This window comes from Acinonyx jubatus, chromosome C2 (genome assembly GCF_027475565.1).
Source record: "Acinonyx jubatus isolate Ajub_Pintada_27869175 chromosome C2, VMU_Ajub_asm_v1.0, whole genome shotgun sequence".
NCBI lineage: Eukaryota > Metazoa > Chordata > Mammalia > Carnivora > Felidae > Acinonyx > Acinonyx jubatus.
This window is the reverse complement of record NC_069384.1, coordinates 107,685,527-107,757,615: the sequence shown is the minus strand read 5'-3', so window position 1 is coordinate 107,757,615 and position 72,089 is coordinate 107,685,527. Positions and strand designations below refer to the sequence as shown.

General features: G+C 39.1%; 1 protein-coding gene and 1 long non-coding RNA gene across 3 annotated transcripts; one reads left to right on the top strand and one right to left on the bottom strand.

The window, feature by feature from the left end:
- Positions 1 to 19,431: 19,431 nt before the first annotated feature.
- On the bottom strand, positions 19,432 to 57,629 carry STRIT1 (small transmembrane regulator of ion transport 1). Its single transcript, XM_027061571.2, has 5 exons — positions 57,517 to 57,629; positions 52,885 to 53,646; positions 22,497 to 22,692; positions 19,636 to 19,731; positions 19,432 to 19,536 (listed from the first exon to the last, which is right to left on the bottom strand). The coding sequence occupies exons 3-4, from the start codon at positions 22,507 to 22,509 to the stop codon at positions 19,640 to 19,642; spliced, it is 105 nt and encodes a 34-aa protein (XP_026917372.1). The 5' UTR covers positions 22,510 to 22,692; positions 52,885 to 53,646; positions 57,517 to 57,629; the 3' UTR covers positions 19,432 to 19,536; positions 19,636 to 19,639.
- Positions 57,096 to 62,521, top strand: LOC113599915 (uncharacterized). 2 transcript variants are annotated; one of them, XR_003420868.2, is made up of 2 exons: positions 57,096 to 57,805; positions 62,279 to 62,521. It is a non-coding gene; the product is annotated as an uncharacterized LOC113599915 (long non-coding RNA). The 2 variants fall into 2 exon arrangements; XR_003420869.2 differs by having other exon boundaries at positions 57,096 to 57,874.
- Positions 62,522 to 72,089: the final 9,568 nt, after the last annotated feature.

Below are 72,089 nucleotides of genomic sequence, written 5' to 3'. Positions count from 1 at the left end.
TCATCAAATCTGGGTCTCTTATCACAAATACTGATACCAACACTAGTAATTTTATTATACCCCTTTTTATCTACTTCTGCAGAGTTCTTAAAGGCTCTGATTTTAAGTTCTGTAGAAGATGCAAATAATAGAGCATACCTTTCATTACTATCAGTGGATATTACAGAGAAAAACCTAAAACCTTAAGAAGGATTGATTGTCCATAGAGGATAAAAAGAGGACTCAGGAGAGGCCATGGAGCAGCAAAAAGAGAGAGCAAGGATTGGAGTGTGTGTGTGAATGTGCATGCGCACGTGTGAGTGTGTTTTTGTGTGTGTGTGTCTTAAAATTTGGAGGAAGTGGCAGGAGGAAATTCTAGAAAGGAATTTCAAAAACCCCTCCTCTCCCTCTTCTTCCTCCTTTCAACTACTTAACAGTTTTACCACAAATGAGCTCTGCCTCCAGGCTCTCTTGCAGCTTATTCCCATATCTACCTTAGTCCTTTCTATTCAATTACTCCTTCCTATTCGATTTATAAGCTAAGAAGAAGGCCCAAACGAGCTGTTTCATATACAAATCAAGAGAGACATATTGAGAAGAGTAAACAACTGCAAATGGCTGAACATTACAAAGGGACAAAGAATAATGGATTGGTTCCAAGGAGCCATGCCACTCAGATCAGAAAACTTTTGGGGGTCCGGTACTCCCAGGAAGGGAATCATTGTATTCAATCCTATGAGAATCCAAGCATGCCTTGCTGATGAAACAACAAGCCCACATGCCAGCAGATTAGGGTATTGTTCTGGGACAAAGGGGAACATACGCAAGCTATTCTGAGAAGTTAGAAAGTCATGATTACCCCACAAATTGGCCCAGACAATTTAATCAGTGTGTGGGCAATGCAGGAAGAAAGCGTTTTATTAATATAATTTTCCTTTTTCAAAATACAACTGGCAATTCTCTTCTAATTATCATGAGTTGACCCAACAAAGAACAGAAGAAGAAATATTTCCTTTTGATTATATGTACTGTTGTTTCCTTAGGGGATGAGTGGGAGTGAATATTAAAAAAAAAAAAAAAATGGAACCAGAAGTTATAAACTAGACCATATTCTTGGCTCCCATTTAGAAAGAGGCAGAATGTTTGGATCAATATCACAGTCATCTGCTAAACATCCATGTTCCTTGGTCTACCACAAACTGGTACTCTTCAAATCATAAATATATACATGTTTTTCCAAAAGAGGTGAATCAATACCATTGTTTTATTCATGCCATTTTTCTTACAAATGTTATGTTTCATCAGACATACAGTATTATGGAGAATCATTTTCAACTCTTGCCTATTCTTTAAAAAGTTGAGGTTTTTGTTATGAGATTCTTCTGAGCTTCATTTTTGAGGCAATTTCTGTAAATGATCTAAAACATTATGCTTTATGGATAATTTTCCTCTCAACTAAAACAGCTCATCCATCCATTTTGGTTGATATTGGCAAGAAAATACCCATTTGTTTCATCTAGATTAGTTATTTCCGTAAACTACGAAGGCTGAAGAGTGCCTCAAAAATAACTTCTGTCCTAGGAAATGGTTAAGCAAAAGGGGAAAATATACAAAAAGAATGCCATCTTGTGGCTGCACCAGTAGAATAACAATAAAACATTTATCACCCCAAAAGGTAATGTTATGGTGTCCAAACAGGGATCTTTACATTGTAATATGAGCCACTGAGGTAGTGGTCCACACTGCCCAAGCCTAGATAAATCCAGATGCCATCCTATCCTCAGACCCCAAAGGAAATGATACTGTTTGGTCTGTGCCCTAGAACCAGATTTTCCTAGGAAGGCAAATTATTTGGAGGGACCTACCAAGGGTATCAATCCACTTAGGAAAATGCCTCTGGGTATGATATTGAATGGCCTAGGGGTCCAAAGAGAACTGATTTCAAGATGACTAAGGGTAGGTCCCCGGGACCTCAGGTGTTTGAATTTATAAGACAGCTGCTTTGTGGTGGCAGCCGAAAACAAAATGGACTTCTTGACCCAAACACTGGAAATAAGAACTAAGAAACACCAGTTAATGTGTACCAGTTGTTTGGAGCCAAGTAGTAGAAGAAGTAAGCTCAGTAAGCATTTGTTCTTGTAAACTGCTGATTCACAGCTAAAAGAAGGGTTTAGATAAATACATGTTTTATAGATCCATGATGTATCATCAAGAAAAGCTGATGATATTTAGTACACATTTTGTGGTTGCTGTCTACAAGGTTAATGATATCTTTCCATAAAATGGAGACTTAGTTCTTAGAACTTCAAAAGACCTGAAAGGTCATTTAGTTCACTCCCTTAATTTAGCAGAGGAAGGAAACAAGGTCCAGAGAGGCTAAGTGACTCAAATAAAATCACACAGCCAGCTAATGCTTCAACTTGGTGCCAGATGTGGGGTACACAACTTTCTTCAGGTGCTATTCATTATAAAAAGTGTATGTATGTGTGTATGTGTATATATATATATATATATATATATATATATATATATGTATGTATATGTATGTATTTGTATTGTGTTGTATATATTTGTATGTATATATATTTATCCATATAAAATGTATATTTGAAAAAACATACACACATATCTGTATCTGTTATCTATGTATGTAAAGATATGTATACATATATATCCCTTTCTTAGAGATTCAAAATGTACATTATCATATAAAAAATTCTGAGCAGTCTTTCAGTAAAGAAATCTGTTCAGCTTTATTAAGCTCAGCTTTTCCCAAACTTATTTGGCCATGAAGCCCTTTTTGCCATTCAACAATTGCTAACATCCATGAAACTAAATCATGGAAATTCTGCATAAGAACTTCCCTTGGTTCTATAATTATTCTATTTTGTCCACTCGTTCATTTATTTCATTCTCGTTAATTCAAGCCAGAATCATAATAAAAATAGGTGCTAGAATAAAACCCCACAGAGTTTCACTCACTCACCCAGCTCATTCAAGTAATAGTGAAATCCCAAGGTTACCTCTATGCAGATCTACCACATGGCACAGAACCACCCGGGGCCTCTGTATTTTCATACATTCGCAAACTAATACAGCATTTGCCTACTTTTCTCAAAGGTGGATAGCTATCACATTGCACAGATACCAACTTATTTGAAGAGAATTGTTTTCAGCATTTACTTATAGACATTTTTTTGGTGTAAAACAAAAAGTGAGAATCCCACACAACAAAGCACTGTCTGTGGACCTTTAATGTTTCAGTTTGGGCCATGGATCTTTATCTTTAAACAAAAGGAAATAACAGCTTAATACCTGATAGAGAACTGTAAAAAGCTTCGTTCTGTTTTAAAACCTACTTTTCTGTCCTATGGCATTGTCATCTCACTGCTGTGAACTGGAAGTATTAGGCTGTCAGATGGTATGAAAATTCTTATATTCTTAAGTGTTTGTATAATCTTCTGGCTTAAGAAAAAACAAACAAACAAACAAACAAACAAAAAGACCTGGAGTGGCAGAGGCAGCATTCACTTTTGCCAAATGTGGCAGCTCTTTTAGGTGCACTGACCCTACTCATTTCATCCCCCATGACAGAATAACTTCTAGTAGAATCATGCATTCACCAGCCAATATTAAGGAATCATCTGAGTTCCCACACACACACACACACACACACACACACCAAACTCACCAGTGCCTGGAAGGCATGTGACATTGCTTTGGGCTTAAAATATACCCGGCAACCAGTATCTGAATGAGTAATTTTAGGAACCCTAAATGCCAGTCAAGGCAAGATTCTGCCCAGGCTTCATCTGTTAGCAATCTGTATTCATGTTGATTCCTCATAGTCCACGCCTCTTGAGATAGCTGCTAAATTAAATAGAAAAGTACCTAGATAAACTCATGCAATCGTCATAATCTAATACTGCTAAATTGCAACCCACGGGTAATTTAAGAGGAAATTACATTTACATCTCCAATCAATGGACCCATGTTATGACTCATTTTGTAATCAGCAATTCTTTTGACTTTGCTGATCTCCACCCTGGAATGGATATTTTTAGACTGAAGTGGAAAGGATTATTCATTGTAATCTTGCCCTTAATACTGTTTTGTGTATGTTTCCACACACATAATTGGCACTATGAGAATTGGAGGATAATAAGATTGTTAATAAGGACTAATATCTCTACAGTTCCGTAGAAAATGTGTTGTTTCAAAGAATTTTTAGAACTTGAAGCAATTGTCTTTGAAGAGTGCTTTCTCCCTAACTATCTGCCTCATATAATAGCCGAAATCAACTTTCATTGCTTCATAGGTCTAGTAAATCGAGGAACTGGCTGCTTTGTATTTTAGTTCTTCTAAGACTGCTTGCAACCCAAGTAGTCGAACAAAACAGCAAGACAGTATGTGATACTACAACCAGGCCAAAATCCAGTACTTCTGCAGGAATCCATACTTTTGGTGCTAATGGGTTATAATAAATCTCAGTAGAACCAGGAGTCTGGCTATTTGGATAAATAATGAATACAAGGTTGGGGATATTTTCCCTCAATTTTCTTCTATAAGAGGCAAGTATAGAAATACTGGTTTCTATTGAGATTGAGAAAAATATTTTATTTCATGTAATAATTTTAAGATGATATCCTTATATTTTTTAATACCAAGTATTCTTCCTACTGGTATTCAGTATCCATTTTAAAATTACATATCCATCATAAATCAATCTTTCCAAGTCAGAGCTGTTCTGGTTTATCCTATTACCAAGGCAGCTAAAATCCACCCGTTTAAACTTACCCTCTCCTTCATTTTATTCTTCTTTACAATCTCTTAATCCTGGAAAATGGCAGGGCTCAGTCCTTGGATCTTTTCTCTATCTACACTCACTTCCTTGAAGATATCATCCATGCATGAAATGCAATCTATATGCCAATAGCTCTAAAATTTGTATATCTAGCTCACACTTTCCTCCAAAATTCTAAACTCTTATATCCAAACTTCTAGTCAACAACTCCACTTGCATTTTAAATAAAATCTATAACTCACCATTCCCAAAACTAAACTCTTGATCTTTCCTGCAAAAGCTGCTCTGCCCATAGCCTTGTTTTTCTCTGTTGATAGCAACTTTGTTCTCCCCACTGCTCTGGTCAAAAGCTTAAGTCATCCTGGACTCCTCTATTCCTTTCATACCTCTCATCCAATCTAAATATAAATCGAATTGGTTCTATTATCAAAATAGATCCAGAGATCAGTATGAACCCATGTTTATTTTAATATATGTAAAGACAGGTTAGATACATACATAAATTTAGTACCTGTTCGTATGCAAAGTGGTAGGTAGCAGAATGACCCCTTTGTAAAGATGTCCACATCCTAATCCTTAGAACCTGTGAATATGTTACCTTCCATGGCAAAAGGGACATTGCAGATGTGATCACATTTAGAACCCTGAGATGGGGGAATTCACTTGGATTAGCTGGGTGGGTCCAATGTAATCACAACCATCCTTAAAAAGAGTCAGAGGAGGAGATGGGACAACAAAAGCAGAGTATCACAGTGATGCAATATGGATCTGAAATGCTATGATGCCAAGTTTGAAGATGGAAGAAAAGGCCATGAGCCAAGGAATGCAGGAAGCCTGTAGGAGACAGAAAAGGTGAGGGAACAAAATCTCTCCTATAGCCTCCAGAAGTAACACTAACCTGCCAACATCTTGATTTTAGCCTACTGAAATCTGTTTTAGACTTTTGACCTCCAGAAGTGTAAGATGAATTGGTGTTGTTCAAGTCACTAAGTCCTCAGTAATTTGTTACAGCAGCATAGGAAACTTAGGTTAGTGATACACACTTGGGTTAGTGATATACATCTGTTTCCTGGCTCTGTCTGCAAGGAGGGTCAAGAAGCAGTGGCATCCCAGCAATAATGGGGTATAGTGCCCAGATCCTGGCTTCTAAACATCATTCTCCAATATGAGGTACCAGGGCTCCTTGGAGAAATGGCTGATTCTAGGGCTGGGGATGAGAAAATGCAAGATAAGTTTGGAGCATTTTATAGCACCAGAAAGTAAGGAAGCACTGTAAAAAATGAGGACACTTCAAAAAGGCACAGGAACAAGACCAAAAGACTTTCCAGTGGCCACAGTTGGAGCAATCTGAGTAACAAAATAATCGTAGTATTGGACTATTATTCAAGGAGGAAAAATCCATGAATCCATAGTAATATAAATTAAAAATTAAATATATAAATACATTGGTGAGAAGAGACAAATCCTCCTCACAAAAAATTCCAATTAATAAATGTGGAAGAAATGAGGGAAACAGAATATCACCATTAGAACTCCACAGCAATAATTTCTGAGGCAAGATCCACTGATTAACACAAAACTTTAAAAAGAATCAGAATATTTGCATAGCTTCAAAGCACCTCCCCTCAAATATCTATCAATTACTATAGTGGTTTTATCATGTGTCCACAAATTGTTTGATAATCCTCCCTCTAGGAGGGGAAGCTTAATTCCCAACTCTTGAGTGTAGGCTGGACCTAGTGACTCACTTCTGAGGAATAGAAGAAACCTGGAAAATACTCCCCTCAACCAAGTGATCACAGCTGAATCACTGGTGATAAGTCATGTTGAGACCCCTGGTAGGATGCCAAGAGAAAGCCCCATCATCTCTGTGGTGGTCATCTCCCAAATCTAAAATCTTAGCCCAATTACAGGAACACAGACAAACTCAATTTTAAACTGAGACAGAGCCTAAAAAATACCTGACCACTCTTCCACAAAAGTGACAAGGTCCTGAAAGACATGGCAAAACTGTCACAGATTGGAGAAGACTAAGGAGATATGACTGCTGATTTCAACGTGGTATCCTGGATTGGATGCTAGAGCAGAAAAAAGATACTAGTAGAAAAATTCTTAAAATTCCTATTTCTCTGTTTCTCCCTATCACAATGTAAGTTGCGTTCCATGACAGTAGGAACCTTAAAATAAAAGAAGACATTTTATCTGTTGATATAACCCTGTTGATATATATCTGTTGATATATCTGTTGATGCACCTAGAACAGTATCTGGCACATAGTGCATGCACAATAAAGTGTTGTTAAGTTGACTTTAACCCGACACATTCAGATCCCTAGAGTATGGATCAGTCTTCAAAGGATATCAGAATCCCTAGAAGCTTTCATATAAATTCTTTCTGTTCAAGTCAATGTATATATATTAAATAAAACTTTATTATTTAGACTTAATAATTATTTTCAAAATTCATGATATGTTACCATATTAAATTGCCATTTTTATAGATCAAAATAGGTGAACATTCCAACTTCATGTAATTCAAGTTAATAATTCTATGATTTTTATCAGTTCCTTGCTACTAATAACTATAACTCAGTTCCAATGATTTTTTAAACCACTTTATTGAGGTATGGTTGACATACAAAAAGCTGTATATGTTTAAATATACAATTTGTTGAGTTTAGTGATAAGTATACACTCAAAAAACCTTTACCACAATCTATGCCATAAAGCTATTCATCACTTACCTTTCCTTCTTTATTTATTATTATTATTTAATGTGTGATAAAAACATTTAACATAAGATCTACCTCCTTAACAAACTTTTAAGTATACAATACAGTTTTGTTAACTACAGGACCTACGTGGTACAATATATATCTAGGACTTACTCATCTTGCATAACTGAAACTTTGTACCCTTTCACTAATTAATACCTCCCTGTTTCCCCCTTCCCTGGCAACCATCATCCTACTCTCTGCTTCTATGACTTTATTTATTTTAGATTCCTCATCTAAGTGTTAGGTAGTGTTTGTCCTGTGTCTGACTTATTTCTCTCAGCATAATGTCCTTCAGTTCATCCATGCTGTCATGAGTGGCAGGATTTCCTTCTTTTAAAAACTGGATAATATGACATTGTATGTGTATACCACATTTTCTTTATCCATTCATCTGTCCTTGGATACTTAGGTTGCTTCTATGTCTCAGCTATTGTGATGATAGCCTTGAGAGTGAAAATATCTCTTGGAGGTAGTGATGTCATTTTCTTTGGATGTATACCCTGAAGTGGGATTGCTGGATATGATAGTTCTATTTCTAATTTTTTGAGGGAGCACCGTACTCTTTACTATAGTGAATTGCCAGTTTGTGTTTCCATTAATAGCATACAAGGGTTCCAATTTCTCCACATCCTTGCCAACACTTTTTTTTTCCTTTTTTTTTTTTTAAAGACATCCTAACAGATGTAAGGTGATATCTTTTTTTTTTCCCCACCCCAGATGTAAGGTGATATCTTATTGTGGTTTTGATTTGCATGTCCCTGATGAATATTGATGCTGGGTACTTTCTCACCTTCCCCTTGGGCATTTGCATATCTTCTTTGGAGAAATGTCTCTTCAGTTCCTTTGCCCATTTTTTAATTGGGCTATTTGGGTTTTTTGCTAGTTATGGGAGTTCCCCATATATTCTGAATATTAACACTTTATCAGTTAACAGTTTATCAGTTATTAACAGTTTGCCAATTTTCTCCCATTCCATAGATACCCAAACTGGGATAGTTGGTCACCTTGACCAATGCCTATATGAAAGTGTACTGAAGATTTCAAGGTGTAAGGGTTCAGGCTCTGCCAGGGCTACCACACCAGCCAGGTCTTCTGTGCAAGAGCCATCTTCCAGTAGGCATCTACTCAGGTAACCCCAGGAAAAAAAAGATGTCTCAGGGAACCCTGTGTTATGGACCAGAAAGGCCCCATCCTGCACCCATCATCCCTGTAGCCACCAGAAAAAGGGGTGATTAAGGGCTTGCTCTGATGACACAACCATAGAGCACTGTGCTGATCCAAATACTAAAACAAATTTTTTAATTAAAAAATAGACAGCATTTTATTTTTTTATTATTTAAAAAAATTTTTTTAACGTTTATGTATTTTTGAGAAGAAAGAGACAGAGCATGAGTGGGGGGAGGAGAGTGAAAGAGGGAGACACAGAATCTGAAACAGGATCCAGGCTCTGAGTGGTCAGCACAGATCCTGACACGGGGCTCAAACTCATGAACCATGAGATCATGACCTGAGCCGAAGTGGGACGCTCAACCAACTGAGCCACCTAGGCATCCCTCTTAGGTAAACTTTTAAAACTTATCTACTTCATGTTTGAAATACCATGATTTAAAGAATTTCACTATCATTAGAACCTAACAATGAGTTTTAAAACACGGACATGATCTTGTTTAGAGAAAGACAATAAAAGAGATCCTATATCTAAATTTTATTTCCTCTTATAGTATAGTTTCCAGAAGCCCAACAAAGCAAATATGTTCATTAAGCTAAAAGGAAATAAATCTTTTTCAAGGTTTGAGGTGAAGCATATGCAAACTAGAAAGATAATGTCTTCTCTTGGAAGAGGGGAAAATGTCATTTCCTTTTCTAAACCTTCATTAGATGAAGGGAAATCAGTAACACTTGCTTTACTTACATTAACTTTTTATCCAAAAGCCCGAGAGTCCTGTACAGCAGTGATCTTAGATCAAAAAAGTGTATTTTATGTTAGTTCCTCTGCCTCCCCATGCTTTGATTTCTTTTCAAGAGGCAGATGTCTCGAATTTGCTCTTGCATATATTTCTTAACCTAATGCTAAGTGAAATCAGACAAGGAAATAAAATCAAGTCATTGTAAAAAGATCTCAAATCCTGCACAAGTCTTTAAACCTAGCTGTAGAACTGGCTTTGGTTTCCTAAAGTCTAACACAAAGCAAAGAATCTTACTGTACTATACATTTTTATTTTATTTCCTCTGGGGTTCATATATATTTAAATGTAATTTCAACAGCAACTGGAATTAAAGGCACTTTTTATAAATCTTTTCTTGACAATATATTTAAAATAGATTTTTAAGTCTCATTGATTACAATGTTGTCTGTTTTATCAAATAATATTCTTTTAAATATGAATTTCAATGGATGCAAGCAGGAAGGAGTGAATTCTCCATTTGTTCACATAGTTTTCACTGTTCTCTACTTTTGGTTTTGTGTCTCTCACCTCCACTACCTTGCTGTCCCCCAAGCATGTGAATTTGTGACCTCTGAATTATCAAGAATGGAGTAATGTTCATCAAAAGTAAATTAGAGCCAGATTCAGAAAGAGAGCAAAAAACTGTACTTTAAAAGATATTCATCATGGGCACCTGGGTGACAGTCAGTTAAGCGTCCAACTTTGGCTCAGGTCATGATCTCACAGTTCGTGAGTACCAGCCCCGCGTTGGGCTCTCTGCTGACAGCTCAGAGCCTGGAGCCTGCTTCAGATTCTGTGTCTCCCTCTCTCCGTCCGTTCCCTGCTGTCACTCTGTCTGTCTCTCTCTCTCAAAAATAAATAAACATTTAAAAAAAATTTTTAAAGAAACTCATGGATTTCAAGAAAAAGACTGTGTCAGGTTGTTACCGATACATGCGCAAGCTGAGATGATATTTTAGAAGTTAGACAGCTTGGAGACAGAGCTTCCCAACATGAACACGTGTGTATCACAATCACCTAAAAAGACTTGTTAAAAGACCATGGCTGGGCCCCACCCCCAAAGTTTCTGATTGAAAAGCCCTGGAGTCCCAGTATATGCATCTCTAACAGGTTTCCAGATGATGCTGATGCTACTTGTCCAGGGACCAAATATTGAGAACTATTGGAATAAGAAATACCCAGAGACTTGAAATAGTTTTAAGAGGAAGGAAACTTTTTTATCAAATTTATTTTTCATGTTACACACACACACACTTATACCCACATGGACTTTATTTTCTTTACTACATGGTTAAAATTCCTTCAGATAAAACTTAGTGGAATATAGTAGTGAATTATTGGAAAGGAATGAATAAGATTTGGAAGGATGTAGGAAGGCGTGTTGGAAAACTAAGGGGGTGGGCTTTAAAAATACAGAGTACATTGACTTGAGAGAACCAGTCTCTACCTCTATGACAACGAAGGACAGTGTGGTTCTGGACACTTATGTGCACAGATGATTCATACCACACAGGTCTTTGTTCTGGTTGTTTAAAAAAAACTTTATCAATTTACTAGAAAATTAACCAGATCTCTATTACAATCTTTTATCAAACAGTGGATGGGCCAGACATGGGGGAAAAAAAAAACCACAACACATCAAGTACTTTTGCTGGAAATCAGTCTAATTAACTGCAACATGACTGATGATAACTGAGCCTTTAAATTTTCACTGTTCTTCAAGTCCTTGTGTAAATAGTCACCAACTCATAAGCCACCTATCTCAAGGGAAGTGGGATTCCAACCATTTTTCCAAGGCTGAGTATTGAGTTGGACTTTCTCTTTACCATTTTTTTAGACTGAGATGATTAATCAGAAGGGCACATCCTTTCACTACCTGGAATACGGCCTTCTCCTAAATTCCAGTTGATAACTGTTAGGCAAAATTACTTCAGGCAATGAATTTCAAATGCTTCTCAGTAGCTAAATTTCTTAATGTGACATCAAAGAAAAGTCAAATGTGGTTTGAAAATATAACACTGAGTTCCTCCCCACACTTGATCCTGGCCTGCTTTCCTCGAGATAATGGGTCACAACACCCTGCTTTCTACTTGGACTCTATTGTGCTTCTATTACCTGATGTATTCATACGCCACGCCACTTTTCTTCTCAACAGGTTTCCTTGTCACTATCTGTAGATACGCTACTAAGAGTAATGAGCTGTTGCTGCTGCTGTTGCTGTTTTTAAACCTCTTTGGATTCCTGGATGGGAGTCATCACTAAAATGCCACTGATTTATTTTTTCTCTTTTCTCTAAATTGAATTTATGTAGACATGGATTTTTTAAAAAGTCTTCCAAAGAATTACTTTTTTAAAAGTGTTTTATTTTAATTCCAGTATAGTTAACATACAGTGTTATATTAGTTTCAGGTGTATAATAAAGTCATTCAACAGTTCCATACATCACCCAGTGCTCATCACAAGTATACTTCTTAATCCCCATGATCTATTTCACCCATCCCCCCCATCTACCTCCCCTCTGGTAACTATCAGTTTGTTCTCTATAGTGAAGAGTCTGTTTCTTGGTTTGTCTTTCTCTCTTTTTTTCCTTTGCTTATTTGTTTTGTTTCTTAAACTTGCCATATGAGTGAAATCATACGGTATTTGTCTTTCTCTGACATATTTTGCTTAACATTAAACCATCTAGCTCTCTCCATGTTGTTACAAGTGGCAAGATTTCATTCTTTGTTTCTTTTTTTTAATGTTTATTCATTTTTGAGAAGAGAGAGAGAATGAACAGGGGAGGGGCAGAGAGAGAGGGAGACACAGAGTCCAAAGCAGGCTCTAGGCTCCGAGCTGTCAGCACATAGCCCGACACGGGGCTCAAACTCACAGACCGTGAGATCATGACCTGAGCCGAAGTTGGATGCTTAACAGACTGAGCCACCCAGGCGCCCCCATTCTTTCTCATGGCTGAAAAACATTTCATTGTATATATATACTACCTCTTCTTCATCCCTTCCTCTATCAATGAACACTTGGACTGTTTCCATATCTTGGTTATGGTTAATGCTGCAATAACCATTCTTTCTTCAATGTCTTAGAGTTTTCAAAGCACAGTTTTTCACTCCTTTGTTAAATTTATTGCTAGGTAATTTTATTATTTTTTTGGTGCATAAAGGATTACTTTTCTGGGTATTCTGTATCATAGCTAAGTCCCAGGACTATGAAGCGACATCTCTTAACTTGAAAACTTTTACTTTTTTTAAGTATTTTTTAAATTTATTTATTTATTTTGAGAGGAGGTAAGGAGCAGAAAGACAGGAAGAGAGAGAATCCCAAGAAGGCTCTGCAGTGTCAGCACAGAGCCTGACAACAGGGCTTGGACTCCTAAACCTCCAGATCATGACTTGAGCTGATATTGAGTCAGACGCTTAACCAACTGAGCCACCCAGGTGCCCCGTCTAAACTTGAAAAATTTTAACTCATCACATTGTAGAGACATGCACCAGGAAACCAGACAGTTGGACTTTCAGAGATCCCATATCAACTTCACTGTATACCTCTATCAAGATTGGTAGAAAAATGAATACATCAGCCTTGGGCTTAGCGAAGAAGAAGGGGGTAAGGGAGGGACTTTTGAGCATCTCAGAGCAAGTACAGCTGTTCAGTGCTTTAACTACATGAAGATATAGGCTAATGGAATATAAAAATGTAAGCAATATAGATACATGCCACACCATAAATAAGACTAAGTCATTTACTGTACAAGTTCAATGCTCTCTCCATTTCCATTAATCTTAAATACACACACTGCAAGTTGGCATCTGTTATAGCAACAAAGACTATATACAACAGCCCTGGGTTAAGTTCTGCTGAGCTGGTGACCAGCTGTGGGACTTTGCCCAAATAAAGACTTCCTAAGTCTTATTTCACACATCTGGATACACCTACCTTTCATGAGAATCAAGTGAGATAATGAATAAGAACACTTTTACAACCATATCATGTAAACTATCTGGTAAACACATTGCAATGATTTTGGATGGATACCCACTTAATTGCTAATAGCAGTTACTTCTGAGGAAGTGAGCAGCACTGAAGATAGATGAAGCAAATCTGAACTTTTTACTACTGAATTGTTTGAGGTTGTCAGGAGAAGAGGGCCTTTATTACAGATGTCTCTTTTAATGATAGTCTTCATATGTCTTTGTTATTAGAACTATGCAAGGATCTAAAAACTCTTACTATCTAGGGATTACATGTTTACTTGCAAGCACTTGTGTGAATATTGCTACAGCACTTACAACATGAAAACCGTCAGCTCACTCTATCTGTAGATACAGAGAAAGCTTTAAAGTTCCATGTCCCTTTGCTTCTTGGAGGAGGCTCACATTTGAGCCAAAATTTAAAGTCTAGAAGGAGGCAGTTATATAAATTTAGGTGTTTGGAAAAGGGGTGGAATATGCTAGGGCCAAGAGTAGTTATTTTCCAGAACAGAACATGCAAAGTTGGCTTAGAGCTAGAAATGAAAGTAGGCAGCCCAGATATACCTGGTTAAGAGCCTTAAGTTCTATGGTACAAAGATCCTTTAATGTCAAAAGACTGACAACAGAAACCTAAGAACTTGACAATATTACACAGAAAGGGACTGAATGGAAAACCAAAAGGAGGTTAGAGAAAGAATGGAGGTTGTGCCAACGGACACAAATGTGGAGACCAAGAAGCATGAAAATAAAATGTCACCTAGAAGAAACAAATGTAGTTGTTAATTCTTTGAATATAGGGTAGAGATTTCCTCCTCTGAAATTTGGTGCATCTTCTAGTATAGTTCAAAAAGAATCTTAGGGGCACCTGGGTGGCTTAGTTGGCTGAGCGTCTGACTCTTGATTTCAGTTCAGGTCATGACCCCCAGGGCTGTGGGATTGAGCCCTGCGCCGGGTTCCTGGCTGAGCATGGAACCTGCTTGAGATTCTCCCTCTCTCTACCTCTGCTCCTCTATTCCACTTGCACTCTCTCTCTCTCAGAAAAAAAAGTCTTATAATTTGATCCTACAGTATAGTAGAAAACAATTTGTAATTTGAAATCAGAAGACATGGGGTCAAGTATTGTTTGTACCAATCACTAACTATATAATCATGAACAAGTCTCAACATTTCTGTACTCCAGCCTGCTTATTTTCAGCACGGAGTTAATCATAATTTCTACTTCACAGAGTTGTTCACTGGAATAAGTAAGAATGTATGTAAGATGTAATAAGGAAAATTGTGATATTAATAATGATTAAAATAATCTTACATTAGTTGGGCACGTAGTAAGTGTTAGACACTGTGCTAAGAGCTTCACGCTCTTAATATATCTCATGAGACTGTTTGGTTAAAGGTAATGTTCAGGCATTCATTCACTTATTCACTTCATATATATCCATGAGACATCTTCCTGTCATGTCTAGTGAATCCTACATTGTCACACATCCTACATTGAAAGAGTTTATTACACTCATCATGGTGAACATTTTGTAATCAATATAAATGTTGAATCACTGTGTTGTATACCTGAACCTAATATTATATGTCAACTATACATCAGTTTGAAAAAGAGGATCTGCCATTTATTTAGTGGGGAATGTGTGTGCGTGTGTGTGTGTTTGGAGGTAAGGGTGCTCAGATAAACTCTTACCAAGATGATAATGTCTAATAACACTGAATTCTAAAATAATGTTCTTCCAATGGTTAATCAGTCGACTCGTTTTTAAATCTGTTTGGTGGGGGGTGCCTGGGTGGCTCAGTCACTTGAGCGAATGACTTCAGCTCAGGTCATGGTCTTGCAGTTTGTCGGGCTCTGTGCTGACAGCTCCTCTCTGACTCTCTCTCTCTCTCTCTCCCTGTCAAAAATAAATAAACATTAAAAGACATTTTAAATCTGTTTGGCAGGTTGAGACCAGTATTTTGTCTTAAATTTTCACCGACCCTACTTATTTGTATCACAAGACTCTGAGAATCCAGATGCATTACTCGAGTGGCAGTGAGATCCCAACAGCTCTCAGCATGTCTGGTATCTTGATCTGGCAAATAAACTAAAGCCTGCTTGCGTAACTTTGAGGAGACTCCTGGGAGAACTCCTCGAAGAAGCCAGGCTTGAGGAACTTGACCCAGTGATAGTGAATTTAGTGTGGCAGGTGCCACTTGAGTCTGTCTGGCTCTGCCCTGGATGTATGTCCTAGGGAGCCAGAGGGGAGGCTGAAAATGAAAACTAAAAGAACTATTTAATTAAGCCCTGAGGAACATGTAACATTAGGCAGCACTGCTTTAGAACTCCACAAACAACTACTTGCTCACAGACCAACATATAGGCCCAGTGAGGGCTGCCATGGGAGAGATGGGGGAAATGGGAAACCACCCACAGTGTCTCTGAGACACGGCTGGGTCCTGGAGAGGAGAAGTGACTAGAGCAGGGGACATATTCATAAGCCCATCTGAGCTACATGAGACCCTCCTGGCTTCCTCAGCAGGAGGGTGCAAGAGCCAAGGAAGTTAGAATTACTGATATTAAGGTGATTTCATTACTCCCCATGGGCTACTGAGACCAGAAAAGAAGTGTCAATTCCGTACAACAGGGAAATAGGAGGAGAGTGAGATTAAATAAAGATAAGAGCAGAAAATGAAGGGAAAAACAAAATTGGACAGATCTGGCTATATGCTTGAAGAGGTCCAAAGCAATCTCTCCATCTAATGTCAATGGGCTCCAAAGCAAGTTTCTACCTTTAGCGAGATAAATGAGGAATATGCCCAATGTCTATAACATCCTGATGAGATCACCGTGTCGATTAAACTAGGGAATTGCATTTTCTAAATGCAAATACATCCTATCCTGAGTATATCTTCACATGGTAGAGATGAGAGAAAACAAATAGGATGCCAGGTTAGAGGCTTTAAGCACATCAGTATGCAAACCACTTTTTAAGCCTGTTTCCATTTACTCTCCACTTCTGGACCGATTTTACAGAGCAGGTAACCTGTAACTCAAAACAATCTCTCCATGACCCTATTTCATTCAACATCAAGATTCTAATCAATATCCTATTTCCTTTAATAGTCATAGGCATAAGCTCTAAAAATAACTTCATCAGCTCTATATTTGTGTCATTTGGAATTTTGAATTTATAAGGGCGTGTATGCCCAGCCCAGGGAAATTACTGAAAATGGTCTTAAATCTCCGATAATGGCCTAAATTTGAAGCCCTGGGATATTTCTGTCCTTCCAAAAAAAAAAAACCCACTTTGTGCCCACTCAGGATTCGTTCAGATGATTTATAAGAAATTGCATACCCATCTCACTTTGCAAAACAGGAAATCACTTTCAAAGGAGAGCAGAATAAAACACCTTATCCATCTCATTCTCAGGGAAATTACCAACTCAAAATATTCTTCTGCTTTTGATGTTCTTTCTTTCTTTCCTCTAAAGGAATCTCAGGCTAATGTATATTTATGTTTTAAGTGGAACTACTGTGCTTGTCTAAGAAAGAAGAGGAGAAAGGGGATGTCTGAGAAACTGCAATAAGCAAAAATAAAGGACAGTAAATAAAACAAATAATAAATAAAACTAGGAAATTTCCTCAGAAAAAAAGAAATTCAGGTTTATTTTATTATAAGATCGATAGATGCATATTACTTGAAAACCTTGTATCTGTTTGTGCACAGGGATCTCTCCTCCAGGACTTATCCTTGGGAATTTTCTCAGCTCTGTTGAGCTTGGTAGATCATGAGGAGTTTCCTTAAACATTTCAAGACTCAGTGGAATTTGTCACTTTTCCCAGACACAGAGAGTGATAAACAGCTTTCTTTAAAGTTTTTTATATTTTATGTCCTAATAGGTATTAGAAAAGTAGTATTTCTCAGGTCTAATATCAATACAGGTCTTGGGGTAGGGGAGAGGCATAGGGTGGGTATTATGATGATGTAAGGCTAGGCATTAATTCAGTCAAAAATGTCAAGAAACAGTTAACCCATCATACTCTTCTCAAATAGGTATAACTGCACTTTGACAGAATGTACACTGAAGATTTTGGAAATTTAAAAACATATAAGCTTCTATGCCTTATAAGATCTGTATGCAATCATCTACTCAGATGTATTATTCACAGATCACTAGTCACTTCTTTGAGAATTCCAATCCAGCTTAAATTACTTCAACATCTTTAAAGTTCAAACTTAGAGCATCAACATTGTGTATTCAAGGATATTGTAGGGGGAAAATAATTACCCTTTTGGTGCATATTTAGTAGTTGTCTAATTTGAATTATAGTCTATACGTTGAAAAGGTAAGAAATGGATTCACCAATAAAGGGCTTAAATTTAATAAAGAAAATAAAATTCACATATGTGAAAATATTAGTGGACAAATAGTACTATGTATCATTATACTTAATGTAATTAAAATATAATATAATATAATATAATATAATATAATATAATATAATATAATATAATATAATATATAATAATATAGTGCAATTTTTTTTGCTGCAGCAATAAACAGAAAAGTGGCTGGGACTTACCAATGTAAGCTGTCGTGGATCAATGTCTATATGTATCTGGAGGAATGCCTACATATACACATACACTGTAAGTGTGTTTTCCAAACTTCTATGATAATAAAAATCACCTGGAGAATTGATTTTTTTAACAGGCTTTCTCCAGACCTACCAAAATAAACTCTTAGAGAAGGAGCTCAAGAATCTGTATTTTTCACAAATGACTCAGTCAATTCAGATCAGGCAGGTTTAGAAAACATTGTGGGCCTCAAAACAATCCCATGAGAATATTATTATCCTTCTTTTATAGTTGAGAAAACTGAGGTTAGAGAGATTAATTAACTATTCAAAGGACTCCCAAGTTAGGATAAAGCAATCTGACTTCCAAAATTTTTGTTCTTTTTTACTGCGCTAAGCTTTCTTTGTTCTCTGAGAAAATGATCAGGTTGGATGTGGAAACATAGAAAAATAGAAAAATTCATTTCTATTCCTCCTTTAAAACGTTACCTTCTGTTTTAAAGTGCTGGAGAAAAGAATATTGAGCCCTTGAATAAGAATGTGCATATTGATACAGCCCCCTCCATTTTATAGAAAGGTAGAATACATAATTCTGTACCTGGCTTTTTTCACTCAACACTTTGACTTGGGGATGACATCACATCAGTATATAGAGACTCCCTTCATTCGTTTTCACAGACGTCCAAGTAACACATTATGTAGCTAGAACTCAGTTTATTTAGTCAGCCCCCTGTTAATGGACCCTTGGCTTGTTTCCAGGTTTTTGCTATAACAAATTATGCCTTAATAAGTAGGCCTGTGCAGATGCCATTTTGCACTTTTACCAGTGTGCATCTGTGGGAAATGCAATATTCTTAGAAAAGGAATGGCTGAGTCAGAAGTTAAATACATACTTAATTCTGATAGATATTGACTGTCAAACACCTCTAAAAATTCTGTACCATTTTTAATTTCTAAAGGCAGTATATGAGCGTGTTTTATTCCCCACATATATAAAGTCAAACATCTTTGTTTTGTCCCAGCTACGAGGTGAGCGATGGTTCTCCAGTGCGGTTTTAATTACACTTCTTTTATCATGAGCAAGAGGGGAAGGGGAAGTTTATATTTACAGCTTATTTTCTGTGAACAACGATCTCTATTCATCTCTAGCTCATTTTTTCTATAGGGTTTTTTTTTTGGTGGGCACCCCCCCAAAATTTTTAATGTAATTTATCAAACTTTTCCCTATTGGTTATGCATTTTTAGTCAAAGTTTGGAACATTTTTCCTATTCCCAGGTTATAGAGAAATTCATCCATAATTTCTTACAGTTCTTATTTGTAGTTGGAATTTTTAAAAGGTCCTAAAAAGATTCATATGTACACCAAAGTAACAGGTTACAAATCCAAGGTTAGAAAGTGATGTCAAACATTGCAGTTTATTTACATGAGAAATGTTTAATAATCTGTCATGTTCATGTTTTTCTTAATTCTTCTAAATGAAGTCAATCTGAAGTCTTCTTGCCTGTATGATAAAATGTTCCATTAGTAAAACAGAAAAGATTATTCCTGGAGTAACGTATGGTCTTTATGAATAAACATATTCAATTATTGAAAACTTTACCTTTCTAAGAGAAGACAACATAAACCATTATGATGCAGCCCACAATCCAGCCAATCAAGAGAAGAATAGGGACCAGAAGGTGTGATAGTGTAGATTCTGGTTAAAAATAAAGAAAAGAAAACAGAGTAGGTAGGTCGTTTTGGCATCATATCTTCTGAAGATAGAGAATTTATTTGAGAGAATAAATGGAATCTGATAATATCAAGAGGAAAAAAAAATACACTCTTCAGTCACTCTCAGACATGATTATTATCTTCTGTTTTACAAAGGGTACATGAGACTCGGCTGGGTATTTAAAAGGAAAGACCTGTGTTCAAATGATAGGCTTTCCTTTTACAGTTATGCGACCTTGGGCAACTCTGAGCTTGAACTTCCCTATTTGTAGAGATAATGAAACTTGTGGTATCTACCTCCCTGAGTTGTTGAGAGGATCAAATGATACTGTGCATGTGCAAGAGCTTTGCAAACTCTAACCTTCCTGTGTGTGTGCCTAGGGTACACAGAACACATCCCTGCATTTGTTCAAGAACACAGCAGCTGTTTACATAGAAACCATCGAAAATGACTTTTGAGGCAATTCCTCCTAAACTAAATAATCATAATATAGGGAAAGTTATTGAAAATTGTTGTTAGCCTTCATAGCTGACTTTAATCCTAAGTATCATAGGAAAAGAAAAGCATTATACCTTATATAATCATTCTCAACTAGAGAAAAGAGATTCTATTTTCTTAACATATTCAATAGAGCAACCAACACTGATCCAACACACATAAAAGACATTTAGAACAATGATTACTCCTGTGTCTATTTTGAACTCTAATCTGAAGAAAGCAATTTATAAAATTATCATTTTTTAAATATTCATTGTACATGCACACCACACAAAAAGATTCAAAAAGAGCACAAAAAGACATCATATAGAATTAATGTCCACACATTAAGGACTCAGATATATTCTTAACTGAAAAGCACAATTGGGTTTTGTACCACCAGCTAACAAAGAGAACGCATATTCTTAGCAATTGTGTGCCTGTTACCATTTCTATCATTTTAAAATGTGAAGTTTTTTTTTTAAGTACTATTAAAATTATCAGGAAAAGAAACACTTCTAAAATTAGGAGCTCCTCTAATAAAAGCAAACTTTGTGCAGTTAAAGTGAATTTTAATAGTTTAAATCTATCTTTCCAGGAATGTTGGCATGTCTTTTAACTCTCACAAATTCAACGGGTTTTCCTTGCTTCTCCATCTCGCTTTGACCTTGAACAAAGCATTAACCACTCATGGAAAAACCTTTGTCTTTACCTGCCTGTGGTATTGCTTTAAGTATAAAGCGAACATTGTGATATGCCCTTTACTCTCATTTGGATGAAAGCCTTTTTATGAATTAAGGTGCCATTACAGTGGGAGTACATAGCAGTAACTTTTTTGAACTGTTCATATATGCGATTTCACTTTTTTCCCAGTTTCAAAGAACTTAAAAATTAATACGAATATTCTAATTGAGCATTTATAAATATCTTATACAAGCATATTTTTGTACGATTCTAAAATTTACATATAATAAAGCCCTAAAAGTATATATCTCATTATTTACTACTGATTGTAAAACAGTACAGTTGACTGCATTTCAACACTCAGAGTATGCCTGCATTTGTGTTCTTTTAACATGAATATTTTAAGTTTTACCATAATCTGTAGCATTGTTTTGAAATAGGAATATATAGGAACACAATATACTTTGCATAGGTCACTTATATTATGGCACAAACAAGCACAAAACTTCTTTTTAAATATGAAGAGTGATTTCAAAATGCTTCTCTCCGTCCAATTCTGAGCATGCCCAAGAGGTTATACCTGGAAGTATCCTTAAGGGCACTGTGCTCTGAAACAAGACTGTCTGCATTCAGAATCTGCTGTCACCACTTTCTATGATCACAGGCAAGTGGCTATACTCGGCCATGCCTCAGTTTCCTTATCTGTAAAATGGAAATGAAGACAATACTGCCTATCTCATGAGATCATTGTCCAGATTAAGAGCAAACAGTGTAGTGTAAAAAAGCATTTCTTGGGGGGGCGCCTGGGTGGCGCAGTCGGTTGGGCGTCCGACTTCAGCCAGGTCACGATCTTGCGGTCCGTGAGTTCGAGCCCCGCGTCGGGCTCTGGGCTGATGATGGCTCGGAGCCTGGAGCCTGTTTCCAATTCTGTGTCTCCCTCTCTCTCTGCCCCTCCCCCATTCATGCTCTGTCTCTCTCTGTCCCAAAAATAAATAAACGTTGAAAAAAAAAAAAAGCATTTCTTGGAAACAATATATATTCAGCCCCTTCTGTCATAGTAGAGTCAATCATTTTTCTTAAATATAACACACATTTTAAAACCAGAAAATAAGAAATTCAGATCTGAAGCATATCAGAAATGACTAAGTCCATTTTATTTATTTTCACTTTAGAGGCAGGCCCAGAGAGCTAGCGGAGCTTCCCCAAACTCACATGGCTGATCTGTGGACAGCCATGAATTGAGGACAGAATCAAATGTCCTCAATTCTGGTCCAGCACACCACAATACCTCGAATCTTGTATAACACTCGAGAATAACTGACTCCCACCTCTTTCAAAACAAGCATGAACAAATTAAGCTCTTCTGTTTGATCCTTTGAAACTACATGTAACGTACAGACATAATCCATAAATTGTACATTGAATGGCTTTTTTCGTAGCCATGCTAACATATATGATGAATGCCCATTTAGCAGAGATACCACATTCTTAAGAATAACTGAGAAATACTAAATACTGGGGAACATAAAACAAACCAGGGAGCTTGGGCCTGTCTTACCAAGAGGGTCTGATGCCTTAAATCTTACCTTTTTCAGCCATTCTTCCTGTTGCTGGGTGGGTTGGTCAGGGCCACACTCACCTCTTCGTTGTTGTCACGCACCGTCTCTTTGAACTTTAAATAGATATCTGAAGAGTGTGGCAGCTGCCTCTCTCCTGACTGCCAATTGTCTGCAGAGTGATGTAAGGTGTTGGAGAACAGATCTCCCCTGGCTCTTCTTTATCCTGTTATCATGGAGGAAGTAACAGGCTACATAAGCTAAACAATTAAAGAAGTTGAGCTATCCTAACCCAGAGATGGGCAGATTTTTAATTCACCCAATGCCTTCAGGCAACATGGAGAAAATGTTTAGGAAAGGGGGTGTACAGAGGAAAAACGGCATTGCAATTAGACAAGTTCTATCAAGGAGAGAGGGTAATCTACTGGGGGAAAAACACTTTGGAGTCAGAAAGACCTGGCTTCAAATTCCAACTCTGCTATTTCTGTAATGAAGGCCAAGTTGCTTAACCTGAGTATCAGCCTCTTGAATTTTAAAATGAGAATAGTGATACCTTTCCACAGTGGAGGGGTCATAAAGAGGAGATGAAAAAGCTATGTGGAAATACAGACATTTATTACATTACAGGATGCAAAAGATAAAGTAAATTAAGTGGTGCCCCTCACTGTGAACCATTCTAAAAACAGAACATTTTAATATAAATGTACTAGAAACTAAAACAACGAAAGGCTGGGGTATTGCCTAGAATTTTCAGAGAGCAGTCATAAGCTTGTTTTTATTAGCAATGTATAAAAATAGGACATCCCATTTTTCAAAGTCCAACATGGTTTATGTAATATGACCTAGACTGTGCTCTAGATTCTCACTGGAATAACTTTAATTTTCAGGTCTGGATGGAAAAGTTTTGCAAAATGACCCTGTGACCAACTTCTCAAAAAGTCCACCACGAGATTAAGGGTGTCCTTCTTGAAAAGACAAGAGTTGCCTGACCAAGTCTACCTCCACAGAGCTCCGAGAGGGAGGTGTCCCTGCAAATGACCACATCTCATCACTCACCAGAATCCACCCATGGTTCTCCATCTCCCAGAAAATAAAAATCTGAACTCCTCACTGAGTACCTGAAAAGCCTCATCTTCCTACTTTCCCACTTGCAGTGACACCTCAGCCACAGTGAATCCTTTGTGATATATGAATTCGGGATGAATTGATTTTTTACCTCAAGTCATATGCCTATAATTAGACTGTGCAGCCAACAATGTGGTAAGTTTATTACATGATTATGCAATATGTTTATGTTATATCATTCAAGCACAGTTGTCATCTCTTTCTCTATATACAACTTAAATATATTTTTAAAAATGCCTGGGTATACCAGACAGAAGAGAGACTTGTAATATCTATGTAACAAAATCCCCGGTAAAGTCCATTTTTTTTAATACTAAATAATTATATATTGATAAAAGGTTAATTGAGGCAAGATAAACAGAGATAGAATGAAAAAGTGATTAATCTCACTTAAATACTGATTTTTTAAACTAAATAGATTCAAATGAATACCCTATCTTAAGACCAAAAAAAAAAAAAAGATATTAAAAAGAAACAGTGACATACCATCCAAAAAACAAATATACATATATACTAGTATAAAACAATTTGCCTAAAGTGGTTAAAAACAGAATGTATGAAAACATTTCTACATTAAAATTACTTTAAGCTTTCTTTTTTGATATAAAATTGACTATTATTAACATTGCTACCAATTTGAATTTTGAGGAGGAATTACTTTATAACTCATCATTTATTTTTGTTTTCTACAGAAAATGGGGGGGGGGGGGGGGGGGACTAATTCAATGAACATGAATTGCCCAGATCTCAGAAAAGAGTTCAGTCTAGAATCTCATTTCTTTGGTATCCCATCAGTAACTTTTAAAAAATAATTATAATGTTTATTCAGGAAAAATGTTTTATTCACTAATAGACTGAATTCACGCTGAACTCACAAATGCAAGGGCCTCTTTTGACAATTTTCTAATCTTCCTCTTAGGGCATACCATTTAGGAATGTTTTACATTTCTACTTTGCATAAAAATTTCTTCAAGAGTTCTCAAATCCCTTATTATCAAAGTGACATTAGATTCTTCCAGGGCACTTAAGGTAAAAAAGTCAAATATTTGGCTCTTTATTCAAGATAAATCGTAATTCTTCATTTTTCTAATTTTTTCTAACCATTAGTGTGTGGAATTATAGTAGATAAATCTTCACATGATAGATTAAATGGACAAATTCCTCTTAAGACCTTAGCTTACCCAAACTGATTCAAAAAGAAAGAAAATTTGAATAGACTTATAACAAGTAAAGCAATTGAAGTTATAATAAAAAAAAAAAATGTTTCACAAAGAAAAGCCCTGAGGGGCGCCAGTCGGTTAAGCATGGTTAAGCATCAGACTTCAGCTCAGGTCAGGATCTCGCAGCTTGTGAGTTCCAGCCCCAAGTCAGGCTCTGTGTTGACAGCTCACAGCCTGGAACCTGCTTCAGATTTTGTCTCCCTGTCTCTCTGCCCCTCCTCCACTCACACTCTGTCGTCTCTCTCTCCCTCTCAAAAATAAACATTTAAAAAAAAAAAAAAAAAAAAAAAAAAAAACAGCCCTGGAACAGGTATCTTCGCTGGTGAATTCTTCCAAACATTTAGAGTTAACACCAATACCTCAAAAACTATAGAAGAGGAGGGAAGACTTCCCAACTCATTCTACAAGGCCAGTATTACTCCAATACCCTAACCAAAGATATTATAAGAAAAAAAAACTACAGGAGCGCCTGGGTGGCGCAGTCCGTTGGGCGTCCGACTTCAGCCAGGTCACGATCTCGCGGTCTGTGAGTTCGAGCCCCGCGTCGGGCTCTGGGCTGATGATGGCTCGGAGCCTGGAGCCTGTTTCCAATTCTGTGTCTCCCTCTCTCTCTGCCCCTCCCCCGTTCATGCTCTGTCTCTCTCTGTCCCAAAAATAAATAAACGTTGAAAAAAAAAATTATAGAAAAAAACTACAGACCAATCTCTCTAATGAATATAGGTGAAAAATTCTCAACAATAAACTGACAAACCAAATCCAGCAACATAAAACATCCTGAATTACATCCCAGGACCAAGTGGGATTTAACCCAGGAATGCAAAGCCAGCACAACATTCAAATACCAATTCATGTAATACACCATATTAATAAATTTTTTTTAAAAGCCCAAAAAACAAAATAAAACAAAACACATGATCATCTCACTAAATGCAGAAAAGCATTTGACAGACTCCAACCAACCAATTGGTAATAAAAGCGAACTTCCCCAACCTCATAAAGGGAATCTACAAAAACTCACAGCTAGCATCATATTTAATGGCAAAAGACTGGATGCCCCCCCCCCACCACCACCACCACCAATCTCATGAATAAAACAAGAACGTGTACGCTTATACTTTGATTCAATACTGTACTGGAGGTTGTAGCCAGGAGAATTAGGCAAGAAGATGAGATAAAAAGTCATCCAAATTAGAAAAGAAGAATTAAGCTATCTTCATTTGCATATAACATGATCTCATATACCAATAAATCCTTAAGAGCCCCTTCTGCACACAAAAAAACTCTCTTATGTTTTTAAATTTTTTAATATTTATGTATTTTTGAGAGAGAGAGAGCATGAGCAGGGGAGGGGCAGAGAGAGACACACACACAGAACCAGAAGCAGGCTCCAGGCTCTGAGCTGTCAGCACAGAGCCCTATGTGGGGCTTGAAGTTGTGAACCGTGAGATCACAACCTGAGCTGAAGTCAGATGCTCAACCAACTGAGCCACCCCAGCTCAAAAAACCCACTCCCCAAAAACTCTTTTAGAAGTAATAATCAAATTCAGCAAGATTGTAAAATATAAGATCAACATGCAAAAGTCAATTGTATTTCTACACAATAGCAATGAACAGTTTGAAAATTAAATTAAAAAATAACATTACAATAGCATCAAAAAGAATAAAATACTTAAGAATAAAGAATAAGCTTAATCAAAGATGTATAAGCCTTGTAACTAAAGACTAACAAACCCTTGCTGAAGGAAATTAAAGAAAATCTAAATAAATAGGCATTCTGTGTTCACGAATTGAAACAATATTGTTAAAGATGGCAGTACCACTCAAAACAATCTACCGGGTGACTGTATTCCTATCAAAATACCAATGGTCTTTTTTACAGAAATGGAAAATCTAATCTTAGAATTCATATGGAATTGCAAAGGACCCTGAATAATCATAACAATCTTAAAGAGGAAATACAAGGGACTCACACTTACTGATTTGAAAATGTACTATAAAGCTACAGTAATCAATAATGTGTGGTACAGGCATAAGGAGAGACATACAGGTGAATAGAATAGAATTGAACATCCAGAAATAAATCCACTCACTAGTGGTTAATTGATTTTCAACTGAGGTGCCAAGGCAGTATATTAGGGAAAGAATAGTCTTTTCAACAAATGGTGCTGGGACAACTAGTCTTCTACATACAAAAGAATGAAAGTGAACTCCTACCTCATACCATATACAAAAATTAAGCCAAAATGAACCAAAGACCTAAATGTAAGATCTAAAACTATAAAATTAGAAGAAATCATAGGGGTAAACAGGCAACAGTTTCTTAGATAAAGAAACATACATAAAGTACAAACAATCAAAAAAAAAAAACAGATAAATTGGCCTCATCAAAATTTAAAACTTTTGTATATCAAAGAATACCACTGAGAAAGAAAAAAGATAATCTATGGAATGGGAAAAAATATTTGCAAATCATATATCTGACAATGGTTTAATATCCAGAATATATTAAAAAAAAAAAAAAGTCTTACAACTCAACAAGAGACAACCCAGTTTCAAAAGGGCAAAGCATTCAAATAGATTTTTATCCAAAGGAAATGTATAAGTAGTCAATAAGCATATGAAAATACACTCAAATCATTAGTCATTAGAGAAATGTAAATAAAAACCACAGTAAGATACCACTTCACCCCCACCAAAATGGCTAAAATAAAAAGTTGCACAATAACAAGGGTTGACAAAGATGTAGAGAAATTAGACCCCTCATACAATGCTGGTAGGAATGTAAAATGGTTCAGCCACTCTAAAAAACAGTTTTGTAATTCCTCAAAATGTTAGATATAGAACTACCTCATGACCTAGCAATTCCATTCTTAGGTGTATACCCAAAAGAATTGAAAACAAGTATACAAAAACTATATACAGAAGTTCAGGGCAGCATTATTCATAAGGCTCAAAAAGTAGAAACAAACCAAATATCTATAAACTGATGAACAGATAAGCTAAATGTGGTATAGCCACACAGGGTAATAGTCAACCATTAAAACATGTTTTGGTACATCCTACAGCATGGTTGAACATTGAAAATATCATGGTATGTAAAAATGTCATATTGGATTGTATGATTCTGTCTATATAAAATGTCCACAATAGGAGAAATCATAGAGACAGAAAGTAGATTGATGGTTGCTCTGGACTGGGGGAGATGGGAATGGGGAGTGATGGATAAAGGCTATTGAGTTTTCTTGGGGAGTGATGAAAATGTTCTGGAATTAGATAACAGTACTGGTTGCACAACTTTGTGAATATACTCAAACCACAGAATTGTACACTTTATTTTTCTTAGTGTTTATTTTTGACAGAGAGACAGAGCACAAGCATGGGAGGGGCAGAGAAAGAGGGAGACACAGAATCCAAAGCAGGCTCCAGGCTCTGAGCTGTCAGCACAGAGCTTGATGCAGTGCTCAAACCCATGGACTGCAAGATCATGACCTGAGCCAAAGTTGGGAGCCACACAGGTGCCCTTGAATTGTATACTTTAAAAGAGTAAATTTTATGGTATGTGAATTATACCTCAATTTTTTAACAAGTTCAAATTAGTTCTTGAAACAAAAAAGTTTTAGAAAAGAACCCCAGACCTCGAAGGCAAAAAATCAGGGAGAGGTAAAACAGCATTGGGAGAAAGGACAACAAGGAGTTAGTGTGACTCCAGCAGGGTGAGCAAGGGGGATGGCAGTAAGGGAAGAGTCCAGGTAGTAAGGAGGCTTTATCAGCTATTGTTAGAATTTTGTTTTTTCCCTCTGAGTGAAACAGGGAGCCAACAGAAAGTTTTGGAGAGATTACATGATCAGACCTATAGTTCTGAAGTCTCATTCGTGGCTGTTTGATTGAGACCAAAGGCAGAAGCAGACTTGTTAGTGACTATTGTAATGATACAGATAAGAAATGGTGGAGACTTGGACCAGGGTGGTGGTCAATTCTCATCAAGAAAGGTGACTATTAATGAGGGCAGAAAGTAGTGTGGCACATTTACAAAGGTGTGACTAATATGGTTCTGATAGGTTGGGTGGGACTTTCCCATATTATGAATTTTTGTTGACCAAGTTGCTATGTCAAGAAATTTGTGTGTTCAAAGTCCAAGCAAAATGTTCAGCAAATTGCAATAGAATGTATTGAACAATATTTATCCAATCTGAGGTGTCCAAAATATGAAATGTATTGAGATTAATGAGTAAGAGGCAACAAAGGATTACAAACTACCTGATCCTCTTCCCTGGGACTCCTTACATGTCATAGAAAAGAAAGAGTGGCTCAAAGCAGCAGGGACTATGATAGTGAAGGAGGAGGGACTCAGGATCAAGTTTGAACACCATCTCTGGCAATCGCTGTGTGAACTTAAACAAGTCATGTGTACTCTTGAGTCTATTTCTTCATTTGGAAAATGAGAGAAATAGCATACAAGGTTGTTGCAGAATTACAGATAAATGGGTATTATGTGCTCAGCGCTAGCCTAACACGTAGTAGATTCCCAATACATGATATTTATTATAATTAAATTATCATAAGCAGAGATAAAGATGAATGAGAAGCAACATGTACAAAGAACTAGATGTTCCCTGATACATGTAGCCACAGTCATTCCTGAGGGTTGTCTTAGATTATCTCTTCATCCTCAGGCCGCATAAGGTGGGTTGTAGGAGTCCATTTTTCAACTCCCACTCACTTCCCAATGCACTTGTGATTTAGCTTCTGCCTGCATTTTTCTATTAAAACAGCTTGTTCCTAAGATCATGAAGATCTATTATCACGTAAATTCCATGTGGCCAAAGTCCATGGAAATTTTTCAGTCCTGATCTTACTGATGACCTCTTGGTGTCACTTGGTTACTTTATTCTTCTTGAAATTCTTTCTTGGTTTCTGTGGCATCAGATTCTTCTGACTTTTCCCATTTTTAACTGTTCATTCTTAGTCTTGTATGTTTATCATCATCTACCCAAACATTAAAGATTTGTTCCTTGGTAAATATATCAGAACAGAGGTTTCGGGATACAAGAAGATGATTTGGAGAGAGCCAGTAAGTGAAATCACAAAGTCATGTGCATTTACAAGGTCCTGAGAGTTCCTTTCAGGGCCAGCTTCTTGGTATGCAACCTGTACCGTCATTTAGGACTCTGTGCTAAAAAGGCCCCCATGCTTGGCTTAATGCTCTGATGTCAGTGTCTTGAAATTCTTAATAATTTATCTTTGCTCTTGGGTTTCATCAGAGTTGATGGAGAAATGGAGCATGTGCACAAGCAGAAGGATATTCAGGAGACTGTGTATGCGTGATGTATCGATCCAGCCACAGCTCAAGTATGCGCGGGCCCAGGCTCTAAGTCCTGTAACAGCATCCACATGGCAGTGGACACTGTGGGCAGGCCAGAGCCTCGGACAGTGCAGAGCTGCGGGGAGCGGAGTTGTGGGGCCAGGCTGGGACCTGGGCAGAATGGAGCCCATGACAGCAGCAGGCATGCATGGAAAAGTGAAGTGACTTTTCCAATTTCACAGTCAGCCTCCTTACTTCCAACCTCTCACCTTCCTGCTGCTTTCCTGGTATCCATGACCTCTTTGGTGACATGACATGTTCACTGATTTTACATGATTCATGACATGATGTGTTCAGTGATTATATATGAGAATCCTTTATTAGCCTACTGTAAAGTATAAAGGAATTTAAGGAAGAAGGCTGATAGATACCCCAAGGTGAGCATCTATGTATCTATTTCTTATTCTAAGACATTTTTCCCTAAACTTCAAGCCGTTGCCACCAGTACCCCCATCTTGCAAAACAGTATATGAAATATGATTTCAGTCTGAATCTATTTCTTGAATGTTTTCATATAGATAAATACAGAGGTAAATATAAAGTGTTTTTTTCAGTGTCATTCTTAATATAGTACTCCTGTTCTTGGAGTCCATAGCCTGAGCAATCTCTACGAACACAGACACAAAAGGTGCTATTACTTCAGATTGATGTTTATTGGCTGGGTTGGATGGTTTCATCACCCAGAGAATCTTTGTGTTTCAAAGATGCATTGGCTATCAAAGGGAATTATCTGCACAGATCTGATAGATTCCAATAGTCTTTAAAAAAAAAAAAACTCATTACTGAGTCATGACAACAGGTTGAATACATGGACGGTAGAGTCACAGTGTCAGGAGTTTGAATCTCTGCTCTACTACTATGCTATTTGTGAGACCTGGAACAGGTTACTGCCAGAAAAATTCTTCATACTTGGAAATAAGGCAGACAGATGGAGGCAGATTCTTTCAGTATCACATAGGGACAAAGGTCATTCAAGGATTGTCAAGACCCGTACTGTGTTCACCTCATTTTTACTATTGATTAAAGTTCCCATACTTAGGGAATTTACTTGATAACTTGCACATTTCTGTCCAGTAGAGATTCAAGTAATTTATGCCCAATGGAGTAGATAACCCCAAATCTCAATGGCCTGCTGGACATTAACCAGTTCTATATCTAGTTCATCAATCTCATCCTAGCGTTTCTTTGTTATGTTGATGGTAAATACACTCTTAATGCTCTTTGAACTGATCATAACATCTTTTTCCCTCCTTAATTATGAACTCAATAAAATATTTGATACAGGTCCTTTTTATATTTGTCTGAGAGTTCTGATTTTATCTTTTTGAAAATTATGCTTTAACTTGACTTTACTCTCTTGGCCTCAGTTTTCTTGATCTGTAAAACAGAGATAAGACCAATTTATAGGATTATCATGAAAGTTAAGTGGCAAAGGTATATAAGGCACTTTGCACAGTCTGGAGCTTTGAAGGTGAATTTGTGAAGAGAGTACAAAGCAGCTGGAATTGGGGATGTGGTCCAGTTCATCACTGAACACTTTAACACCCACATTTTACATTCTTGCCTGAAATGATTTTCTGCTTCTATAATCACATTCTTAAAAACCTTATTTGCTGACCCTTTGCTAATTATACACTTTATACCTCATGGAAATAATGTCCAGTGGGAACTATGTGTGGGAGCTGGGTGACCTTCATCACTGAAAGCTTTCCAGTGCTTGTTTCCAATAGTGCTCAGGCAGGTGTAGGGTTTTAAAGGCCCACGATATTGTCAATCAAATAAAGTTAAACCAAAAGACAAGTTTTTTCTCAGAGACCATGCGTTAGCATTTCTGTATTTTCAAGTGGTAATTTTTCAGAACAAAAAAGGGGACATGAAAGCTGATATTTTCAATGAAGGATATGCTGAGGAAACCTATTCAGTTGTAAACATATTCTGTAAACTGTTTAACACTTTCCCCTCCCTAAGAACTCTCCCTAAGAACTCTCAAAACTATGGAATCAAGTTTCTGATATTTCCCATTTATTTATTTTTATTAAAAAAATTTTTTTAACATTTATTCATTTTCAAGAGAGAGAGACAGAGTGTGAGTGATGGAGGGGCAGAAAGAGAGAGGGTGACACAGAGTCCAAAGCAGGCTCCAGGCTGCCAGCACAGAACCCAATGTAGGGCTCGAACCCATGGACCCTGAGATCATGACCTGAGCCAAAGTCAGATGTTCAACCGACTGAGCCACCCAGGTGCCCCCTGATATTTCCCTTTTACTACCCAAAGGTATACACCTATCCCACCCTCAGACCCTAAACAAAAGGAACCCCAAATTTACCCATCAGAGCCAAAGGGCATTTTTACGGTTGAAGTGTGGCTAGTTCTCTCCGCATGGTGGCAAAATTACTCCTGCTGGGGGCTGGGCTGTGTACAAAACAGAAAAATGCTCTTCTCCCAACACCCATTCCACACAATCTTTGAGAACTATAAATATAGGGTTGAGCAGCACAAAACCACAGAAGACAAATAAATAACTGTACTTTATGAACTACTCAGAACTCCTGGACAAACTGTTCTCAATCCTAAGGCTTTAAGCTATACGAGAGCAGCTTAACACAAAACGCAAAGGAGTGAATAATCACCATGCTTGAAGGACAGAGCCATCCTTGGCCTGCACATTTGCTCTGGTCCAGTGACTACATTTTTCTCCCGGCTCTTTGAACATGTGCTGTCCCAGAGGACCTGTGCTCCCCTTGCTGGCCAACATGGCTCCCAATGGGAAAGCCCTCATAGAGGCTTCACACAGCCTCACAAGTCAGAACCCCCAGGAACACTACAGAATCTATGAGAGTCACCCCAGGAGTAATTCTGTTCCCTAGACCTAGCCCTTCCCACCAGCATTCTGGTTCCTAAAACTATTATAATAGGAGACAAAATCTTTCATTCTATAAAGTTATAACCACTTTCATCTTTACTGTATTCTAAATCTCTATACATTTAAACCTATTTTCCAACACTTTATCGTGACATTTTCAAGCACATGGCAATGTTGAGATAGTTTTACATAATTACAAAATTTCCCATCTATGTGTACAAAATTTCATCAATCCATCTCATTTTTTGATTTTCTGATTTTTTTCAAAATAAAATGCAGATAGCAGCACTCTTCCCTTTGAATAGTTTAGTATGCATGTCATTGGACAAGAGTCCAATACATTTTAATATTTTTTTCAAAATAAACTTTATATACAGTGAAATGTATAAATCTTAACTGTACATTAACTGAATTTGACAAATGCATGTACCTCTGTAACCTAAACTCTTTTTTTTTCATTTAAATCCAAATTAGTTTACATATAGTATAATAATGATTTCAGGAATAGAATTTAGTGATTTGTCACTTACCTATAACTCCCTTGCCCTCCCTAATGCCCATCACCCTTTTAGCCCATCCCCCTTACCCAACACCCCACCAGCAACCATCAGTTTGTTCTCTGTATTTAAGAGTCTTTTATTGTAATCTAAACTCTTATTAGGATAGAGACCTGAATCTATTTCTTGACCTACTAGCTTTTATTAGTGACCTGTGTATTCACATACAAGTAACAATCTGTTTTAAATATCTTAGCTTTAAAATATATTTTAAAATCTGCATGTCTCATCCCCCTTTGTTGCTCTTATTTTCAGAACTATTTTTGCTATTCTGACAGATTTAATTTTTCTCTTGAATTTTCAAACCACTTAGTTCCCACAAAAAAAGAAAAAAAATAAAAATTAAAAACTCCTTATCTTTAATTAACTTGCATTAAGCTTAGGATTAACTTGGGGATGTGTGTAACTTCATAATATTCCATGTACCCTTCCAAGAACACGAAATGCTTTTCTATTTAGTGAAGACTTCTTTTATGTGTTAGAATTCTTTTCATAAAATTCTTGCATGTTTCTTCTTGAGTTTATTTATGGGTTGTTTTTCTAAATGTGTTTTTTCCATTATACTTTTTTATATGAATTTTGTATACAAACAACTTTCCAAATTTGCTTATGATCGACAGTAATTTTCAGTTGATTTTCTTAGGTTTTGATATATAAATCATTATCTACAAACAATCATTTACCTTCTCTTTTCCAATTTCTATATCTCTTTCTCCCCCTCTACCCCCCCACAGTTATAGTTGCATCAATTAGAGCCAGGCTGTCATTAGACAGGCATTAGTGTTTTGAACAACTTTTATGTATCTCTTTCACAGTAAATGGCCTCTTAATATGGAAAATGGCCTTCCTCTTAGGGGGAGGGGATGGTTTTAGCAATTTACCTTTCCCTAAAAACTATTCCACTTCACCCCAATATTGAGTTGATCAAGAGTCAATTACTTCCATTTCCTCAGTATCCATGGTCATTTCCCCATCTCCTTTATTATTTTGTATAATTATGCTTTTCTCTTTTTCACTAGTTTTTCAAAGAGTCAACTCTTGAATTTATTTTTCAGGCTTATCATTTTCCTGTTTTATATTCATTAATTTTTGCTTTTAAATTTGAGTTACTTCCTTCAACTTTTGTTAGGTTTATCTCCTTGTCTTTTATCTAATTTTTAAAATGTGATGCTTACTTCATTAATTTTTGTTCATCTATAAAAACATCTAAGGTTGTATATTTTTCCTCTGAGCACAGTTTTAGCTGTATCATGGGTTCTGATATGTCATGTTTTAATTAATAATGTTTTCTAGATATTCTGACATATTACTTTTGATTTTCTCTTTGACAAAGGAATTGTTTGAGAGAATTTTTAAATTTCTAAGTGGTATTTTGCTTTTAAAATGAATCATGGAGGGGCCCCTGGGTGGCTCAGTTGGTTGAGCGTCCAGACTCTTGATTTTGGCTCAGGTCATGATTCCAGAGTCATGGGATCCAGCCCTGCCTTGGGCTCTACGCTGAGCGTGGAGCCTGCTTAAGATTCTCTCCCTCTCTCTTTGTCTCTGTCCCCTCCCCTACGTGCTCACTCTCTCTCTGTTTCTGTCTAAAGTAAAAAAATAAATAGGGATGCCTGGGTGGCTCAGTCGGTTGAACATCCAACTTCAGCTCAGGTCATGATCTCACGGATTGCGTCCCACGTCTAGCTCTGTGCTGACAGCTCAGAGCCTGGAGTCTGCTTCAGATTCTGTGTCTCCCTCTCTCTGTCCTTCCCCCACTCCTACTCTGTCTCTCTCGATCTCTCAAAAATGAATAAACGTTTAAAAAATGTTTTAAAAAAAAAATAAATGAATCATGGAGTAACACTTTTTATAGGACAAAAATTTTAATATACGATAGTAAGTATTTATGCATCTGTTCAGGGAGTGTTGTTTCCTATAAGTGCTAGCTTTGTATTTGTGACCCAAATACAGTGACGTATTTATTCCTTAATTATCCTCTTTTATTATAGGAAATCAAGTCTCAGAGAGATTAAGCAATTTGTCAAACACCACATAGATCTCAGAATCAAAATAATAGAGCAGGATGCCTGCCACGGCCAACACAATCCTACCTCCCCAGACTGTATCACTAGAACCATATGAGGAAACAAAACACAAATTACTTACCATCTAGAGGAAATACATGCCCAACACACCACCATAAACATGCAGTCACTGAGGATGTCATGGATGCCCATTGATAAATGCAGATAAGTAATTGCACATTTCCTACAAGTACAAGGCTTTTAGAGATTTCACATGTTGGGAGTGCTCCAGGACAGTGATTCTGCTTTTGGAGTTCTTTCCGATTTTAAGGTATTCCTCGAAGAGGTTCATTTCCTTGTTTCACTCTCACCATCAGGAATCCTTTTTCATACCCAACCTAATTACTTCATGCTGAGGGTTAGCTCTCTCTTCGGGATTCTTCAGAGATGGAGAACAGCTGGTCCCTATTCTCTGCATAATAACTCCTTGTAAACTTGAGGGAGGCCTTCCATAGTCATTGTCTCTGGGATAAGTAATCCTAATCTCTAAATCCTACATTTTTGCAAAAATATTTTCTAAAAATGTGGTTATTTTCATGCCAGGGAAGGACAATGTTTATGCAGCCCACATAAGGTCGTTGTGTTGACCATTCATGAGCTACTGCATGGTGAGGTGGTGAAGGTCATTGCAACACGGTTGTTTTCTGGTGTCTCCAAGTCTGTTCAGGCCTCCTGTGACTTTTTAACCTAGGTCATAAGCTTCAAAGCATTTGGCATCCATCTCCCACACTTAAGGTGCTGAGGAAAATCAAAGCCGTCTGGGTGGCTCAGTCGGTTGAGCGTCTGCCTTTGGCTCAGGTCATGATCTCACAGTCTGTGAGTTCCATCCCCATGTCGGGCTCTGTGCTGACAGCTCAGAGCCTGCAGCCTGCTTCAGATTCTGTCTCTTTCTCTCTCTCTTTGCCCCTCCCCTGTTTGTGTGCTCACTCGCTCTGTCTCTCTCTCAAAATAAATAAACATTTTTAAAAATTAAAAGTGCTGAGGAAAATCAAAATTGCACATGATGATGAAAGAAGATATGAGAAAAGCATGTAGACAGCAGAAAAATATGAGGTTTGTGGTGATTTGTGTGAAGCGCATTTATTCTTAGTTTTAAAAAGCAGGAAAACTTATCTGATAGCACAGAAAGGAAATAAAATGAACACCCAGGATCTGTGATAACAGAGTAAATTTTTTTTAAGGCAAGAAAAGAAAGAAAATCCATCCAAGTCTCTTCCCATTCAGAACGCTAGAATGATTTCAGGCATCTCTAGAAATCATATGATAATGACAGAAATCTAGCTGCATGTTAATTATAGAACAAAAAGTGGAGGGAATTGGGTTACTGTATGAAAGAAAGTATCATAACTACAGAAGTGATTTTTGTATATAAAATCAATGCCTACAGTATATTACTTGAAAAAATAATTTCTATAAGGTTTCACCAATAAGTATTAGTAAAAATAATTATCAAGAGCTTTATTCATCCAGTGGCCCCACTAACACCTAGAACTTCAAAATCTTTCACTAGATCTTTATGGGAAGCAAAGAAATAAAAGCCTTTACATAAATGCATGGGAGATCTTCTGGTTTCTCCCTAAAGTTGTGTATCAATCTATCCACATTCCACCAGACAGAATTCAGTCACAAGTCTAATGTGAAGCAAGGTTCGTAAATATCATCTACCTGTGTGTCCAAGTACCTACCTAGTCTCTGCTACCATATTTATCTTCATGACTAAAAAAATGCTTTGTGCATGGGTGCTTAATAAATAACAAATTAATATTAATTAACACAATGAAATTTGTATTAATACAAAGCCATATTTCCTTTGAAAAGTAAAATCTACTGCAAATGACATATCCAATAAAGGGTTAGTATCCAAAATATATAAGGAATTGATAAAACCCAACACCCTAAAAACAAATAATCCAATTAAAATATGGGCAGAAGACATGAATAGACCTTTCTCCAAAGAAGACATACAGATGGCCAACAGATACATGAAAAGATACTCGACATCACTGATCATTAGGGAAATGCAAATCAAAACCACAATGAGATATCACTTCACACCTGTCAGAATGGCTAAAATCAAAAACACAAGAAACAACAGGTGTTGGCAAGGATGTGGAGAAAAAGGAACACTCCTGCACTGTTGGTGAGAATGCAAACTGATGCAGCCACTCTGGAAAACGGTATGGTGGTTCCTCAAATAGTTAAAAATAGAACTACCCTATGATCCAGCAATCACACTACTGGGTATTTACCCAAAGAACACAAAAGCACTAATTCAAAAGGATATAGGCACCCCTGTGTTTATAGCAGCACTATTTACAATAGCCAAATTATGGAAGCAGCCCAAGTGTCCATCAGCTGATGAATGGATAAAGAGGGAATGGTATATACATACAATGAAATACTATTCAGCCATAAAAAAGAATGGAATCTTGCCATTTGTAATGGCATGGATGGAGCTAGAATATTATGCTGAGCAAAATAAGTCAGAGAAAGACAAATATCATATGATTTCACTCAGATGTGGAATTTAAGAAGCAAAACAAGCAAGCAAAGAAAAAAAAAATAAGAGAGAGACAAATCAAGAAACAGACTTTTCATTATGCAGAACAAACTGATGGTTACCAGAGGGGAGGTAGGTATAGGGATGAATTAAATAGGTGATAGGGATTAAGGAGTGCACCTGTGATGAGCACTGGTGATGGATTGAAGTGTTGAATCGCTATATTGTATACCTGAAACTAATACAACACTGTATGTTAACTAATTGGAATTAAAATAAAAATGTAAAATAAAAAAAAAAAATAAAGGGACACCTGGGTGGCTCAGTCAGTTAAGCATCAGACTCAATTTTGGCTCAGTTCATGATCTCACAGTTTGTGAGTACGAGCCCAGCATGGGGCTCTGTGCTGACAGTGTGGAGCACTTGAAATTCTCTCTCTCCCTCTCTCTCTCTGCTCCTACCCTGCTTGCCCTCTCTCTCTCTCTCTCTCTCTCTCTCTCAAAGTAAAATAAATAAACTAAAAAAAGTATTTTTAATTAAAAATTAAAAAATAAAAAATAAAAACTAGAATAATCTAGAACTAGCATTTCATATAAGGTCATCTACAAATTTCAGTTTAAACAATATATGTCTCATACCTTATGAATGCATAATGAAATTTGAGAGTTGGCTAACCAAATTTTTAACCAGGGTTTCTAAAAGAAAATAATTTAAAATAACAAAAGTATATATGTTACTTGATGTTTTTTCATACTTAGACTTTATTATTATCTATATTAGCTAATATAATATAGATTCCTTTTCTAGTTCATTTTTTAAGTTTTCTTCTTTGTGAACTTTTGAGTTGCTTGAATTTTAAAATAAAAATCATGCAACACTTACATATATAATAAAATCATTATTCTTAAAAAATTAATGTAAAATCACATATTGGCTTTCTCTATATAGCATTCTAACAAGGAAGAAAGACAAAACAGCAACGCTGATCAACGGCAAAATGCTTTAATGTTTAATTTGACCTCTGAAAGCTTTAAAGAGATGCTTTTAAAGCAGTTATTATCACATGCTTCTTTCTTAGGAAAAAAAGGGGGAAAACAAAGCTAACCTGTCTGTGATGAGTCTTACATCATGTCTCAAATGCTAGCCATTTGGAATTTACCAAGATCAATTGAATGTTTCTTTCTATAAGAAAGAAAATAAATGGTTAATACCTTCAGCAGATCAATTAAATTACCAGGCAGCTATCTTCCCAACTGCCTATGCTGACATTGTTCTGAAATTAACTATTAAACTTAGTTTAGCTATTGATAGTATATTGCTCAAAAATAACTAGTTTCAACAACTTCTGTTTTTCCCCTTCATTCCTTTCTGAATGCCAAAGTTCCTTTCACTAATGGATTGCTTATGATATGCTAAGGAGTCCATCACCAGAATAAAGGTAGAGATGGAATGTGGTCATGATGAAATTGCTATATTCCATTGCAGAGGTGATAAAAATGCAAGGTGCCTCATAAATATTTCTGACCCATTTGCTTACAGACATGGGGGTATTGATGGTTTGGAAATCTCTGGCTGTAAAAAAGCATTTCAGTTTATTCTATGCCATCAAGTAGCCTTTTGTTGAAGTAGAGTTTCATGGGTGAGTTATTACTGGGAAATCTGCCGTTAGAACATTAGTAATGCAATAAGTTCCATCCAGCCCATCTAGGTTATTTTGAGCAGAACTATGTCTAAATGAGCCAACTGCATTTCACCAAAGATATTATATTCTATTCAGAGGCTCATATGTGATCTTCTTGGTCCTTGTCTTTTTGAGATTCAGAATGGCAGAAATAGTCATGATGGGAGCTTCTTTTTAGGGAATTTCAATCAAAAGATGACATAGAAAATTCACTGAACAAAAATTTGTAGTTAAACCAAGTAACTGAACTGATCATTATAAGCTATTGAATCACATTGCAGCTCACGAAACTTGCATATGAGATCCATGAAGATATTTTTGTCTTGAATATGAAGGTTATAGCATGTTCTTTCAGATTTGTATGGACACTATGGAATCATAGTTCTATAGCTGTACCATGTATATCTGTTTTGTTTTCAAATCAGACTCACAACGCATTGATATAAGGGATGGCATATAAGAGGCATTTCAACTTTGGAGTCAGATGTCTTGTGTTTCAGTAATGGCTCTGCCACTCAGCTGTGTGGCCTTGGACAAATTACATAGCAATCCTGTGCCTCACTGTTCTCCTCTGTAAGAGGAAGACAATAAAAGTATCTATTTTTTTGAGAATTAAATGTTTTCTCCTACTATTATTATTCTCCTTCTGTTATGTTCTGACACACAGCAGCCTGCAGAATAATGGGACCACAGGAGGCACTCAGTATATGTTCACTGAATAAACTGTCCCCAGTAGATTTCTTATGGCTATAGAGACATGTAGTAGTAGCCTAGTGTGGGGTAAGGGTAGGCAGGGATCGCAAGTTAGGGAGAACTGAAAACTCAGTTTATCTGAAATATAAACTTTACTAAGCAATTGTTTTAGTTTTCTCATTAGTAAAATGGTGCCAAGAATATGTCTGAAAAGATCATTGGAATTAGAAACAATAAATGGTGAGCGCTGGCAAAATATCGACCACTCAATAGATAGATGATAGCTATCGCTAGCTAACACTATGATCTATTTCTATTCCCAGAACACCTTTGACACTAAATGTCAAGGGTGGTGGTTGGTCTCCCATATCAACAACAAATTCTCCAACGCTTACAACTGAATTGTAATTCAGTTCTGACACTACCTGGAATTAGCACACACCCACAAGAGTTTAGTCCCACAAGACTGCCACCACTTCACACACCAGTTTCAAAGTCCAGGCTTCCTGTACTTCTGACCTACCGGCTGTAAATGGAGGGTTCCCATGACCCTCTCCTCAGGTTTGATAATTTTCTAGGATGGCTCACAGAATTCAGGAAAATAGTTTACGTACTATGACTGGTTTAGTCTAAAGCCTATAATTCAGGAACAGCCAAAATGTAAGAACTATGCAGGGTAGGGTAAGGGGGGCAACACAGAGCTTCCACGCCTCTCTGGGTGCACCATTCTCTCAGCATATCGATGAATTCTCCAACCCGGAAGCTCTCTGAACTCTACTGTTTAGAATTTTTATGTTTTAGAATTTTTTAGGCTTTATTATTTCATTATGCAGGAATGATTGATTAAAGCATTGGTCATTGGTGATTAACTCAATTTTCAGCCCCTCTCCCCTCCCTGAGATCAGAGGGTGGGGCTGAAAGTTACAAACCTCTAATCACAGGGTTGGTTCCTCTGGCAACCAGTCCCCTACCTCTAAGGGTCACCTCTTTAGCATGACTCTGGTATAGTTGAAAGAGGCTTGTTATGAATTACAAAAGATGTTCCCCCCATCCCTTTCATTCAGGAAATTCCAAGGATTTTAGGAGCTCTGCCAGGAACCAGAGAAGACCAAATATACATTTCTCATTATATTACAGTATCACACGAACATGTGCAGAATGATGCTATGAAGAATGACAACGCTGACCTGCAGACATGATCTCACCACATTTTATAAATGTCTACCTTGTGCAACACTGTGCTGGTGATATGGGCTTGAGAAAGATGGAAAACACATGACTTCTGTTGCTCATCGTCTGTTGAGAAGTAGGATTTTAAAAAGATGGTAAAATACATAATTTTTGCAAAGGCAAAGTCAAATGACAAAACTAAAGTTAGTAACAAGTTTATTGTCCTTTGTTGAAGGCAAAACAATCCATGCATTGAGGGAGTTCAATGTCTCACAAGCAGTGAAACACTCTTCCTGAGGGATTTGGATCAAGAGCAAACTTTATAGAGCATTAGAAGTAGTAACAGGTTGGGGGGCCCGGGGGGCTCGGTCCGTTGAGCATCCGACTTCGGCTTAGGTCATGATCTCATGGTTCATGAGTTCGAGCCCTGTGTCGGGCTCTGTGCTGACAGCTCGGAGCCTGGAGCCTGCTTCAGATTCTGTGTCTCCCCCTCTCTTTGCCCCATCCCCACTCATGCTGTCTTAAAAATAAATTAAAAAAACATTAAAAAAAAAAAAGTAGTAACAGGGAGGGGTGTCTGGATGGTTCAGTGGTTAAACATTTGGCTCTTGGTTTCAGCTCAGGTCATGATCTCATGGCTGGTGAGTTTGAGCCCCAGTTGGGCTCTGTGCTGTCAGTGCAGAGCCTGCTTGGATTCTCTCTGCCCCTTCCCCACTCACTCTCAAAATAAATACATAAACATTTTTTTTTAATTTTTTTTTAACGTTTATTTATTTTTGAGACAGAGAGAGACAGAGCATGAACGGGGGAGGGTCAGAGAGAGGGAGACATAGAATCTGAAACAGGCTCCAAGCTCTGAGCTGTCAGCACAGAGCCCTATGTGGGGCTCGAACTCACGGACTGCGAGATCATGACCCAAGCCGAAGTCGGCCGCCCAACCGACTGAGCCACCCAGGCACCCCCATAAACATTTTTAAAAAAGAAGTGGCAACAGAAAATGGGGCATGATTGGCTGGTGCTGCATATCTGACCTCATTTAGAGAAATCAAGGAATAAGGAAATCAGTATTCAGATATTGGGTGACTGGATATACGTGTTTCTGGTCAAGGGGGACGTTCTAGAAACACAAAAATTGGTTTGCTGACATAGCACCTTGGTCAGGAGTGGCTTCATCTTGGACCTAAAATTTATTTCCACTGTGTGAATTTTCAAAACTTACTCAAGAGCAAGTAGAAAAACATAAATATAGATCAATAACCATATTGTAGTAAAACATGACCAGGCGTGTTTTGTTAACACCTTGAGTAGATACAATAGCACAGTAAAATATTTAAAACTAGGTTATATATAAGATGCTTTGTAAATATCAGGTACCTCAGTGGTGCAAAGTGGTACTCAAAAAAAAATCTTAATCTGGAAACTGAGTAACATGGTTTAAGTGAAATAGAAATGTGTTTTTTCAGTACAGGTCCCTGAGATTTGATATACACCCACCTATACCCTGTCCCCCCCCCACCATTCCTATCCCCTGTAAGAAGTGATATCAGGCAGTCAGCTGCCAGGCATGGATTCTCCAACCTCATAGACCCTTGTCTTCATGCGGACTGCTAAAGTCACTAAAGTTCAGCATTCCTTTATGAAAAGCAAGGGTGGTTCCAGAAAGTCCAGTTTATTCACATCATCATTAATCTTTGATCTCCTTGTATCCTCTGAATTGCCTATTTGCTGGTTAGGAAGTCCAACATAGAAAAGTTTATGTTGCATAAGAAAGTTGTGTTTATTTTTTTAATGTTTATTTATATTTGATTTTGAGAGAGAGAGACAGAGACAGAGAGAGGGAGAAAATTCCAAGCAGGCTCCATGCTGACAGCACAGGGTTCCATCTCATGAATCATTAGATCATGACCTGAGCTGAAATCAAGAGTCAATTGCTTAACCGACTTGAGCCACCCAGGGGTCCTAAGAAAGTTGTGTTTAAAAAACAACAAAGGTGGGGCTCCTGGGTGGCTCCTTCATTTGAGCATCTGACTTGTGGGATCAGTCCCCCTATAGGGCTCTGTGCTGACAGCACTGAGCCTGCTTGGAATTCTCTCTTTCTGCCCCTTCCCCCATCCTCAAAATAAATACATAAACTTTTAAAGAAAAGGATAAAAATAAAATTTTATTGCTCAAAAAATAATTCTCATGGAACCTCAAACGTGGGATGACTTTTGTTGTCTGGCCCATCTAACACAAGAAGAATTAAGAGTTACAAATCCTTGTAATTTTTTGTAGTGACTTTCAAAGCATGGGCGGGGGGGGGGGAGAAATTCTAAAACTTCCAATTCATTTTACAAAGCTAGAAAAACTTTCTAAAATATTATAATCAAAAACAGAACTAAGGTCAGCATTTCCAAAACTGACCCAGAAATCCCTCTTTCAAATGCACACTAATGAATCATGCACACACAAAAACGATTTTGTGATCAAATTATCTAGATAAGTGACACTCACTATGATATCCCTTTCTTGAAGACTCATAATACAGGATCTGAGAAGTTCTACAGTGAAGAAATCAATTTAACCAAAAATTTCCCCAATTGATTTGGCTGTAAGCAATCACTACCTTTTTGTGGCCCAAAACCTTTCCCAAAGCAAAGAAGGTACCAGATGCCAAAACAACGATGATCAACACCATTTGGAAAGATATCAGATTTCATCAGGACAGGAAGCATAAGGTGATATCCCTTGCCCCAGCTATTAATAATGAATTTGTTATACCTCCTAAGTTTGACAAATAGTTACATGATTCTCCATTTATACGCTTATATGTTTAATTCCTATTCAGATCTTTCAAAGGGCATTGTATTCCCTTAAATATCAGCATCTGTGCAGTTTATTTTTTTATTTTTTCCCCCATCAGCTTTGAGAGACACAAGTGAAATTTGGAAGACCCCAAATTTGGAAATAGCCCCAGAGAGAAAGGTTGAACAACCCAGTTAGAGTAAGAAACAGAACTTATTTTCTGAAACTTCTAACCAGAGGTCTCTTTAACTTTGACACCCAAGTAGAGACATGGATGGAATAGAACAGGCTTCCAAGACAGGTTATGGAAACCCAGTGTAATTCTTTTACCAGATTACTCTCTCAACTCTATAAATAGCATATGTGTCTCAGATGCCATTTGAACATTAGGCTTTGCTTCACCCTGCCCATAGCCATGTCGTCTCTCTGCCAACTCCAAGATGGCAGCATCAGGCTTTTACTGGAAACGTTTTCTATAGCCTGCATAGTGGATACTAATGATACAGTGCTTCCCTGCCCCTGCCTGAACAACCCCATGATTTTCATAATATCAATCCATACAGACAGTGGTCATTTGATAAGGAAAAGCATCCATTCTGTAAACTGTATTGAGCTATGAACACCTTGAGCTTGAAAAAAAAAACCAAACTGAAAAATGTCAAATATTGCATCCCATGCACGAAAAATTGGGGAGCTTCAGCCTAAAATAAATTTTTAAATACACCTTGATTTTATTACTGAAGAGATAGATTTTGTTTCATAAAAGATAATACAAAGTTTCAAATTCCTCTATTTCCTAGAGAAATAGAATTTATGTCATTTATTTATATATTTGATACATCTATCAATTGAAATTTCTAGGTGCCATTTTGATATAAAATCTATTTTGTTTCATTTGTTAATTTCTAAATCTGGCAAGAGATCATCATGATAAAAGCACAATACTTTCTTTAAGGGGTATATGTCAACAATCTCAGTTGAATATCTCTTGTGGCTTAGTTAAAAGGTGGACAAAAGTTACTAAGTTCAATTATGACTCCCCCCAAAAAATCCTAAAAATGGATTTATAAAAATGGAATTTTCATGCAAGGTACAGGGCATGTGCATATAAACAGGTACAAAGCAGTACCAGTTTAGGCTCTTTCTTTGAAATTTTCATTGTTATTTATGTGTGTGGTTTGAGTCACAACAGTGAAGAAATAAATCATAAGGAAAAAAATCCAGTTCTATGTGTGTTCAGCTGCACTAATTATTTCTTATGAACAATACCAAGCATTTTAATTTTTCATTCTAATGAAGATGAAAAAAGCTAGTGGATAAATCATATAAAGACACTATTAAAAGAGGCCATGATTACCATACTGAACAATACTTTGTAATTTTTTAAAGGCCATTCCAATATATCCAAAGAAGGAATGAGGTTTTAGGAATATTTGCAATAAGTAAAAGAGTCATTTATTTTTTTTATTTTAGAATTTTCTACTAGACACTAAAGTGAAAAATACAAATACTAAATTTTATGTGTTAATATTCCAGACAGTCAATATTAACTTTTCCAGAAGAGTTTATCTTACTAGGATTGAGCATGGACACTGAGGAAGCTCACACCATTAAATGGGAAAACAGTTCCCATTCAGTCTATTTGCAGGGAAACAGACTGTGAGTCCAAGGTTAGCACCCAGGAGGCTTCCCTGGGGGCTCTGAGGAATGACATGGTGAGGTAAAAAAGAGATGTGGAACTGGGCAGAAGGCGAGGTTAAACTGTGATGCAGCTGTGATCAAGATCTCAGTCAGCCTCAGTGAATCCCGTAGGAGGCCATGGAGCTGGGATGGCCCTCAGGGCCATGCAAGCTTGAGACAAGGAGGCCAGGCCTTTGTACCTCCACATCGACCGGATTTTGGACGTAGGCCACCCTAGGAAGGAGATGGAAACTGGGGCAAGGTCAGCCCCTAAGGCTAAGAGCAATGCCTGGGGAAGGACTCAGCTGTGAACTGGCAGGCCGGGATCCTTGGGGCAGCTGGTGGACTGAAGGAGCCCTGGGCATTGCGTAAAGCCACTACCTGTCCCTGGTGTGGTGGACCGTTACCAATCAGCGATATTGAGCTGCAAGAATTCCTGACATTAGTAAAATGCAAAGAGAACTTCATTTCATGCTTGTCTACTCAGGTAAAATCCAAAGAGGAAAAATCACCAGGACAAAAAAAAAAAAAAAAAAAAAAAAAAAAAAGCTGGAGTATAAGTTTGGTAAGAGCAGAAATAGATGTAATGCCATTCCGAGATCACTGACCTCTGCTGAAGTCTGATACTTATGTATTTAGATTCTATCCCCCACCACATGCACATACCATACAAAGCATGATCCTTGAGTCAAGAAAATTTCGTCTAGCAATAGCTCCTGGCCAGACAAGTGTGACATCACCCTGATGAGCAGACGTCAAGTGAAGAACTCTGCATGCCATTAGATACTCAGGCCCAAATTCAAAACATGTGCTCATAGGTAGGTAATATGAATGCACAGGGACATTGACTTAGCCAGGAACATTTTATTTCCCTCATTACAGTGTTTCGGCTGCCGAGGAAGTTCTGTTTCTAAACACCTAATCCCAATAAAATGTAAAATGTAAACTCTCTATTTCTTCTTCCTCAGTCTTCACTGCTTCTCAAAACTAGAATGGTTCGCACCAGCTACCCCACCAAATTCCCTGAAATTTTTTTGCCAATTAACAAAATATAATACAAACAAGTACATGTTGCCGTCAGTTACATTCACTAAAACCAACCTGAAAAGCAGAAAATCATTAATTATTTTTAAGTCAAATGTACAGAATATTAGAAATTGCATTGATTTTTTTAGTGGCACAGTTTGGGGTATAATACATGAAATCTGTCGTGCATTTTTCCTCAACCAGAAGCCTACCTTTTTTTTCAAGGTTAATACACACAAATAGTTTCAGAATCATTTCTACACCTAAGATATATTGACTAAGCTATGATCTGTGAAGCATACAGTGGCAGAGCAAGAAAGGATCTTAGGTTGCCTAGTTTGACCTGTTTTACAGATAGGAAAGTGAGACCAGAAATGGGAGGACACTAACCAAAGGACATACAGCTAATTAGTAGCCACTGACACAAGGAAACCCAAATCTCAGAGCAGGGTTCCTTCTGCAATAATAGCTTCATTAACATTTCAGAAGTTTCAATGCGTTCTTGTTTTCTACCATCACTGCAACCAGTTCACACTGAATCTAGTAGGGGATTGTAGTTCCTAAAGTGGTAGGCAACACAAATGTTTAAATGTTTAAGCTACTTCAGTGTTTTGTGTGCAATCCAGCAAACTGTAGCCAGATTTTGTATCTCGGGTAAACCTGTTTATGTCTTCTGCCTGGCCCTCAAAGCTGGGAAATGTGGTCACTGAGTCCCAAAATTCAAATGCATCTAATATAAGTTCTTTACCTCGGCCCTAGGCCCATGCAGGATAGCTAAGCCCACGGGTGTCCTGTGTTGACAGAGCTGGCGTCTCTAATAGCTTCCAGCAATGTTCTGCCTGGCAAGAGGTTTCCAACTTGAGAGGACGCATGGCCTACAGCCAGCACCGATCATATAGCATGAAAAAATTAAAACCAGAATATAGTTTCAAAATCTGTAAGGCATTTTGAATGCCTGGCTTAACCGTGCACTGCAATTTTCATTCTAGCCTTCATACTTTATTCAGAACAGGATTTTGTGTGAGAATGTTTCAAGAGACTACAGAGGGAAAAAAACTCCATCACCACACATCTTCCCATACCTTTAAGCTTCTCTTAGCCATTTTTTCCCTTTTATTCTAGGTCTTTCAAGACAACAGAGAAAAAGAAAAAAACAATATACTTCTGCTGAGCATATTTTATGTATCACCGGTGGCGGATTAGCTCATTCCGTGCTCGTGAAGCTAAGGTTAAAAGTTCACCTGCAACAAGAGCTAATGACCTGCACTCTGACTTATGGCCCTAGACAGTGTTCCAGAACCTCATTACTTCTCTAATAAAAGATAGAAGGAAAACCTGATACATGAGTGAATGGCCTCCTCACAGGACTGGAAAATATCTTCAATGACACATCCTCCCCTGGAGGGCAGTATCACCATTCTTACATAAAAAGAGCAGAGGTGCTGACGTTTTTAAGAAACGAATTGCCTTCCAGGCCTCACCCTGAATGCTGGGGATGCAGTAATGAAGAAGTTAGACAAAACTGTATTCTGAATTCTGCTTCTTCCAGGAGGCCTGTTGGAAAAGTTCACCTAACTCTGATTCCTTCTCGGAGCTTCTTCAGCAGGCAGGGTCTACAACTCAATGTTACAGGAATATTGGACTGGCACTGGCATTCTGCTTACTTCACCATCATTCATTCCTGCAATGCTGTTAGTGTCATTTCCCTGGCTAGATTACACAATCTTTGATATCAAGAACCATTGCTTTTTATTCTCTATCTTGCTTGATACAAGCAAGATACAATTGATACAACTGATATTAATTAGCTGTCGCCTTTTTTGTCTCTGTTATGCAACTGAAAAAAATTACAGTTACGGAAAACTGAGTGATTTCAGACAAAGTTTGGACTGATAATTCATTTCCTTGAAAATTACCTTTCAAAACTTAGAGAATAATCTAATATTGATCCACATAATATGCAAAGCCTAGACTTAAACTTATAAGTAATATAGTCATACATGAACGTTAATACATAGTCTCTGTATAATATCAAGTAAAAAATAAATTATTAACACTTTATAAGCATAGGAAAGAAAATAAAGATAGACACCAAAATACTAAGTGAAACCATATGAAATCGTGGCTTGTGTTGCTTAAGAATGTTCAGCTTCCAGCAAGTCTGTGGTTAAACCTGTTATTAATCATGTTTGGTTCTCAATGTGGACTTTATAAGTGAATTAAAATGCTCTTCATATGTTAGGGTATCTCTATTACTTTTCTGTTTTCCTCCAGTGAACATTTACAGTAAAATTAGAAAAACAATTTAAAAATTATTCTGATTTATTGACCATACTAGTAAAGGATCCTTTTTTAAAAATCTATGAAAAGACGGCCCTGTCACAGGAAGTCTGGCATCTGTTTTCCTGAGTCTTGGTCAATCCAGCTCAGCACTCCTTGAGAAGGCAGCTCTTTAGTGTCTAACACCCTCTAGTGAGCAGATCGCAAACCCTCGGTTCATTCTTGTAATTACGCTTGAAAACGGAGGGTCCCTATCCAGCATGGTTACTAACAGTTTTTAATTGCAGAGAATTGCAAGCATGCCTTACTAAATGAGCTCAGTTTTTGTTTTTTCAGACCATGTGAGTTCAATATTTCTACTCTTAATGGGTCCAGCTCTTATTTGACTTTCAGACTCAGAGCACAGTACCACAACATTTAGGACATCAGGGTGAGCTACATAATCCATGACATTTCTTTTTTTTTTTTTTTTTAATTTTTTCTTTTCAACGTTTTTTATTTATTTTTGGGACAGAGAGAGACAGAGCATGAACGGGGGAGGGGCAGAGAGAGAGGGAGACACAGAATCGGAAACAGGCTCCAGGCTCAGAGCCATCAGCCCAGAGCCTGACGCGGGGCTCGAACTCACGGACCACGAGATCGTGACCTGGCTGAAGTCGGAAGCTTAACCGACTGCACCACCCAGGCGCCCCAATCCATGACATTTCTAACTTCAGTGCAACCTATCTCTATTACTTACTGCACTTGCTGCAGGGATAATGCCCACATGACTGACAGGAAGAACCACATCTGTAGCCAATACAGGAGGGCTGGTGGGGATTATTAAATACCACATGATGGAGCTGCGCTCCTGAGCCAAACATGGCTTTGCATAGTTGGTTTTTATTCAGAAACTGGATAAATGTCATCTATACACTTTCAGTTTGCCTTCTGTTGCACTCATACTGTGGGTTTACGTTAATTGTGAAAACTTTCATTCTATGCATCAAATAAATGAACATCTAAATATATGTACTCATTTATAATTTGTACTTCACTCACTTCCTAAATTTATTAACCATTGCATTCTGAGGTTGAATTTCTTTTTGAAAAAAAAAAAAAACTTTACTTGAGAGACAGAGAGAGACAGAGAGAGAGAGAGGCAGAGAGAGAGAGGGAGAGAGAGAATCCCCAAGGCTCCGTGCTGTCAGCGAAAGGCCCGACGCAGGGCTGGAACGTGTGAACTGTGAGATCATGACCTAAGCTGAAACCAAGAGTCCCACGCTTAACCAACTGAGCCACCCAGGCACCCCAATGAGGTTGAATTACTTCTGATGGAGACTTTTTGGCACATCTACAGGATAACTTCTTTCTTCCCCAGGAATGTCCCAACCAGTGGGTCCACACGCTCTCACTTCCCTTTACACTGGGAGGTTTTGTTCTTTGTGAGCTACAAGCCTCAGGCTGAAACCCAGCTCCCATCTCCTGCTTTCGTTGGTTCAACAAGTATTTAATATTAAAAGTAAGTCACATGGTGTTTTTTGTGATGTGCAGGATAGAAAGATGATTTTTTTTGTTTTGAAAGTTGAAAATTGCCCCAGAACAGATGATAAGCCAGAGGAGTTCTTATCTGTATGTAGCACCTCTAAGTAAGGCAGAATGTGACAAGTGGCCCCCATGAAAGGTAGAGATAATGGTGGGTCATGAGGGGGGAGTAGGGTCATCATCACAGATAGCTTCAGGGAGGACGTGGCCCTAGCGCTGAAATGATGACCCAACTCAAACTCTTTCTTGGGCCCGCTCCCGCCCCACCCTCCTCTGCCCCAGTCTCTCCTCTTCCAAGTGTTGGCTACTTTTCTTGCCTGTCACCTGTTAGAACTAAGTCATGGCTGAGGATTGGTCAGATGCCAAGGGGGAGGTGGGCCTGGGAAAAGGGAAAAAGAACAAAAAAGTCAGGACCCAGGAGAAGAGAAAGGCAGAATGTGTCCCGCGGAGACCAATAAAGGTCTCACGCTTCAGGACTCAGGGCAACAAAAACCTACTACACGTCCCCTATTTAACATGCAGCTTGATGCAGGCCCAGGGGCAAGGGCATCATGTAAGTAAAGCACACCTATGCCAGCACACGTAAGTGCTTAGAGCTCCAGGTAAGTACGTCCCCTCCATCTGCCCAGCCACAGCCACAGCACGGGAAGGAAGAGTTTCTTCCACTCCCGTGATAGCGAAGGGCCATCCAGCCCAGAGACAACACTGTCCTCGAGTAATCCCAGCAAATTTGAGGCTTTGAGTTCAGGTTCGCTTGGTTTGGGTCATCCTGTTTCATATATGTTGAAAAAGCAAGAAAAGACCCATCCTTCTTATAATAGGGAATAGGATGCACTTTTTCTTCAATGTCCTTAATAATCTCCTGCTATAAGTAATGGACAGGGTGGAATAGACCCGGGGAAGGGTCCTTCAGGGACACGGACCCACCTTACGTCCTCACAGAAGGATGAGAAAGGATGAATAAAGTTAGTGATTTACACTGTGTTAAGGATAAGTAAACAGATGCTTCCAGACAGTTTGTCCTAACAGTAGGAGGCATGTGTTAGTCTGTGGGTAGCTCGGGTCTCCACCTCACAGAGGACATCACGGGCTCACGTGTGCCCAGCGTACACACAGCTTCAGTCCCGGGACGCTGAGCCTGCTTCCCTTTCAGCTTCGCTCTCCCACCAAACAACTGGGAAAGGAGCGTTCTCTCTGAGCTCAAGGATCAGAACCATTCACTATAGAAGCTTCCACTTTGCCCCCAGAAGTGAAGGCAGCTGAGCATGAATATGTGTCTGGAGCGACGAAATTTGGAGATACCTGGCTGGAATCCACGCCTCCTCATTCCCACAACTCTGCATCCACACGTCTCCGGGTGGCACCTGGCTTTTAGCCTGGGGCCTGGGGGCGGATAGGAGTTCCAGCATTATTAGCCATATAAACTGTTTTACGGGGGAAGCTTTGGTATACTACAGCAGTTTGGATTTAGTGCAACACTGACTCCAGCAGATGGCAATGAAGAACTTCAAATTCCTCCGTATGGGTAAGGAATCCACTTCATGCTTTTAAATAATTACAACAGTTTTTGTTCTGATACAGCCAATGTTTAGGTACAAAAAGAAAATAAGAATGACATTTATTTTTTCCCTTTTTGTCTGAAAGAAAGTCTAAAACCTAAGTTTATTAATTCATCTGACTCAAACTATGTTATGTTGTGGCTCTGAACAAGGCACAGCAGAGGCTCTGTGGGAGGATATGGAGATGAACGGGACATGATGCCCCATCAGATAAAAACCTGATGGCTCTGGTCTGTCCGTGCAAGGACATTCACAAATAGTTCAACAACCAGATGTTGGAGATAAGTTTAACAAGACCTACTTACTTCTGACTCTAAATATGAAGACTTACTGAAATCATGAAGGCAGCTGGACCAGATCAGCAATCCCCAGATCTGGCTGATGTTTTTCAAGTTCTTCTTCCAGGTATTCTGATTTACTGGGCCTGCATAAGGACGGCGATGGATGTATTTTTAAGCTCCCCAGGAGAATCTGATAAATGCGATGTCAGATGTGGGATCTTCTTGCCACCAGATGACCTTTGATGTCCCTTCCAAATACTAAAGGCCCTCATTACTGTGAAAGACAGTCAAGGCAAAGGAACCGGCTCCTGCTGGGCCACTTGCCTGCTCAGCTGAGCCAGAGCTGAGAGTTCTGAGAGTTTTAATAGCAATCTATTTGGAAAGAGAGATGGGCCTTTTATTCTGCATATGGATCTCACAATGTGTATTGTAACCAAACGTGGTTATCAATATGCCATTAATGCCATTTCCAAAAAAAGAGCCACTATTTCAGTCTTTCAGAAAGCAGCAGATGTAGTGAATACATTTTTGAAGAAACATGTCAACATTTGTGATTACTGAGCAGAAACTGACATGATGCATGATATTGCTAATCTGCTTTACTTGAAAGCAACTGGAGCATGAGCGTTAGCATATATTCCTTTTTCAGGGAGCCAATTTAACTAAAAGCCAAACAGACAGTACAAAGCTTTGTAACTTAGACAGAAATAGTTATTAAAACTGTCAAGGGCAACACACTTAAGGATGAAAGTAAACTGCAGCTGACGTGTTCTTGTTACTTGCTCATATCCATATTTCCCTTGGATCCGTGCCTGTCAATTCAAAATTAGTAAGCTCCAATGAGTAATTTATTTTATTTTGATGCAAGTGTCTGAGATTCTTTGGGGAGGGGGTGGAGATATCTATTTCTGAAATAAAAATAATGCACCCCTGCTGATTATGAGCAGATATACATATACATTTAAATTTACATTACATAAATTTCATCTTACATATAAATCCCCCAAGCATCCACTCCAGGAATATGCTATATTTATAAGGGTCTTAGAATAAGGGTCTTCGGCTCCAATGTTTTTCTTCCAGTTCCTGTAACCATCAGTGCCATTCTTTTGATATTTACCATCTATTCCCGATTTGTGACAATGCATCATTCTGGTCCTCCTCTTTGCAGGAGGGGGTTATGATGTGATAGATGGAGTCCACTGGGTCTGTGGACCCACCAAATAAGATTTACCTTGTTCCTGAATTCATAATTGGGACTGGCATGCTTAATCAATGCTTTCGTCAGGAGTTATAACACAAGTTGGGGCCTCAACTTGTGAGATAAGGGGTATTATGGTGGGGAAAGTCAAACTGAAGCCTCTGAAAATGCCCACCACCAACTTTTAAAAAATATCAGGTCCAAGGGGTGGGGAGATGGCAGGAATCAATGCTACCCTTAAGGACCTAAAGGATGAAGGATGGTCGTTAAAATTTTTTTTTAAAAAAAAGGGGGTGCCTGGGTGGCTTAGTTGGTTAAGTGTCCAACTTCGGTTCAGGTCACGATCTCACAGTTTGTGAGTTTGAGCCCCACGTCAGGCTCTGTACTGACAGCTCAGAGCCTGGAGCCTGCTTCAGATTCTGTGTCTCCCTGTCTCTCTCTACCCCTACGCTGCTTCTGTTCTCTCTCTGTGTGCGTGTGTGTGTTTGTGTGTGTGTGTGTGTCTCAAAAATAAATAAATGTTAAAAAAAAATTTTTTTTAAAAAGGGATGCAGGATGATGGTACCCATCAGATCTTCATTTCATTCTCCTGTCTGGCCCATGGAGAAACAAACAGGCTCTAGAGTGGAATATTGAAAACTCAACTAAAGAATAGCCCAATTGCAGCCACTATGCCAGATGTGGTATTTTTCTGGCCATTGATTTGACATATCTTCTTTTCTAATCAGAGAAGTTCAGGGGCACCTTGGTGGCTCAGTCAGTTGAGTGTCTGGCTCAGGTAATGATCTCATAATTCGTGAATTGAAGCCTCTCGTCAGGCTTGTTGCTGTGGGTGCAGAACCAGCTTGGGATCCTCTGTCCCCCTCTCCCTCCTCCCCCTCCCCAACTCATGCTTTCTCTCAAAATTGAATAAACATTTGTTAAAGAAAGGGAGATCAGAAACAGTTTCCATTCACATGGAATAGGCAGGACTGTACAAACCCCGAGCCATGTCAACTCTCCTTCCACTGGTAACAATATACTAAGATGTGTGGACTATGTGGATATCCCACAAAGAATCACACTGATGCATCACGTATAAAACATTATGCTAATTGGCCAGGATGAGTTGAGAAGTCTAGCGTGCCGGAAGCTTTGGAAACACTCATGTGCTCCAGAAGGTAAAAGATAAGCCTTACAAAGATTCAAGGGACTTCATCAATAAAAATCCTGGAGTCGAGTGGCAAGAGGCATGCCAGTAAATCCTCTCCAAAGGAAAAGACAAATTATTATATCTTACACCTTCAACCTTGAAAATGTTAGCTCAGCGCATTGAGGTTCTACAGGCGGCATGTGCCACACCTGGGAATATGCTTCAGTCTCCATAGTGGGTGACACAAAGTCCACCAGCCTTAAGTGGGACCCAGAGAAGAGAAGAGCTCTACAGCAGGTCTCGGTTCTGGTGCACAAGGAGTCCTGTCACCTGGGCCTGTGAACCGGCAGACCCTATAGCGTGAGAGATAGTAGCTGTGGGAAGGGACGCCGTGTGGAGTGTGTAGTAATCCCCAGTGGAGGATGACCACACAGGCCCTGGGTGTCTTGCACACGGCCATGTCCCATGCAGGAAATAATTCAAGGCCTCTTGAAAAACACCTTCTCGGGGCTCCTGGGTGGCTCAGTCGGTTAAGCGTCTGACTTCGGCACAGGTCATGATCTCACAGTTCATGGGTTCGAGCCCTGCGTCTGGGCAGCTCAGAGCCTGGAGCCTGCTTTGGATTCTGTGTTTCCCTCTCTCTCTGCCCCTCCCCCATTCATGCTCTGTCTCTCAAAAATAAATAAAAGTTAAAAAAAAAATTAAAGAAAAACACCTTCTCATTTGCTCCTGGGCTATGTGTGAGGTCGAGTGGTTGGCCATGGGACACCACCAGAGCAATCATGCATCCAGAACTGCTCAGCATGAGCGTGGGCCTATTATCAGACCCACCAAGTCATAGTGTCCAGTGAGCCCAGCAGCAATTCATCACAAGATGGAAATAGTATGTCTGAGATCCCAAATGAGCAAGATCAAAGGGCACAAGCAAGTTGTGTGAGCCGGTAGCTCAGAGCCCTTGTCAACCACGTTGTCGTTTTCTCAACCCAAAGCCATAGCCATATGGGGGATCCCTTACGAGCAGCTGACCGTGGTTTGGGGATGGGTTGGCTCAGTAGGTGGTACAAGCTGAAAATGGATGGCGGCTGTTTTAGCCTCACTCATATGTCCAAAAAAGAATGGTTTCAAGTCCTCTGAATGCTTACATCAGGACCAGAAAATGATCTGGCCCGTGGAAATTAAAGACCAACAACATCTGACCCACCCTGAAAGGATTTATTTTCCAACTGATTGATACCCAGGATACTATTACTGTCATAGGTATTCAATATCCAGCAGATACTTTTTCATGGTAACTGACAACCTGAAAGCCAGCCAGCTGAGCTACCTACCCTCAAACTAATTGCAAATGATGCTTTTCAGAGTCCCAGATCCCTTCAGTGTCCAATATCATCATCTTCACCTGCTGAGGGTATAAGGCTTTGATATCGGGTCACCTTATATCAGAATACAAAACAGGTTTTGCCAGAAGCCCACGGGCAGGATGCAGACACGTCCCTGGGAATTTCACAGGAACAAATTCAAAGCTTTTTCCATACTAATTATATTAAGACCAAGGAGACCTAGCTGCCACATACAATAGACCTAAAATAAAAAGTCCAGTTCTTTAAAAAGTGGCAAACTGGGATGCCTGGGTGGCTCAGTCGGTTGAGCATCCGACTTCAGCTCGGGTCATGATCTCGCGGTCTGTGAGTTCGAGCCCTGTTTTGGGCTCTGTGCTGACAGCTCAGAGCCTGGAGCCTGCTTTGGTTTCTGTGTGTGTCTCTCTCTCTGCCCCTCCCCCGCTCATGCTCGGTCTCTCTCTCTCTCTCTCTCTCTCTGTGTCAAAAATAAACATTAAAAATTTTTTTTTTTAAGTGGCAAGCAATTAGACTTTATTCCTTCTTGTAAAACTTATTCAGAAAAGGCAGTACATTTTATATATGGGAAAACATGCATAGTCGTTTTAATTATACCATATTCAGGAATCCCGCCCGGTGCCTCCTTTTGTACCATCCCAGGAACCTAATTAGCTTTCTGGTTATGACTTCATCTTGCTGCCACACTTGGAATGACCACCATTCAAACACAATCATACTGACATGTAACATGCTGCACTGTGACATGGTCAGTGCCATGTGGCAGCGCTTTCTGCCAAGTCTGACATGTGCTGCCTCCTCTGGCTGACTGGTATCTGAACCTGACAGAGGCTGTACAAAACCTTTCTGCTACCTGTTCAGGAGGCAGTGCATGCCAGGGGGCCAAATCATTCTGCTTTCTTAATCCTGTATTCCCTTAGCATATGGAAAGAAACAGGAGAGTCTTCCCGACCTGGACCTGGGCAAAACTGTCAACCATTCAAGAGAAACTTACAGCCAAAAAGAAGCATGGCATGGAATTCCTCTGGACTAACCTTCACATTTTGCAAACTGAAGACCCATGCTCTAAGTAGTGGATGAGGCTTTGACAAGGCCACTCAGCTAGAGAGCAGGAAACGCTGGTGGGGGCGCCATTATGACAGCACACTCTGCCAAAGTTGCATCATCAACCAACTGGGTGGGTTGCCCTAGAAATCCTCCCTCTAGTTCCTGCCCCCCGCACAGCTCCAGCTCATTCTCTGGTTACTGCCCCTCTGCTCCATCTCTGGCATCTCTCTGGTCTGGTCGGTGCCAACTGTTTCTCTTGGTATATGCTATCAGCTGGGATCTGGTCAAGAGAATAGTTATGCTAGGTATTTAAAACAGAGGGGATTTAACTCAGGACTTGGTTGTATGGTTGTTGGAGCACTGAAAGAGCAAAAATTCGCAGGCTAAAATAATCTGGATATTACTAACTGCAGGAAGCAGCTACCACCACCACAGGTGAGGGAGCAACAGGAAAGAAGTGGCATCACCAGAGGCCAGGCATTCACAGGGGGGCTCCCCAGGGTGCAGCTGCCCCAATGGCCAGGGCTATAGCCCTCAGCTGGTATCTTGAGGCTGGTGCCTGGCTCTATAAAGAAATTGTCATATGGTTGTTGCTGGTCAAATCATTCCAATAGGAGTTATACTATCGCTAAAGAAAACAAACTGCTTATGTAAAGAAACTGTTTTATAGCAACTGAAAGCCTGTTATGCTAATGAAAGATCATTTTATGTAATCATTAAAGCCCAGTCCCTTAAGAATATATACTAGGCAAAACTTTGCTGCCTGGTTCAAATTACTGCAGGTAGTTGACAATAATCAAAAACCATTTCTTCAAATTCTGTAATTAAGACTGCTCACTCAAATTTGACTTTCGCCTTATCCCAGCTTGTCTGAATTGGTACAGTTCTTACCAAAAGCAATAAATCAAAACCATCATAATTAAACTATTGTGGTCAGCCTCATCCATCATAGGTCTATCATAATTGGACCTATAATTGCTTTTGTCATTGCCTCAGCTTTTATTAACAAAAATACTTGCTAGTCTTTAATAAGAGTCAATTATATACCAGGTAATTTATAAAACTTTCACTTGATCATCACAACTTATCTGTGAGGTTTAAGTATTATTATTTCCATTTAAAAGTAAGGAAGGAACTACGAAAATTTCCATGACTCGCATTCGCAAAGTTTTTTAAGGGGTTACTTATGACTTACAATATTAATCTCTGTCTTCTATGCTATTACAGAGATTAGATGAAATTATATTAAAAATAACCCAAAAGAACACATAATAAAAAAAAACTATCCAAAATGGAGCATACGGAGAATTTTTGTAATTTTTTTTTCATGTTTGTTTATTTTTGAGAGAGAGAGAAATAGAGTGTGAGCAGGGAAGGGTTAGAGAGAGAGGGAGATACAGAATCTGAAGCAGACTCCAGGCTTTGAGCTGTCAGCCCAGAGCCCCACACAGCGCACGAACATGCAAACCTTGAGATCATGACGTGAGCCAAAGTCAGACGCTTAACCGACTGAGCCACCCACGCACCCTGCATATGGAGAATTTTTATCATAGTTGTTGCAACATCTATGTCAACTAATTCTCTTGTGAGAGAATCCATTTCTGTTATCCTAAGCCACCCAGTTTGTCTGCCTTTGCTATGACAGCTCCAAGAAACTAATATACCTGGTCATTTGGATTGGATGCTGGCTGGACATTATAAATTTTACATTTTGCGGGGAACTGGATTTTGTTGTAGCACTTTAAGGAGTATTGGACTCTATTTTAGCATGCAGTTACTCAGACCCAAGTTACTTAGGAACAGTTTCATCCTTTTGAAACTTGCTTTAAAGTTCACCAGGATGGGTCAGGAGAAACTGGCAGTCTCGTGCTAACCCCCTTCTTCTCATCCTACTCAATGTCCACATCTTACAAGGCCTCCCCACTCTAGCTTGTGGGGATATGATATACTACCAACCCAGTGTGAGCTCTGGGACATGTTTGATCTAGTGCTGGCTGAGTGTCTTCTCACACACGAGCAAATCAGAGCTCAGCCAAAGACCAGAGAGGACCCATCTGTGTGTCTCAGAAACTCTCTGTAGCTCTCTTCCCTGATATTCTGTCCCACAAACTCCAGGCATCTAGCCCCCAGAATTCCAATTTCAAGCTTTTCAACTCAGCCAGACTTCCAGACTCTGCAGCCTGGAAACTGCCTTTGGGCAACAGTTTGGGTCAGTTCCAGAGCTCATCTTACTGATTTGGTTGTCCTTTCCTCAAGGATCACAGCCCTGCATTGCTTCGTAGCCAATGTGTGAAAACCTTTGTTTCCTACATTTTGTCTGGTTTTCCTTTTTTATGTTAGAGATTGAATCCAGTCTCTGTTACGTGTTACCATGGCTAGAAAGTATGTTAGTAATTTTTTAAGTAAACAAGAATATGGTGTTTTGAATGTTTCATTTTTTTCCTCCTTCTTAGGATCTGGATGGCACATCTCACCTCACTACTCCACGCTAATGCTTAACATATCATGTATATTTTTGGCACCATGAGGTTTTTCTGTGAAGTCTCCAAGAAAGAGAAATCTAAAAATTGAACCAGATCCTGACAGGCCAGACCCTAGGAACCCCAAATTCAATAAACATCTCACATTACTAATGACTGTTGGAGGCAAACTGGTGACAGAAACTATGTTCTGCTCTTTAAGTGATTTCATAAGCTAAGCAGATGGCAAACTTCCTCACTAGCTAACAGGTGCAAATGGTCTGGTTCCCGCCAATTCTCGCCAATAATCTTTACCTCAGCACTGTGCTGGACTGGAGGCAGGGCAGGAGGTTGTCAGGGAGACAAGAAGCAATCAGAGCAAATGAAAGCAGATTTCTTGTGCAGGGTGTGATGCGATCATCAGAAACCAGGAAATTTACACAAGAGTACGTTAGGCAAAAAGCAACAGTTTACTAAAATATGCTAAATTACATAGACTTGATAAACACGCCAAATTCTACAGGCTGACATTTTTATAGCAGTTATGGATTACAAGATATCCCCATATTTATTTATTTTCTTCAACCCTACTTCATCCCAGGCTTCAATTTTTCAGCTAATGGAAATTCCATTTTCCAGATGCTGAGGCCAAAAGGGGGTCATTGTTGGCTCTTCCTGCTCCTATATCTTCGATGAAATCCATCAGCAAATCTAGTAAGCTCTAACTATAAAACAGATCTAGCTGCAACCACTCCTGGATACCCTTGATGCCTGAGAGACCGTCATCTCTCTCCTGGATTCCCAAAAAAGCATCCTCACTGGTGAACCTGCTTCCAGCCCAGCTCTCCAAGACTATTCTCAATCCAACTATCAGAATGATCCTACATCAGATTATGTCAGTCCTCTGCTCAAAACCCTGCAACGTCCCCCTATTTGTCTCAGAGAAAAAGGTAAAGTACTTAAAATAGCTAAGACCCCAGAGGACCCAACTACTCTGCCCCCACAACTGCTTCTTCTTACCTTGCTCTATTTTTCTTTTTTTTTAATAAGACTTTCATCATCTAGCATGCTATGTAATTTAGTTATGCCAAAGGGCAATACAGTCTAGCCAATTATCAATGTTGATTGATAAGATGTTGACATGTATTCCCTCAACTAAGGCATTTTACAAAGGCAAGTTTATATACTGTTACTAACTAACCTCAGCTACCAGAAGCTGACCTTAGCAGGAGCCTATAGAGCAGTTTGATGTAGATAAGGGTGAGCTGTGGCCCCACTCTTGCTATTCAGGCTATAACAAAAGCAAAGGTAACATGTATACAGGTAAGTGTTGACCACACACTCATTAGCAAGCAGCACAAAACTCCACGTAAGCTAACAGAAGTCCCATCTTCCTGGATCCCTTTTAGGTTTCCTGACAAGTTCACTTGAGGCAGATACAACAGCACATAGAGGCAACATTCTGTTAGACTTTTAGGCATCAGCAAGCAATCATCTTGCACCAATGGGACACGGGACCATTAGGGACTGAGCGTGTGGTATTTCCCCTAAGGATGTAGACTGTAGGCCTCCTCCAGTTTTTACATCTTATTCATGCAAGAGGAACAGCCAATCCTTATATGTTGACTATCTCACATTGCTTACAAAGGAGAGCCTATTTCTAACATGTATTATGTATGCAACAGATTCCGCATTTTGACAATAACAGCTCTGACATCTAACTCTAATTGAATGTCTAATTATCACAGCCTTGATTTGATCAAGATACAAATAACAAAGCTTATGGTAGCCATGTTGTGTATGAGGCTTCTGTTTTCTAGTAGCCTGGGTGGCTCAGTCAGTTCAGCGTCTGACTCTTGATTTCAGCTCAGGTCATGATCTCCCGGTCGTGGCATTGAGCCCCGCATCAGGCTCTGTACTGAGCATGGAGCCTGCTCAAGATTCTCTCTCTCTGTCCCTCTGCCCCTCTCCGGCACTCTTGCTTTCAATCTCTCTCTATATGTATATAAAAAAGTAATAAAAATAAAGAGAGAAAGATTTTGTAGCACATGGCAATTTAACAGGCACCTCTAGTGACAAATAGTTCAGTGCCTACTATTTTCACTATAACAAGCACCAACACAGAGTGTTCATTATATTTTATTATGTTTTATGTATTACATATTTATTATTTATTAAATATAACAAGTAAATATATTATGTATTTATTATAGCTATTGTTTCCTTTTTTTTTTTTTTTCCTTTTCGCAGCCACAACTAATGATTAATTCCTGGCATCATGTAACAAGCTGTGGAAGAAACTGAAAATCCAGTCATAAAAAAAGGACTCCAAAGGGCAGGAATGTCACATCAAAATTTCCTAAGCATAAGTAACTGCCCTCTCCCCAACCAAAAACTTCTTAGGTCTGTGGGAAGAAGAGATGAAAGAAAGATGGCCTTTTTACAAGATCAGAAAATTCCCAAGCTAGAACATACAGTGTCAGGGCAATCAGAGTCTGAAGAGTCAATCATTTTTATTTTTTTAAGCACTTTCTTGGATGTTTTATGATTTGAATGATTCTGTTGTGAGTATAAAATAATTGGCTTTTCCATTTAAAAAAGCAATAATGTGTTTCTAGTAAAAATGCTAGATTAAAAATACTCTCTTGTTATATGCCAATATTTTTTTCATTTTTATGTTTGCTAATGTCTCGAGGCAGATAGAAACATCAGATAAGCTAGAAGTGAATTTCAACATAAAAATTATTCGTTGTACGTGAGTCAACAATATTCCCCACAGAAAGCTCTGCCGAGTGCTATCAATCTAAAAAATATTGCTCTATCAAGCCATGCATCATCCAGGGAGAGTTATAAAATAAAATCTTTCTTGATTTCTTTATTGGGTTTTGCCAAGCAGTATTTCCACTGTTTACATCTTTCAGATTACAAGGTGTCTAAAATGAACGATTTAAAAAGAGATCTTGAAGTGTTCCATGGAAAGCCACCCGGTCTTTCCAAATTTTCAGTTATGGATGAAGAAAAACAGAACACATGTTGATGCCGGCAGGGCCAAAGTGGGTTTAAAAAATGTTCCTGCCTTTGCAGAAGGCATGATTTGGTGTGGGCCTTAGAGAATTGTTGGAACTTGGCTCGTGGAGAGAGACAGCACCATTTCAGGTGAGAGCCGAGCACAAGTCTGTCATGGACACCAGAACGAACATTAGTCAGCATGAGAGGGAGGGCTGAGGAAGGAGAGCAACGAGGGAGACAGGTTATAAATGAGGCACTGAAGCAAATCAGTTTGACAACTAAGGTGCGTGATCTAAGAAGCAAATTGAGTACTTGTTGAGGGCATGAGCAAGCAGAGGTCCCTGAAAAGGAGAAATCTTAAACTTGGCCAAGTTTATCAAGAATTTTGCAAACCAAAATTCTAAGAAGGGGCTATTTACCTTCCAAAGTAGATGTAACCTGTGTCTTTTATGGGTCAGGGGATGCTTTACTTTGAATCATGTAAGATAAATGTTGAGGGGTGGTGACACCATCATTCCTTAGTCCGGGGCCCTAGAGCAGGAAGCTTGGAAAGGTAAGAGAAAAAAATCCACTGACTTAGCAGGGGAAGAAAGTAGAGCCTTGCAAGGATTAACTGAGCAGTGCTCTACGAGGTGGAGGAGAACACAGTGAGAATTCCTCCATTCCTGGTGTGAGATGATTGGGGCACTTCCAGGAGGACTAACCCATGGGTAATTTTGAAAACAACGTCATTCACCATTACAAAAAGGCAGTGGGGTTGAAAGTAGCATAATCCATTTTCATTCTATTTTTGTATGGCAGAATTACCCTATGTATGTAGGTTAAATGCAGCTAAATCTGTTAATGCTGTTTGTATAATAATCTCCCAATAATAACATCAAATCTTATAAAATATGCATATACGGAGATAGGTAGGTAGATCTGTAGATGCAGAGATAAAGTTGGTTAAGTTACTAAAGTTACTTTAATTCACAATAAAACTAAAAGATATTCCCACAAGGTTCATGTATTTTTGACACAAACTTCCTCATAATACGCTGAATTGTAAAAATAATGCCAAAAAAAAATTTTTTTTGCTGTAAGTCCGACTTAAAATTAATGTCTTAATTTTACCTCTTTTAAAACCTAGATATAATTTTAGAAAATCATCTGAATTATCTTGTGTCACTCAGACAGATATTTAGGAAAGATTCTACTACAGGATTTTCTTTCTGATATTCTTCAGGGAGCAAGCAAATGAGACTACTCAAATCATAGCCATTTCTAAAAATAACAAGCATTTCTCACTTCATGCCACTAGATGGCACACCTATACATAAATAAACCAGGAAATTTTGTATAAAGGAGGAAATGAATCTAGGTTAAAATAAGCCTTGTCAAATCAACACTGGAAGAAGATGGAAAGTACCTGGAAAATGATTATCATTTTGACTATTCAGAAATGATTTGAAAAATTAATTCAGCCATAGTCCAGTGTGTCAGTTTCCTGGGGTATTGTAACAACTGAGTGACTTAAAACAACAAAAATTTATCAGTGCACAGTTGTGGAGGCTAGATGTCTGAAACCAACATGCCAGCAGGGTTGGTTCCTTCTTGAGGCTCTGAGGGAGAATCTGTCCCAAGATCCTTTTCTGGCATAGGTGGTCGCCAGCAATCCGTGGTGCTCTTGGCTTGAGGACCCATCCCTCCAATCTGCATCTTCACCTGGCTTTCTCACCCCTATGTCTCTGTGTCTTCACATGACCTTCCGATAAGGACACCAGTCACTGGATTCAGGGCCCACCCTAATCCAGCACTGACCTCATCTTAGCTAATCATATCCACAAAGAGCTATTTCCAAATAAGGTCACATTCTGAGGCTCCAAGTGGACTTGAATTTGGGGGAGACACTATTAGGCCCAGTATACACACAGCGACATGTGTCCTGGGTAGGTAGGTTTAAGCCTAGTCTCACCACTGCCATGCTGTGGGACCCATGGACAAGTGACGTAACCTGTTTAAGCTCCATGTCTTTTTCTTGTAAAAAAAAAAAAAAAAAAGGAATAATAACAGTATATAACAGTAAGTATAGCCATGCTATGAGGATTAAATGCCATAAAACATGCATTATATTATTATTATATTTATTATTATAATTCAGAAACAGGGCTTCTACCTCGTGTTTTCACCAGAACCTGAAATAAGAGGTTCTCTGACCTGAGTTTGAGAAAATGAGGAAGGGGATGAAATGCATTTCCTGAAAGACCGAGCCTTGTTTCTATACTGTCTCCCCTCCAGGAAAGGACCCTGGACATCCTATGTTTTGATTTTTTTTCATCATGCATTTATTTATATTACTGGGTCTACTTTCCAAAAAGGCTCTGTGATAGCAATGTCCTAATGTTGTCTCTCTGTTTCCTTAAGTTCTAAGTGTACCCAGGAACAGTCTGTACCTAGAAGAGCTTAGGACTATACAGTGTTTTAGTAAAGGGGTAATTAGGGATCCACAAGATGCAGCTGGCTATCCAACCCGGAAGCACAAACAGCTGGGGACAGACAAGCCAAGTCCTGCCTGAGCACATGGAAAGGGGTGGGGGGAGGGGGCTTCAGGCTGCGTCCAGGCAGGACAGCAGTTGTGACAAAATAATCACACTTAGGGGCTAAAGTCAGCCATGGACCTGGTGGATAAAGTGGTACTCCTGGGGAGGATCCCTCCAAGGAACTCCGGGAAAGGAGTTTGAAGATGGCCTGAGAATGAGCCAGGCAGAAGGAGAAAGGCTTTCAGACAGAAGCAGGTACCAAAGAAGGAGAGAGTGAGAAGAAAAGGTCTCTTTACAGAGCACCCAGGCTCAAGGGAAACACAGACTCTCAGAATCCCCACCTAGATGCCCCCTTGGCATCTGCCACTTCCATGCTCCCCAAGCAAAACCATCACCCCTGCCAGAAGCCTGCTCTGGCTTCTGCATTCCCTTTCTAGAAGACAGCCCCCCAGGCTCACCAGCCAGAAGCCAGGGGTTATTATGCAGTGAGCCCTTGCCCTCACGGTCCATATCCTGTGGGTTCCACAACTTCAGAGTCACATGAATCTATCCCCTGTGCCTCTACCTTTCCTATTACCTGCAGAACAAAGTCTTCAGCTAGGAACACAAGGCCTTCATAATCTGAATCCTGTCTAAATTTCCAGTCTCACCTACTCTGGCCTCTGCTGGCAACTTACACTCCCTCTATAATGAACACGTGTGATTGCTGGATGAATAAATGCATCGCCACAAACAGGAGCAGGTTTATGGTTTCCAGAGGGGTGATATATGTTTGCAAATACTTTGCTGTCAAAGTCTATCTTTTAATAAATCACTCAGGGTTTTCTTGTTAAATTGACAGTTCATCATGGATTGAAAGGGATCCCCTCCACTGTGGGAATAGAGACTACATCTTCCTCAGTCCTAGCAGAGCACCTCACACAGTAATGTCTACTGAAGGGCAAGAGCTAATTTCCAGGCCCTGGGGACTTCAATATGGAGTTTTCTCCCAAGATGAATCTTTGACATAGATCCTGATCTGTCTTGTACATGGTAGAAGCAAAAATGACATGGATTAATGCACCCTCTTCTGCAGCAAGATGCCCATGGCAGGTGACTCTGACACAGGGACAGGAAGTAGGAAGGGGGAGCTGAAGCAATGTGTGTAGGATGGAGACAGGTAAGGGGCAAAAGTTCATTTGTGGATAGAGACTATTGGAAAAGTCCAGGAGGTGAATCCCAGAATGGATTAAGTCAGGTGACATGTGAAGACATCAATGTTGGAACCCACAAGGGCCAGACATCAGTTCATACGGGTGTGCCACATGGGTCTTCTTATGGACTGAAGTGTGTATCCCTAAAATTCATATAGTGAAGTCCTAACCCCCAGTGTGAGCATATGTGGAGATAGGACTTTTAGGGAGGTAATTAAGGTTAAATGGGGCCATCAGGTTGGAGCCCTGATCCAATAAAACTAATGTCCTTATAGAAAGAGGAGACACCAGAGCTAATTTTGTGCTCTCTGTCCTCTCTCTCTCTCTGTCATTGATTGTATGCACAGAAGATGGGCCATGTGAGTAGTACAGAGCAAGAAGGCATCTATCTGCAAACCAGAGAGAGAGCTCTCACCTGGAACCAAATTTGCTGGCACCTTGATCTTGAACTTTAGTCAACAGTTTGGTATATTACAACAAACTACCATGGGCTGGGTGGCTTTTAAACAACAGAAATGTATCTCTGGAAGCTGCAAGTCTGAGATGAGGGTACCAACAAGGTCAGGTGAGGGCCCTCCTCTGGGTTGGTTGCAGACTGCTGATTTCTCATTATATCCTCATCTGGTGGAGAGAGAGCTAGCTAGCTCTCTGGTGTCTTCTTATATGGGCACAAATCCTATACCTGAGGGCTCCACCCTAATGACCTAATTACCTCCAAAGGCCTCACATCAAATACCATTACACTGGGATTAGGCTTTCAACATATGAATGGGGGGGAGGGAGGCACAAACATTCAGTCTGGGGCAGACTTCTAACCTCCAGAACTGTGAGAAAATAAATGTCTGTTGTTTAAGCCACCCAGCCCGTGGTATTTTGTTATGGCAGCTGAGAAGACTAATACAGGTCCCCTGAAGGACCAGGTCCTGCCCTGTGTAAGTAACACTCTGTGCCACTTCCCATAGAAGACACCCAATGTGGTGGCTGCAGAAGACAGCCCCCGACAACACACATATACTAGGTAAAAGAATGAATCTGTGACTATGCTTTTATCAACCAAGCAAAGCAAAAGAAGATATCCTGAAAGCAAGCCTACACAGTTCACCCATAAGGCCAGATCTCTCTCTGAGGAAGAACTATTTAGGGACCTCACAAAGCAGGGCATTAAAGCAGGGATCCAAGCAGTTTTGCAACTCAGAAATACCAAGATGGTCAGTCATGCTGTCCCTAAATGATCGGCTTCAAAGTGTCTGTCTGGCTTCTTTCTTGTTCTTCACCCATTTGCTGGCTGACCTGGCTGGTCTGCTCCTATTTCAAAGTCAACTGTCTTACCCCCAGGACCGTGAGGCTCCCTGGTTCCATGTATGTTTCACTTGGCATATTTGGGAAATTCTAGCCACTGTGAAAGAGACATCTCTGGATCTCTGGCAGGTCTGATAAATGCATAAACTCCTTCCAGCTTTTTCTTTTTGCGGAAAAAAAGTTCTTTAATAAAATTATTTCTTCTACTCCATTATGATGCAGTTAGGAAAATTGTTTCTCCAATCAATCTTTTTGACTATTTTCCCCCTGTAACCCAAAAAGAATTTATTTATATGTCTGCTAAAAGATAATAAAGCCAGTTATTAAAACATTTTTAAAAACTGGCCATCAAATATACATGCTGGTGTTTGCACCAATAAGTTCCCCAACAATAGACACATATAAATTGATGCTGCAGTTAAACCCCCTGTGTGTAGGAGACTGGAAATGCTCTCCTTGGCGTCTATGAGTAGGGATAGTGCTCCACTTTTTAACCATACTAAAAGCAAGTATATTTTCTATTGAAACCCATTGGATACCTCATTTCTGTATTCACTGCAAAAGAAATATTTTGCATCATTGCAGAAGGAATACTTTGACACCTGGTTTAGGTGGCCCAGATAGTCGCTGCACTGAAATAATTAAACTACTATTACATAAACTTTAAAAAATTCCACCTCGTGACTTACACTTACATGGAGGTCTGTTACTCTCAAACACAGTGTGAGGTACAGTTATCATGCAGTTAAACCATCAAATTAGGTGTTGGGGGCCAAGATGATTTCTGGAAGATTTAGGGTATATAATAGAGAACCCGTGAGCCCCATTATGGTGGAGCCTTAGTATCTGGCCCTCCCTGGCCACTGACTAATCCCACTGGATGACATTGGGCAGGTCTGTTTCTCTGCTACAGAGTTTTTAAATAATTAATTAAAATAACCAAACAAATGCTGAGTTATCAGTTTACTATGTACAACTATTTACAAACTAGTTAAACTTATGTGAAAATCTCATTTTCTGGAAATTTCTCTTCAGGATTAAAAATACAAAAGCAACATATTAAAGAAAAATTTAGCTCTTTATATATTAGTCAAAAGTTTAGAGAAAATTGGACGTATTTTCCCATTAAAACTGAAATGTATACCTCTGAACTATGTGCTAGCAATCAGTGGGATTCCGGATTGCACATTTTGCCTTGAAACACCAGGGGTTTGATTTGAGCTCTTTGACAGAGAACAGAGTATGTTGGCTGTGATACAGAATGTCAAGAGGGATTTCTCCTGGTGTCTCGGAATTGTGGCAAAGGTCCAAGGCCAAGAACAAAGGCCCTAAAAGCCCTTTCCTAGTTCAGAGAGCTGACATCTGCCTGCAGCTAGAGTGGGTAGTAGGGGCCTGCAGGCTCACTGAGAATCTTTGGAACCAACCAGCCCTCCAAGAACATCCCACCCCCGACTCAGATTAAACCCAAAGAAGGAGGAGTCTGCCATCTAGGGGAGTGCAGTGATGGAGAGAAGCTAGGCCTTCCTTGTGGAGAGACGGAGTGCTTACTCTCTCCAAAGTCAAGAGTGGAGCACCCCAAGAGAACCTCTCATTAAGTTGGGGTGTCTGGAAGAAAGAGAGGAGGGCAGTTCTTTCCCTGACCCATGTCTGCTTAGTCTCTGGCTTGCCCATCTGCTCCCAGCAAAGGACAAGAGGAGTGAGATCAGGGATGCGGAGCGGACAGCAGAGCAGTGGCCCACACTCCTGGAATGGCCGTGGCAAGGATGTCAGGTGTCCCCACAGGTGGGGTGGCCATCTCAGACAGAGCTGAACTCATACTTGCCAATTCCTCACCCTAGTGTCCTCCAGCTGGGGTTGGGAACCCAGCAAATGGGACTGTGGGACAGACAGTCTTTGGAGGGCTTAACAGGTGTGGTGGAGGAGGTCCAGCAGAGCTGGCTCTCCCAGGCCAGGGCAGGGAGCTCCACCAGGAGGAAACCTGCCACAGCGGTGCCTCCTGGAGAGGCACACTGGACCTGGGCCACTGCAGGGGGAGCATGATGCCAGGCAGCCTGTATGAGCCAGAGAAACAACAATGAAGGAACTACAGACTGCTCAGTGGGAGAGTGACATCTTTGCCCTGTGCCTCTCCTCTGTATCCCAAAGCACCAGAAGGGCTTGGCTTAGAAGTAGGGACAGACCTAAATAGGCCAATAAAGAAATTAATTAATTAATAACAGACCACACCCCTGCCCCTCAACACACACACACACACACACACACACACACACACACACACACACACGCTGGGAAAACATAGACAGGTGTGGCCTCCAGGGGGAGGAAAAGAGCTTTAAAAGTTTGAAAGTGAAATTTAAAAATGAATGAAACTAAGTCAAATACTAAAATAAGATTGTGATAAGCTAATGTAAATATAAATTTACTGGTTACCATAGTGTTTGAATACACTTCTAGTATTTTAGAAGAGTGTCTGCTCCCTTTCCCCTGACCTGGGATTACAGTGAACCAGATCAACCAGCACAGTTGGGTCAACAGAACATAGGCATTCATGCACACGCACAAACACGTGCATGGACCCACACACAAGCACACACACACACACACACGCACAAGCATATGCACAGAGAGATCAATAGTTCATGGAACTAGTACAACAAACCTTCAGTATTATAAGAAAACTCATAATCCTTTATGATAACAAGATTTCGATATAAAGTCAACTTTATATGTAAAAGATCCACCCTAATATAAGCCTTATAGACAGTCAAAGGCATGTGGAGAAAGGTAAAGAGGGTGCTGATTCTCATGGGGTAGGTCACATGGGATGTATCATTACCAGCTCTCTTCCTAACCCACAAAATGTGGAATTTGGATTTAGGTGGTCCAAGGTCCCTTACCACTCTCTGATTTATAATCTGACATCTATAGCTTCAGCAAAGCACGTCCTCTATTCCTCATGTCCTTTTTAAACCATTTAAACTGCCCTACACTGAAATTTTCAGCTCCCGAAGAAAGGCAAAGCAGACTCCTATATGGGGAAACTGCCAGTGTCCTCCTGCTCCAGGTAGGTGGGTGCCCCCCGCCTCCACCTCCAACCTACCAAAAGCCCAATCTCCTGAGGCTGTTTGCCAGTGAGCTGCATGGAACGTGGAGCCCAGAATAGTGCAGTAACTTCCCAGCATCACATGGGTAGTTAATGAACTTGGACAACAGAACAGTTCTCCTAAGTACCTGCCCAGACCTGAAACTAGTCATATTCACTTGCATAATAACAGAGTAGTGAGGACATTGCCTCCAGAAAAGGTCTCTTTGCCATAATCTCATCCAGGGCACTAGGAGATCAGGCCATTTCCACAACAACCACCCCCGCCTGGACCATCTCTTTAGATACGTTTGTCTCCACTTGGGTCCTGGTCTCCCTCTGCCTCCTCTCCCTTCCAACTCACCTCACCTACTCCCAAACTTAACCATAATATCCTCTGTGGCACTTCACAGTGGACAAAATGCTTTTTCCTGAGAGCACACTATCTAAATGCCATCATAGGTCTATCTTGTATTAGGGACTAACCCCATTTTACAAACAAGGGTACTTAGAGGGAAAAAAGGAGACACTCCCAAGGTGGCAATGCTGGTTAAAAATAAGAAAACAGGCCCAAAATTGAGCCACTTATGCTAAGCCCCACATCACCAAACCAAGGCTTAGTTACAATTTTGGCTTTCCTAGAAATGGAAGCTTCAACCAGTCTCTCAGAAATCTTCTGATCAGTACTAGTTAGGTGATATGCCTGATAGACCCCTGCCATCCCCCAAAGGAACATAACCTTGCAATGATCAATTCCCTCTTGCCTACTATCACATTCCTGTCCCTGCTCCCTTCTGCCTATAAAAGTCTTTTATTTTGTACAGCTCCTCAGAGCTCTTTTCTGTTAGATTGGATACTGCCTGACTTAAATTGATTTTGCTCACATAAACTCAAAAATTTTAATATGTGGGTGGCTGGGTGGCTCAGTCAGTTAAACAACCAACTCCTGATCCTGGCTC